Genomic DNA, 72,089 nt, shown 5'->3' on the forward strand with positions numbered 1-72,089 from the left:
TGGCTTGATTCTGTCAATGTAAAGACCATAGTTTTGCTTTTGCCCTAGAAGTTTCTAATTTGTGCTCAATTCTCTATTGGATCTCTGTGAAAGCGGTTAAGCAGGATGTCAGCTCCTTTTTACTTTTCTAAGTGCAAGCCTTGTTACGTTTTTCTTAATCTTCCATCCGTATGGTGACATGTAAAACTGAAGCTTGACCATTTAAGAGTTCGGCAATACCCAGCCTCCCAGCAGGCACCCCCAGGGCACTGTGTCAGATGGTATTAGCAGAAGAACCAAAGCAAGTGTCCCTGCTGTGCTGCTTGGAGACGTATAACTGGAGCACTCTGGAATCACAGAGTATTGTGTCTACCACAACCTGTAAGCTCCCTTTAGACCATAGTATAGCTTTCCACACATGCAAGGAGGGACACATGCACACAACTAAATTGTACTACAGTAGCTCTAAGAAGTAGCAATAAAACACTAAAGCCCTAAAGCAGTAAAACAGCATCTTTGCTTATTTGCCTGTCATGGTTTAACCCCCGTCAGCAACTAAGCACCACACAGCCACTCACTCACTCCCCACCCCCAGCAGGTTGGGAGAAAGAGAATTGGAAGAGTAAAAGCGAGAAAATTCATGTGTTGAGGTAAGAACAGTTTAATAATTGACATTATAACAAATGTAATGAAAAGGAAAATAACAAAGAGAGAGAAATAAAACCCAAGAAAAGACAAGTGATGCAAATGAAAACAATTGCTCACCACCAACCAACTGATGCCCAGCCAGTCTCCAGCACCTTCTTCACTCCTTATTCCATACCATTTGTGTTATTCTCAGGTCCCACACTATCCAATACATCCTCGTTGACCACCACCACCTTTCCCATCCTTTGATGTAATACACAGATATCATTCCCTTAGTCTATGGATCACACCTGTGAAATGCCTGTAGAACGTCCATAAATGTCCACAAATGTCCACAAAATGTCCATCGAGTTCATTTAGTCCATGACTTTGGGTGCCATCTGTTATGGTGATCACTCAGGACAGGAGAGGTGGTGTGTTGCATGGAGTTATTGGACACCAAAGCCAGCTCAGGTCGGGTCACTGCTGCACTTGCACTGCTTCTTGTAAGGCTTGTCCTCCATTGGTTCAGGTGGTTCCTGCTATAGTAATTCCTATAACATGCAATTCAAATGATGGGTTACAACAATTTAAAGGTATATCCATTACAATCTCCACCCCTGGTCCCTTTGGGCCAGGTAATAGAGTTTAACATTGTAATGAACTCCCCTTGCTCCTAGCCTGGCTAGCAACAAGGGGTTCCTGCTATAGTAATTCCCATGACATGCAACTTAAATCATTGATTATTTTCACCCAGGATTAAATCAATCCCATGAATAGGTTTACCCTTTCTTGAGGAAGGAATAACCCAGACTGTTTTTCCCAACAAGTTCCTCATATATGTACTATGGGGATCTTATCTCCATGAGGTTTTTTCGGAAATGACTCTTGTTGTCTGATTCAGTTCTTTCAGGGGTGCGGTGTCACCATAAAACTTGCTTTTCAAGGCCCAAGATGATAGTATTCTGGGTAGTGGCATGGGTCACAGGGTATGTTTCCAGCCATCCAGTAGTTGCTTCCACCATTGTAAGCACGTGGTGCTTGCCATGGTGGGTTCATGGTAGTGTGATATAATCAATCTGCCAGGCTTCCCCATATTGACATTTCAGCCATCGTCCTCTATACCGAAAAGGCTTTAGCCACTCAGCTTGTTTGATTATGGTGCATGTTTGACATTCATGGATAACCTGTGCAATGGTATCAATAGTCAAGTCCACCCCGCGATCACAAGCCCATTTGTATGTTGCATCTCTTCCTAAGTGTCCTGATGTGTTATGGGCCCATCAAGCTATAAATAGCTCACCCTTATGTTCCCAATCCAGATCCACCTGAGCCACTTCAATTCTAGCAGCCTGGTCCACTTGCTGGTTGTTTCAATGTTCCTCGGTGGCATGACTCTTGGGTATGTGAGCATCTACATGATGTACTTTTACAACCAGGTTCTCTACCTGGGCAGCAATATCTTGCCATAATTCAGCAGCCCAGATGGGTTTACCACTGTGCTGGCAGCTGGTCTGCTTCCATTGCTGTAGCCACCCCCACAGAGCATTTGCCACCATCCACAAGTCAGTACAGAGATAAAGTACTGGTCATTTTTCTCATTCAGCGATATCTAAAGTCAGCTGAATGGCTTCCACCTCTGCAAACTGAATCAATTCACCTTCTCCTTCAGCAGTTTCTGCAACTTGTCATGTAGGACTCCACACAGCAGCCTTCCACCTCCGACATTTTCCCACAGTACACAGGATCCATCTGTAAATAGGGCATATTGCTTTTCATTTTCTGGTAATTTATTATAGAGAGGGGCCTCTTCAGCATGAGTCGCCTCCTCTGGTAACAGTCTGAAGTTTTGACCCTCTGGCCAGTCCATGATCACTTCCAGAATTCCTGGGCAGTCAGAGTTTCCCATTCAAGCCTGTTGTGTTATCAGTGCAACCCACTTAGTCCATGTAGCATCAGTTGCATGACACATAGACGGGACCCTCCCTTTGAACATCCAACCGAGAACAGGCAATCGAGGTGCCAAAAGGAGCTGTGCTTCAGTACTAACTGCTTCTGAAGCAGCTCAAATTCCTTCGTATGCTGCTAATATTTCTTTTTCAGTTGGAGTGTAATGGGCTTCAGATCCCCTATATACCTGGCTCCAAAACTCGAGAGCTCGACCTCGAGTCTCTCCAGGTGCTTTCTGCTAGAGGCTCCAGGTGGAGCCATAATCCCTGGCTGAGGTGTAAAGCATGTTTTTCACATCTTGTCCTGTCCAGACTGGCCCAAGTGCTACTGCACAAGCTATGTCCTAAGCAAAATATCACTGGTCACTACAGAACACAGCAAACTGCAAAAGCCAACAACAACCTTTAACACGAACAGTAAATAAAGAGCATGGTGCAGACTAGATAAACTAATATCGAGAACATATGAATCAATATTGTGACCCGCAACTGTTAACAGACATAAATCCCTTCTAATATACTCTGGTCAATCTTTATTATCTCAAATCCTACGGTCCCACATTGGGCGCCAAAAAGGACTGGCACGGTTTAACCCCAGCCAGCAACTAAGCACCAGACAGCTACTCATTCTCTCCCCTGACCCCCAGCAGGATGGGGAGAAGAGAATTGGAAGGGTAAAGTGAGAAAACTCATGGGTTGAGATAAGAACACTTTCATAACTGAAATATAATAATAATAGTAATATTGTAATGAAAAAGAAAATAACAAAGAGAGAGAAATAAAACCCAAGAAAAGACAAGTGATGCAAATGAAAGCAATTGCTCACCACCAACCCACTGATACCCAGCCAGTCCCCGAGGAGCAGCCCCCTGGCCAACCTTCCCCCTAGTTTATTGCTGAGCATGATATCATATGGTATGGAATACTCCTTTGGTAGCTGGGGTCAGCTGTCCCGGCTGTGTCCCCTCTCAACTCCTTGCACAACCCCAGCCTACGCGCTAGTAGGGTAGTGTGAGAAGCAGAAAAGGAGTTGGCTCTGTTTAAGCACTGCTCAGCAATAACTAAAACATCCCTGTATTATCAACACTGTTTTCAGCACAAATCCAAAACTTAGCCCCGTACTAGCTACTATGAAGAAAACTAACTCTACCCCAGCCAAAACCAACACATTCCCCTATTAAACTCTATTTTCTGATGGGGGTGTAAAGCTGTCAGTGTAGTGCCAGATACACCTCACTGTGTACTACTACTCCTACACAAAGGTGCTTTAAGTTTCTTTATGCTATTGAGGTGACACAAAGCAGATGCAATAGAGACTGTGCTCTGCCCCTTTTTGAAGCATCTGTGGTGCTATTTATGCAATAGACTATATTTGGTATCTCATTACTGATATAAGCAGAAGCATCACCCATAAATTGCAGAGAGATTTTTCCTTTGCGTACCTCAGAGGTTGAACTTGATCCAGCACTCCTGAGACACGGGGCATAAAGTGTTTTCCCACTGATGTTCTTTGATTTGCAAAAAACCCCACTATAGGATGTGTAGTGTGCAAATAGACTTTGCACTCTACTGTAACTATCAGTAATGCTATGCAGGCTACAATTTAAGGAGAACTATTAGCTTTCTGAGATGTTAAATTACTGCAGAGCACGCAATAATCATAATATGGGAAAAGACAGCACCCTCGTGGGTTGAAACAAAGAACACTGTGCAGCTCGATCATATGCAGCCTCTGTAACACCACTTCTTTTTCACACAAAAAAGTTCCTTCCTGGGGAGCATGGTTGTTATACACTGACACTGTATTCTTCTTGCACAATGGCCTTGATTCGGTGAAGTACCTTATTCACACACGAGTCTCCAAGCAATTGAGCGGTCTCACCTGACTTAATACAGCTGTTCACGAGCTTGAAGTTAGGCCCATCCTTAAGACTATACCTGAATGTAGCCTCTACAGTTTAGTTGGCTTTCACATTTTCTGACACAAGGAGTTGGACCTACTTCAATTTCCTTTATCAGTTATGGCTTTTTTTTTTTTTTTTTTTTTTTTTTTTACTTTTTAACTGATCATGTTTATGTTTTAGATCTTCAAAGTAAAGTATCTAATGCAGCTTTTTAGTTTAGTGCTGTCAGTGCCTGGACTTTTTTCTTTTTTTAGCACAGTTTACAACCAATCTGACCACATTGAGCATCTCATTCTTTGACAAGTGGCTGAAAAGTGAAGTAGAAAGAAACCTACATTTTGTGAAATTCTCCCGTGCTTATTTAGATCAGGAAAAGAAACTGAGCCCAGATTAAAACAAAACTCAAAATTAAACATTTTAACCACAAAAGAAGAGAGAGACAAATGGCATAATCTGGAAATATACTTCCAGGGTGGTCTGACCCATTGCTACAAAATGACTCAAAGTCTTGGCCATGCTAAGCTTCTGTCTTTCATTTAAATACTGCTGGGATGCTGCCATATTTTCTTGAATTCCCTGTCCCATAATAACATAAAAATAAGTGAATGGCCAAAAAAAAAAAAAAAAAAAGAAACATTAGAAACTAGTAATCAGCCCAGAAACTTAGCTTTCTCTTTGTGCCTTAAGAATCATTTATTCATTTTTCAAAAAAAAACCCATATTCACATAAAGTGGATGTATTTTGCAGATGAGAAGTGAGAACTTCAGGTATCCTCCTCTGAGGTAAAGGTCATTGGCCACAAGATTAGAGAGCCGGATAATTTCTTCTATCTCCTGAATGAAAAGAAAATTGAAGGTTTACTGCCTTGAAGAAAAAGATTGGCTATGTATTTTTATGCTTTTGTACACACATAGGGCAAAAGAGCTCCTGCTATAGTATCAACAGTAACAATATGGAACAAGATGTGTCTTTCAAATGAATGGTGTGTTTAGCAAAACAATTTGTTAACAACTGTCATCTTGTTTGCACAGAAATAAAGTCCAGTTTTATATTGTAATATGTAGCCAACAACAGTTTGGCTTTCAGGGGAGTGTATTATAGCAGTGGTTTTGCCTGTTTCTGTTCCCTTCCCTGAATATCCTGGCAAAACAGTTTGTTAACTGTAGCCCTCAAATATTGATGAATTCTCAACTGATGTTGGCAAGTGGTCAGTGCTCTTGGCTTCATTAAAAAAACACTGCTCCTAGTCTACACAAATTAGGAGGAAGAAACTTCTGGATTTGTATTCAGTGGTCTTTCTTCCAGTAGACTTTTACATTTTATCAGTCAGGAAAGAGTGTTGCAACCTTCATAGACATTTGTAACTAGCCTTACCTCCCATCCCAAAGTCTGAGTAAACATCTACAGATATCAATACATTTGTATTGTCATGTCTAATGTATATCAATATTGAATTAGTATTAGCTGCTAAAAGCTCTCTCCAGTGATACAAAACTTTCTGATCATTTTGGCTACTCGTTTGTTTTTGTTGATCTTATTTTTTCAGCAAACTGAATATTCTTTTTGTCTGCCTATTTTCCTTCAAAACTGATATAAATGTTGCCAAGGGACCTTGTCCTTTACCATAGGAGATGAACATTGCATAGATGAGAATACTTGGAAAATATGGGACTTGTAGAGTTGTGTGATTAGGTGCATAATATGGGCATCACATTTGGCAATACGTTGTACAGAGACATAGCAGACTTCCGTGATTTAACAAGAATTGTGCAAATATGCAGCCCTCAACAACATTTATGAATTAATCAAGTGCACAAGCACCTCTTATGAGGACTTCATATCAAGTAAGGAACTTGCCTAGGGACATAATACTAAAAGACCCCTACAAAACTCATTAATAGAAACTACATCTTCCAATTTTAAAATTAAATATATAATAGAAAAAGAAACAAGCTGTATCAACTTATCACTGGACTTGAATTAGAGATAATATAATGCAGGAATTACAAAAGTTTAAAAAATGCTGAATAAATACATATTTTATATTTAGATAGCACCATTCCACCAAGACATTTCAAAAAGCAATTTTGACACTGATGCAAATATTGTTTTGTCAGGCACTTATTTTGGGTACAAAAGGCTTCATTTTGTTGTCATTGCTGACACATGCTTTTCTCAGGAAGCACAATATGCTCCAGTAAAAATGAGGGAATGGTTAAGTAGGACAGGTCCATTGTGACTCAGCTGCCTGCGCATCCGGTTCTTATACAAGGGGGGAGCAAAGAGTTTAGCTTAACCTTTGAAACAGGAGCAAAATTAGGTAAAGTTTTGTGAAGTCACTATATTTTTACCTGGCTATTATGGAAGTACTTTTAAATGCTACCAGGCAGTTCAGATAATATAAAAATTCCAATATTGCCTTCGACTCGAGTCAAGGGTACACTTAAAGAGTTATTAGCACCCAGCAAAGTGTGTTAAGTCTGACATTCATGATGTCTCAGTTATTAAATAGATACTAGTACACGTACTGATTTTCTTATAAAACTTAATAATGATAATGACCTTTCCATTTAGAATCAGGCTTTCAATGCTGAAAACACCAGCAGATTTATAGAATTTAATGCTAGACGCAAATTACAGATCATTGTCAGTTTTTCACATATACAGAACTTGAAATGTATTTTTCACTTTTCGTCTTGAACATTCATGTGTCATAATGACCATCAAATGTATATATTTCTATGCATAGCTAACATAATCGATGTTACACTCAATTTATCATTTGATTTAGTGCTCCTCTGCACCAGTGCATTATTCCACTGAGATGATCTGCGCACTATAGTACCTCTTAATGTTAAAAAAGGTTAAAAAAAAATGTGCCAGGGACACTGCTGCTGTTACCAAACAACAGAAGAGATGTTTTGTATGGTAAAACATTGTCCTCAGACAGACTACTATATAAATAGTTTTGGACAAAGAGTGAAAGCAGACACTGAGGCTGTTGTTCTGCCACTCACTGTTATAACACTACTGTGGGGATTTTTCTTTTTAGGTACGCTGACTGGTGATAAGATAGACTCGTAAAGAAAATGCCAGACATTGCTAAATACTGAAAATAATTTGGCCTGGAGCACTCAGTCAAAATTACTGCACTTCAAGGGCCAGGTTTTCATCTACTAAAAAATCAACACATTTCTCCTGACTTCAATACGGCTGCACCAACTTACGTGAGCCCAGGATCTAGCCCATTTCAATAATGAATGAGAATAACTCCAATGGGGATTACAGCAGCTGAGAATTTGACCCCTGACTCTCTGCTACACAGAGAAGAAAAGGAATCATTTTTAGAATACTTAATATATTTTCTTATGCACGAACCAGGGGTTATTTCTAAAACAAACAAGCAAGACTGTGCTTCAGCAGAAGTGATTATAAACAACAATGAATATGATGGAGACCATATTTCTTTTTTTTTTTTTTCTTTTTCCCAACAAGTCCTTTTTCCTAAACCTCTGTGCTTCGCTTCATATACCTTAATAACCCCTGTACTTCTGATTAGCCACCGCATCCATATTTGACTTTGTCTCAGTTATCTGAGGGGGCCAGTTATGTGAGGAACTATTTTTTAATACTGGTACTGTTAAAGGGTACAATTTATGTAATCAGGTTATTTATACGCAAAAAAAAATAATTCTTGCAAAGTTTGCATCTCTGATAACTTCAGAAGTCCCTACTTAACGCTGGTGATTTTAGGGCAGACTATATAACTTTACGGGTGGAAATTATCAACCTAACTTTAGGTGGGATCTGAATTAATCTGAACTTGTCCCAGGGGAAAATGGAAGGGGAGAATTCATTTCACTTACTTGAGACCTCTACCCAAGGATGACATTAATTTCACCCCAGAAGTGCCCGTTTCTCTCCACTGACTAAAAAGGAAGCCAAAGAGGACTTGCACAGATGCAGATGTCAATATTTGTCAAATTCCAACCTAACTTCTTCTTTTCCTGAGAAAAGGAAAATTCCCTCATCTCCCCCAGGATGACCCTGTCTTAGAGGACCGAATCCTGCAGGATACTCTGTGATATTCTTTTTAACAACATTTATTCTCAATTGCTTTAGGATCAAGAGTCAAAGATGAAAGATGCTTGCTATAGATTGGGCAAGATTTCTGAGGAAGGGGTAAAGAGATAAAAGGAAAGGGTGAAAAATGTTGTCTCAGGAACTGGATAATACCATGCCAGCTATTTCCTCTTGTGGAGAAGACAGAGCTTGTCATTTGGTTCCCACAGGGAGCTCACAAAGCAAATTTTACTTGTTCTGCCTGCAAATTTTCTGAACAATGAGTACCTACTCCAGGAATTAAAGCTTGTACCTCATTCACATAATGTAACGTTAACACAAGAAGAAAGGAAGGTTCCAAGAAAGTGATTCTGAAAGATCTGAGCTTTTTCTTCCCAGACACAGCACCTCAAATGACTATTAAATCACCTAAGACCAGGCAGTGAAACGAATGGCATCCTTCCCCTTTTTGAAAAACAACACGCTGGTGTGCTATGTTTAGCTATCATTATCCGATACAGAAAATTTAAGTCTATATGTGATCCTAGTCTCAAAACAACTAGTTCAGCTAAAAGCTTGCAAAATTGCATTTCTTGAGCATGTTTATATAATTACATAAAAAATAACAGAGTTAAAGATTTTTGGGGAAAAAAGAAAACCTTAACACACTAACACAGTCAATGTAAGAAGAGAAACACAGTTAATACTTTGATTTAAAGTAACTGGAGAGTGTAAAAATACTGAATTTGTTATCTTTGAGGAGCCAATTTTTCTTTGGCTTTACAAAGAAACATGTGAGTTCTCTTTTTACAGACACTGGAAACTGCTAAGCATTAACAGGCAGGAGTGGTTTACACAGTGATTGATATTAGCCAATTTTACAAAAATATGAGGGTATTACTTGTGCTGTACTCCATCTAATTATTTTTATTATTTTACCATGGCTGTGGTGAAACTCAGCCCCAAAATTCCAGATCTGGATTAACTGTCCCATGAAATTTATAAGGGAAACAATTTATAGTGGTGTTTTGGTTAGTTAAAACCAGAAATGTATTTAGAACAAAATCCCAGTTTTGAACACTGCTGGACAGGTGGGAAATTTGATTGTGGATGCCAGCTTATGGCCAGGATTTTTAATACATCAGGATAACTGTGTAAAAGAACACTTCAGTGACTTTATTGCTGCATTTTTGCAGAACATATTAATTTTGAAAATATTACACTTAAACACTAACCATCTCTGGGGAACTAATATGTTTATTATCAATGGGTTTGTATAATTAATGAAAAGTCAGTCTTTAATATTAAAGAAAGAAGCTAGCCTAAACTTAAAAATTCAAAGTTAAAGACGACATTCTACATTCAATTCATCCTCTGGCGCCTTGTTATTGAAGAACATATAATGCTAACATCACACACAGATCTGAGGCTCCACCATTACCTAAGCACAACAGGGTAAGCTAACGACAGTGTGTCAGCCTTTTGTTGGTCCGTGTCACAACCTTAACGTTACTTTGTGAGAAGAACTGCTGTCAGGGCATTTCAAGTTGCTTTTGAAATAGAGCCAAGAATGAGGAGGCCCCACTGTCCAATTGCCTTTCCAGTATTAACAAACTATACAGGGGGAAAAAAATGAAGAAATTGCTCAGTTTGCATCTCAGTGCATGAAAAATCCTAAAGTGTTGCAGGGACAATTGATTATCCAGAGGGTACTACACCATTTCTGACAGAAAAAGGCCCTTTCTGGCATCCTACTGGTTATCTATATGAACATTTCTTTTGTATTTTTCTTTCAACAACTGAGAAATGAAGAAGGGGTAGAAAATGAGGCTATGGGAAAAAAAATCAGGAGAAAACAGTGTTTCATAAGATTGTTAAGGTTTTCAGCCACTTGTCTAGGGATAACCGTTTTATCTGCTTGGCAATACTCGTCATATTACCTACAGTAAATATTTAAATATTTTTTCATTTGTTCTTTAAGGACCTCATTGCAATAGACCACACTCCATATTCTAAAAGTATATTGTCTGAATAAGAGCAAAATGGCCCTAAATGTAGCTGAGATGTTTTTAGGGAGGTGTTAATTATCCAGCAAAAGTTCCACAATCTCTATTGTGATTCATGAGGCTTTGTCACAATAAACCAGTAGCACTTACAGAGACAATAATATTGTAATAGTTTATTCCCATGATGGGACTGTTCACATGGCTAAAGAGCAGTTCATACTTAAGTGATATGTTGGTCTGAAGCTTTCAATGTACAGTTATTTAGTGATTTCTAAACTGTAAAAATGTTGAAGATGCCTTTTTAACTGCACAAGACAAGGTATAGGTTTCATTGCTTTGGTGAGTCATAGAATATATTTAATAAAGAAAAAAATAGAAATCTAGCAGCCTGTCAAACAACATGCAGATTATTCTTTAAAGCATGGTATGTATACAGTAACTAATTCCATAATACATAATATATAAATAGCCTCAGTCCTCATTCTCTTTTCAGAAGAGTTCAAGCCATGACTTGGCCAGGCAGGGCAGTCTCCTGTCTCTTAACACAGGCTACAAAGTTGTGGAAGAAGAATCTGGGCTACTGGGGAATTAAAATGGTCTTTAGAAACTTAAGGAACTGTTCCCACCATTACTTTAGCATTTTTTTCATAATAACTGTATTATAGAGTATAACCTAAAAGTTAAAGATTCAGTCCTCAGTGCATGGAGAACTTGGTGTCTATGCAGAGCCCTGTTAATTTAATGGTGGGAACTGTCATCCATATTTCTAAAGCAAGAACAATTTAAAATACAAGTAGCGCTTACCATGCATTTTTGCAGTCGACAGTGTGCTGATATAACCGCTGAAGTGAACGGTTGGAATTCTGGATATTAGCACTTAGCTCTAACTTACTCTGTATCACAACATCAAGCCAATGTCAAATGTGTTGTGTAATTCCTATTGCTTAGATGAGTAAACAGGCAAGAATATATTCCTTTATATAGATATGTATGTGTAAACATAAATATATATATAGATATACATACACAAGAGGAAGGCAAAAGTAGAAGCCTCTGGAGGAGACAGCGCTACAGCTTATTTTTAGTGGTTTCACAGGACAAGATGATGTGTAATTCAAAACAAGTGTCACAAATCATAGAATTCAATCGCTAAATAACTCTTTTACCCTCAAAAATGCATAAAACAGATTGTCCCTATTGGGTAGAATAAAAGAGTGATTGTCATGTGTGATTGATCTGGACATTTGAAAAAGTTTCATATGATAATCCTGCAGTTTAGTTTGACAAGAGTAAAGATTAGACCATTCTAAAATCATCACAAAACATATTCAGTTTTCAGGGCCCAAGTATGGCAGTGAGTTGCAAGTCAGTTTAATTCTGTGCTGCAGAACAAAGGGCAATTTCTACTGAACACTTCTCAATGGGTATGTAGATGAGAGATGAGATGCAATGTTTTTGAAATATTCAGAAGCTGATACCCATACCAAGAGAAATTCTGTAATGTAAAACATATCACTGCCTTATTTTATTTTTTTTTAATTTCTTGCTCTGGGGTTTCTCCCTCAATAAATTGCCTCCTTGACTGCCAGCTTGTGGAAAATCCTTGGGTCTGCTTGGCTTCCCAGCTGCATAGGTTATTCCCAGTCTCTTAGTCATAAATAAAGAGTTGCCTGTAGCTCAACCTAGCCTGATTGGCACATATGGCAATTGATTAACTACAAGTGACATCGGGGGACTGCCATCGAATACGGCCTTTTTTCTAAGTTCCTAATGAAACGATGGACTCTCCCCTTCAGGGCAGAATCATGCATTAGGCCCATGTGGACTGAGATGAAGGCTCCGTAGGTTCCCATGTAGCAATGTAATAACCTTAAGGTTCTTACCTAGCAATGGCAGATGCTTCTCTGTGAGAGGAATGATTTAAAGAAATGACCTGCTTTGTCTCTACTTAGAAGAGCAATTTGGAAGTGGTTGTGTTGGCAGCTGTCTACCTTCCTTCTGACACTTCTGCTCCTCCCCTCAAATTTCTCAGTGCACGATTGTTCTGCCCACCAAAAGTGACATTGCAATGAGAACACTTTCCATTCCTGTAGTATCTTCTCTCAGAATAATTTCATAAGATGCTTTATGAAATGTAGCGAATTTAGCATTGCAGTATGCTTGCATGCTCCACTAGGAAAGCAGCAGGAACAAAGAGAAGTTCAGTGACTGACCGTGCAAGCAGAAAAGCTGAATATGGTCTGATAATTGCAAGCTACTGAGTTAAAATAGTTTAAAAGTGACTGCTGGAAATTTCCACAAATCTTCTGAGTTGTAATTGTCATTTCCATAAGTCTAGTCTCTTGCAAAGTGGATAAAATAGATCATGTTAAATTTGGGGGTCAATGCTAAAGAGAGTCAGCGGATACATGACAGAAACTTAAAGGTATGGAGGAAAGGCAGATTCAGGAGCCTTCACACACGAGTACAGTGACTGAGAATTTCCATTGACCTGCATCCTGTGAGACTGACAGCCATCTTCCTTATAAACAACTGACTGAGCCTTTCAAAAACCACAAGGAAGCACATATTGACATATATGGTAAAGCAGTTTAGTAAGAATGTCAACTGATGTTGGTCTTATTTTGAGGGATTTTTTTCTGAAGGTCCAGAAAAAGCTTTGTGTACTTGAAAGCTTTCAGTTTTTTTCAGCAACAAGTGTGATAAAATCTCTGTTTGCCAAGTTTGGCTCTTTAAAAACAAGCATGTGGTTGTGGGTTGTTGAAATGAAGTCTGTTCTGTTCTTTTCCCTGTATGTATTACCTGGGTGACCTCTGTATTGAGAGCTTGTTTCATGTCTATATAGGGACTTCTCAAGTCTGAGAAACTTGATGGACAAAATAGTCAGAGGTTGCTGAAATGGCAGGTTTTTCATTCAGCATCACTGCAAGTACTGATGGCAGGATGGACTTTCCTCCCACATCTCTGCATATGTTTCTGTAAAGAGAAAAAGGAGTAAGATAAAGGATTGTCACCATCAACATCCATGTAGAACTGTGATTATATTCTTATTGTGGTACAGTAGAGACAGATTTTCAAAACTGGGCGTGAGAATAGGTGAAAACATTTGTTGGGCTGTAATACTTCACTCTTAAAAATGCAGGTCAATATTCTCTGAGTTGTTGAGGACCTCTAATGTTTTGCTGAGTATCTGTAACAAAGAACAGGAGAATTAAGTCCTCTTGGCCCTACCTGACCCTGCTTTCTGTAAACTACATTTTCTTCAAAAACTGAAAAGTGACTTGAGTACCAGAAGGGCATTTGCATTAGATAAGCCTAAATGTAGTCAAGGCAGTTATCCTTCCCCAATAATTTTATCTTGGGGTACTCCTGTTCCTGTCAACATAACAGCTTCTCCAATCCACTCATCACCTTTTTTTCTCTTGTTTGAAGGCAAACTTAAATGAAATTCCTCTTAACTAACCCTGGCTGTGTAAAAGTTAGGCATGCAGTCTAAGCCATTCAACAGTGACATAAATGTCTTGTGTGCTTAGATTCTTAGTCAGACATTTAACTTCCAGCCTGATTTTAGTCACTTTTGCATAATCAAGGGCTTCTGTCATCATTAAATCCTTAAAAATCTATCTTTTCCTTGACACTCCTATTCTTGAATGCCAGAGGTCAAGGCCCATGAAACCAGTCCTGTCCCTCTGCACATATCCATGTGAACAAATTGGATCAAGTCTTTACCCTCTAATAGTCCAAGTTCACCTTCAAATTCAAGCTGCATGTGAAAAAAAGCGAAGGCTTTGCTTCAAAATCCTGATGCTGAATATTGTCCTGCTCATGGACCGAAGGGAGGATGATGCAGGAAGGAGTCTGTCTTGGGCAGGGATGGTCCTGCCCTCCGCAATTCTCATCCCAGATTTCCCACTGAAAAGAGTGGGGAATACACTCCCAGAGCATTCAGATCACTGTTTTTTCCTAGTTAGGCAGTCCCTGGATGGATTCTGGGTGTATAACTCAGTGCCTGTTTGAATAGCAGCTTGAGAGCACACTCTGCTCTTTCCTGTTCGATGTGCAATTCAGACAAAATCTCCTCAGTGACTGGGTGGGATAAGTGGCAAACAGAGAAAGTCTTGGAGGACATTTCACAGGAGACAGCTGCTTTGCTGGAAATCAGAAAGCTAGGGCACAAGTCTATATGAGCTTCTTTTTTTTTATTCTTGCTTATTCAGAACAGTTGTATAAATGTTGAGGGAAACAAAAACATCAGTGTGAGAGTTTTCATAGACTTCAGTGGAGTCAAGATTTTCAAGTAAACACATACTGCAAAAGGCAGACTTAGAGAGATTTTCACTAGTCTGGATGCATTCATCTTCCTCCTAATAAGGACACCAATCTCTTTCAAGAATCCTAATTGTTCCTACTCAGAAGCCATTAAAAATTGTATGTTGTATTATATTGAGAGTTCATCTAACTTAAATGTGAAAATTTTGTAAACATGAGTATTATATTATTTCCGCTCATTCATTTGATTCTCTAGTACATTAGAGGGGGGAAATACACATGCATTGCATTTTGGAGATTTTATTTTAAGGGCTGCTTTAATGAATTCTTAATTACATTATTCAAAAGATCCATTATTCAGCATTCATCTCACTTCTAAATGAAAGTCTTTACCTGACATGTGAATGAAATGAGTCTAAATGCTTTCCATGCCACCTAGGGATTCGTAATAGACTTCTTGCTGAATGGCAGCAGCGGGTTTTCTTTCTGTTTTAAATATTTGTAGATTGTTTTAGAGATGGACAGGTATGAAATACTGAGCTGTCCCAAGCATCAGTGTACCTTCTAGGCGCACTCAGTATCAGCTGAGGTAATGCAGCCACAGTGCTTCAGACAGGTGAAAGAGATAAAGGCTAGAGAGAAAAACATTAATAGTATTTCAAAGGTTTTCATATATATTGATTCTACAGCACTCACTGATTTTATTTTTGGTGGAAAAACCTTATAGCCCCTTGTTAATGTTTTCCTTTTTTTTATGGTTCACTGTGAAAAAAGGTGGTGAACATTGTAAAAGGAATTGAGATCTGTTTTTCCAAAAGGGTAACTTGATACTTTTTCTCATTCCCCATTCATTTCAGTAGGACTAATATCTGGTATTAAATTTGGAAAAGAGCTTAAGAGCTCAAAATACTATACTGCATTTCAGCAGTGTAGTCAGCAACTTGAAATGAGTACACGCGTGGCTGATCAGGATCGTATTGTCATTACATACATTGGGCCAAATTCCTCCATGACTCAGTCCACTCCTGATCCCAGTCAGCAGCTGGATCATACATGAGGGCTCCTTGCTCCAAACTGTGTCTATATAACAGAGCACTGCCCATCTTTTAGAAGCACTGAGGTGCTTTAAGAAGATAAAGTTATATAGCTATATTTAAAACACTGGGAACATCTTCCTTTAAAAACACATTTTTTGGTTTCAGTGAGAGTTTTGCCTACATAAGGACTGCAGAATTTTCATCACAGAAATTACCTGAAAAGTCCTAATTACCTGAAAAAAATCCTGCTACTGTTCTGTCAGAAAATTTTAAACATAACATTAATACCAGGGAAGTGTCCATACTATATGCCTGTAATTGATTATTTGCCTACCTGTTCATTCTAAATATAAAAATATTTCTTTTGGAAAGAACATTACTTAGAGTGTTGAAGTTATCACTGACTAGATACCACAGTACAATCTCAATTTCTTGTGAAAGGATTGAAATATTCATCTCCCATAGATTAAGATTGTCTGTTTCATTTGCACTAAAAAGATGACAAACTTTCTCATTTCAGATTAACATGCCATAGATAAATTATTATATACATTCTGTTCTTAGCTATCTATGTTTTATAGAACCACTTTTGCAAAAGAATGCATATTAAAAGACTTTTTGAATGATTTTACAGTCCTTAGATCAATTTTTTAAAGTACATTTCTTAAACTACATTTTGTTGCTTTTCATACATATAGATGGAGCTTTGCTAGTGTCGAGGCATTGGTGGATATATCATGACCTTTCCCCCTACCTGATTATGAAGACGACTGTGAAATTTAATATGCTGCTTTAATTCCAGACCATTATTTAGAGCTCAGTACTGGAAGGTGCTGAGCACGTCTCATGAAGTGCCCAGCATTACCAATTCCCACTGGCTGTCTTGCTTAGCACTGTGCAGGACTGCGTTAATAATACAAAACCCGCAGCACTTGTGTGATTCAGGCAGGCATTGGTTAACGAAGCAACTGCAATATCAAGCAGGCTGAACCACCTACTGATAAAAAAGCAACATTTTAGAATGCCTAAGAAATCTCAGATGAAAAACCACATTATCCACTCTTCTGATGGGCAAAATATACGAGTGCTGCTCACAGGGACTCCCATTCACCCAGCCTAAAACTCCCCTCTCTAGGAGTGATTGAAGTGCACCCTTGAGGAGTCATATCACATTGTGCATCCTGTGCAGAAGAGATCCTTCAGCAGAGACCAACAACTGACCCAGCCTTTGTAGCTGATTTCTCAATACATAAAGTGCTGGTTTTCTCCTGGTAAAACTGAAAAACACATAAATAACCATGTGGAAAATAATGAAATGAAACAAATACATCCGATGGCACTTACGATGCACTAAGGTATGTGTATTAAGTCACCACTTCCAGATTTGTTCACCCAGCCAATTTTATTTGTCTTTTTTGTTATTTCCCTCTCTTACTCTATTTACCGGGCTAGCAGCTCAGTTCTGTAGGTTTATTTTTGTGCACATCATTAAGGAAAACAAAATCTCAAATTCTCATTAAAGGTTCTGGAAGGAGATACATCTAATTATCAAAACATTTAAAATATGAGCAACCTCTCCAAAGTGAAATGTATCCCCCAAAAGGCAGGCCCCAAGGAACGTACACTAGGCTTCAATGCACAACAGAGACACTGGGAAATGAAAAGGGGTCAGTCCTGCAAAGAATTAGACCAGGCAAAAATCTCCCTAATACTGTTGAATTGCATTATCTATTAGTTCAACAGAAATCATCCAAGGCTACTGCCTACCCATAATACTTAGGCTGCAGCCCATTGTGTCTCACAATCTTTAATATATTTATTTCAGCAACACTTCAGGAAACTATGGGAAACTTGGGAGCAGTGAAAGATTAAGGGGCAAAATCCACAAAGGCACCTTAGGTAGGGAGACAAAGAAGCCAAAAATGCAAGATTCATACAATCAGTGAGGGAGCATGACTTCATGAATGGAGTTATATCCAGTTGGTGGCTAGTCACAAGTGGTGTTCCCCAGGGCTCAGTACTGGGGCCGGTCCTGTTTAATATCTTTATCAATGATCTGGATGAGGGGATCAAGTGCACCCTCAATTTGTTTTGACAAACTCGGTTTGCAGATCACACCAAGTTGGGTGGGAGTGTTGATCTGCTTGATAGAAGGAAGGCTCTACAGAGGGATCTGGACAAGCTGGATTGATGTGCCGAGGCCAATTGTATGACATTTAACAAGGCTAAGTGCTGGGTCCTGCACTTGGGTCACAACAACCCCATGCAACACTAGAGGCTTGGGGAAGAGTGGCTGGAGAGCTGGTTGGCAGAAAAGGACCTGGGGGTGTTGGTTGACAGATGGCTGAATATGAGCTGGCAGTGTGCCCAGGTAGCCCAGAAGGCCAATAGCATCCTGTCTTGTATAGTGTGGCCAGCAGGAGTACGGAAGTGATTGTCCTCCTGCACTCAGCACTGGTGAGGCTGCACCTCGAATACTGTGTTCAGTTTTGGACCCCTCACTACAAGAAAGACACTGAGGTGCTGGAGCGTGTCCAGAGAAGGGCAATGAAGTTGGTGAAGGGTCTAGAGCACAAGTCTTATGAGGAGCGGCTGAGGGAACTGGGATTGTTTAGACTGGAGAAAAGGAGGCTGAGGGGAGACCTTCTCACTCTCTAGAACTACCTGAAAGCAGGCTGTAGCGAGGTGGGTGTCTCTTCTCCAAGTAACAAGCGATAAGACAAGAGGAAATGGCCTCAAGTTGTGCCAGGTGAGTTTTAGATTGGATATTAGGAAAATTTTCTTCAAGGGGTTGTCAAGCACTGGAACTGGCTGCCCAGGGAAGTGATTGAGTCCCCATCCCTGGAGGTATTTAAAAGACTTGTAGATGTGGTGCCTGGGCACATGGTTTAGTGGTGGACTTGGCAGTGTTAGGTTAACGGTTGGACTAGATGACCTTAAAGGTCTTTTCCAACCTAAACGATTCTATGACTCACTAGGTCTAATTGCAAGAAGATATTTAATGTAAATACTTGGAAACATCTTGTATGCAATTGCTATCAAAGCTTTTTCAAATATGTAGCTCCAATCCTGTTTTTGGAGCCATGGCACAGTACCAAATTACCTTTTCTAAGCAGGAACATGAAAACTTTTTTTTCACCTTCCCAGTATATAATTTGTATAAAAGCTGAAGGATAGCTTTCAGTGCTTAAAGTAATGCAAGGGTGAGTTTCTAATGACATTATGTTCTTTTTAAGTTTTATTTGAATTACTATGTGATCATAATTCTCAATCAAATATCTATTGGCTTTTCACTAACACACATCAATAAGATAGTCAGTGCCCTGAAAGCTTGTATGTACAAAACAAGCAAAAAAATCAACATCTTTCCATTCTTTTTGATGGCTAAGAAAGCAAGCTGGTGATATATTCCATCAAATATTTTTAATATTCTGACTTTTAAAAGCATAGTTCCCATTTTTCAGAAGTGTTTTTCTGTATTTAATGTATGTGATATTATTAAGAAAGTTGCTGATGTTGACAAAGCAGGATGCAATTGTGTCTAAAACATTCCAAGAGAAAATGTTTCCTGTTTTCAGTCATTTCTAAAAGTCATCATAGCAAATTTGATTCGTTTCCCACCCCTTCAACTTTCCATTTGAGAAATTAAGTCCATTTGTATTATATCTTGCCGGGTAGATAGAAGATACGGGTGGTCCTTCTATCAATCAAAATTGTAATTACCTTTCCCAATTGTCTCTGATATTTTATTCAAAAAGTATTATGACTCCTAGGCATTACATTAATACAATGGTGGTTATTTTTATTGTTAATAATAATATTAATGGGATTTTTGATACAGTGTATGCAGTCCTATATGGCCTTTTCTTCATTTCTTCATTCCCTCTCTGTCTTTTTAGAGTTTTTTTAAAAACTATTTTAGGGATAGTTCTATGGGCTAATGCTAATTCTAATATAGGCTATGTAAAACTCACAATAAATTGTCAGCCATTCTTTAAGAATTCACAGCACATGTGTTACCCTGACTTCTTTGCAGAAGATTTGAGGTACAATCATATAATGCAGAAGTAATTCTTTATTAACCAGGCTCTCTGACTGCACTAATAATGGTAAACGTGAGCAAAAAGAACTTAAGAAGAACCACTTGATATGATAAAGGATAGTTCTTTTACTATTATGATGTATAATTTCCTGTCTTCCCCTGTAAAAAGAAGAAATTTATAGCCATTTCCTGCATGTACCTTTTTCATTTTAGTTTGACAATCCTCAGCTTTTTTACTTCAGCAGTACCTTTGTCACTGGAACTGAGCATTTGAAACTTCTTTCTAATTTGATAAAATATACATATGGCATTAGCATGCTAGAGGTAAAAGGTACTAACATCAAAGTCTGCACAGCTCACATTAGAATGATCTTAAATGGGCATTATATATTTATTTAGCAAGGAAAGAAGGAAGTCTCTTAGAAGCAGTTTAAAGGATCTTAATTCTACTAAATGTTTCCGTAAAGAATTTTAATTAATCTTCTTACCAATAACTTCACTCAGTAAAGCAATTTAAAAACAGCTGTCATTTATTTAGCAGTTTGGATGTGGTTACAAAACAGGTGCATTTTTGCGCTGCAACCCTGAAGGAGTTAAAGGATGTACATGCATATGATATCTTTAAACTTTCAACTTAGAATTATTGATGGATGTAAAGCTACTCACTCAAAATCATCTAACCTTCTTAGCTGGTTAAAAGAGTATAATCCTCTCAGTTATTAGGAGACCTTTGAAGTGAAACAGTGAAACTCACTCCTTCTGCCTGTTTTGAAAATTCTCATTGACTGTAGACTAAATCACAGGGAAGTTTCGGCTGCAGCACTTTGTCTGCAGAGTGAGCTGTGGATTACTTAGTTGAACTTTGCTCCAGTCAAGACTTTGTAGTGCTTATAAATCTTGAATCCATCTAAGTTCACCTTAAATTAGCCTTGCAAAAACAATCTCTAAACTTCAGCTGTCTGCTTGGTGGCTTCTGGCTAGGTGCCATGCAGAAGCTGAGACGCTGATTAATTGTCTTCATTTCTTAAAAATACCTCACATATTATTAAAAATAAAATATCATGGAATACACACTTTTGCTTTTCACTTCATAAAACAACAGTGTCGGCTGGTTCTATGCAGACCATTGGCAGATACATTGCATTTTAGAAATTAAATGGAAGAGAAACTTGAAAGCTTTACAAGTCCTGAAAGTCTTATTGCACAATAATGCCACTGCTGCATGAATAGCCTGGGACAGGGCCAAACAAGCATGCCAAGATACAACAGATTTTTCAATTTCCAGCAAATAGAAACAAATTCTGGTTTCAGAAGGTGTACTCGACAAACACGTCTCAATGTGTTTCTGATTTGTGGTAAGAATGTTTTTACTGCTGGTGCCCTGTACTTTTGAGACATTTATTTCCTAAAAGAAAGATTCCTTTCTATAAACCTCAACTGTCTGTTTTTCAAAGCAATTTAAAATCAAACACACAAATAAAATTTTTAACATATGGAAACCTTCATATAGAGACTTACGTATTCCAAGTTAAAATTGTTTTATAAACTGTAATGCTTTGCAGATGAAAACACCGAGAAGATGACTGTTTTTAGCAGTAATGCTTTTTGACAGCGTTAAACCTTGTTTTAGTAATTGACATCAAAATGTTTGGTGGTTTTAAAATGGACCATTAATAAAAATGGCATGTTTTAAGTTTTAAAAATTTTACTTAATACTGTGAAGTTGTCTAGAATTACAAATATGATACAGTATTTTTTTAAAGAAAATAATCTTTTACGTCTCTACGTTAAAAACAGTGCAGATGCATCTTTAAAGTATTATGTTGCCTCTTTGTTGTAATAAGTATCCTAGCATTTGGGGTTTGAGTTTGGGTTTTTTTATTTCTGTATCACATATATTTTTTCTTTTCTTTTTGAAGTCATTACTTATCTTCTCCACTGGCTGACTTTTCTCATCAGCTTTTACCTTCTTTGTTTCATACAGAGTGAAACCTGAAGAATTCTGTACATAAAGTAGAGAAATGTATTATTTAAACATTAGCAGACTATTAGCTTGCACACTGAACACTTTTAAGATGTGTACATTGACAGCTCTAAAGTATTTTTGGAATAGTAAGCATTAATTTAGACGAATGTTGCAATCTTAAAAAACTGTTCTTAAAGAGTGGATCTTTTAAACTTTTTCTGGTTTAAAGAGGTTGTAGAGCATTTAATTCCCTCACTTTAAAAATAAACACTATTTCTGCGGGAAATTTTGCTTCCTAATCTACTGTAGTTCATTAAGTTTTGAGGCAAGTTTTGGTATCGCATTTTGTATAGGCAAGATCTGAAAGAATCAAAATTTTGTTGCACTAGTGCTGAATAAACAGTGGGCATTAGTGTTTTTCACTAATGTCCTGTTTCCAAAGGAACTGAGCGCTTACTTTTAAGCACGTGTTTATATCTCATTGACTCCTGCTCTGAGAGTCCTGTATATGTTTTCAAGAGCTCTACTGCAATGAGTCATAAATTAATTTGCATCTTCCTACAGGCTAACTATGTCTGTATGTACAATTAGTCACTTTTAGAAGACAAAGGAAATAATGAAAATGTACTGATGACAGGATGAGCCCATTTACATGGAAGATAGAAGTTGATTTCATCCCCATGCTCAAACCTTATGATGGGGAGACTGTGCATTCCCCATACGACAGCTACCTTAAACACCAATTGCCTGAAAGAAAGAAAAGATGGTAAAGAACAACAGCAAATCCCCAACATACACCAAACAGGAGCACCAACTGGCTCTTTTTTGGAGGAATTCCAGTGACAATTTTTTATTGCTGCCAGAGTAATGGTACTGCTCAGTCACGGACCATGAGAAAAAACAGAAGCAGAAATGCAGGAAGCAAACACAGGTGCCAAGTGACTGATCTGCCTCAGTAGGTAAACAGGCAAAAGGAAAGTTTCAAAAGGAAATCATTTAGAGCAGAGGCATGATCAGAGAGCCACCGAGGCTGTGGTTACACATGCAGCGGCAGGGCTGCTTAAGCCTACTTAGACTTGGTTCCCGCTGTCCACCACTCATTCACTCCCTCCTCCCCTTCCCTGCGCTGGCACCACTGTTTGTACAGCTGCATGGAGAACAGTCAGGAACCTGGGACCAGTGAAAAATTACCCACCAGAAATGGATCAGTTCCCTTTCTGATTTACTTCAGAGCCCCACAACTGGTTGTACTGGCATAGCAGAGGTTATGACGTGGGAATGAGACTGTGCAGCTGAGGAGAGGAGAAGCTGTTGAAGGAGGCCCTGTCAGAGACACAGGGCAGGTCACATCCCAGGGTTCAGAAGGCTGTGCATGTCTGTACCTCCAGGACACTGCCCTCTCTCCCTGATAGCGTTGTCTTTGCTACTGGGAGTCTTATTCTTTTTGAGACTAGGACACCTAAACCATCTTTCAGTGCCTATGGCATGAAAGTTAGGTTTCTAGGTTGCCATCATAATCAACAGAGATGTAGGACTTCTTTCAGTTGCATAAATATAGGCCCCTAGTGCCATCTGAACCTGCCTAAGGTAACCTGCCTGGCCTCCACCAGCTAGCTCCAGAAAGGCGTAGATCTACCATGTCGCATATACCAGCCCTCTCTGGATGTCTCAGACACCCAAAGGATCCTCAAATGGCACCAGACATCTCTGTTTATGCAGCTGAATTAAGGTCCCAAGGTGGCATCAAGATATGTAAACAGAGCTATTTAATGTAGATATCTACAGGTGGAAACTCCCATGAGTCAATAGCACCATTCTGTTGCCTAAATATAGGGATCAGATGCTTTTTGAGGTGTCTTGAGACATTCTTATGAGGCTGGCAAATTTTCCACAGGACCTAGGGAATACCTGTGTCATTCTGAACAGTGGAAATCAGACAGGAAGTCCTGGGACATCTCAGATGGCATGAGGCCCAAGTCAGCTGGGCTCCACTCCCTTTGCCTCTGTTTAATTTTTTGTTGGTATTAGATTGGGATCAGTTTGCATTTACTCCTCCCCCAAATACTGTCAGCTCTTGTCAGCATCTCCCTGTTTATTTATGGTTACTGCAGGTGATCATCCATACAACAGGCATTGCATGGGCTGGCTTATGGGATTTGACTAGATGGCTTCCTTCTGTTCCAACAGTGCATGAGCTTTAATAGCCTTTCTCAGTGTTTTATGTGGTTCATCGAAAGAGCACTGAAAAATTCCCCTCAGACTTGCTGAACTTTAAGGCATGAGAAAGAAAATGGGTATAATCTGTTTCACCAGGTTTCTTACCATTAAATTAAGATGATCGTCACTTCTATAATTTGAAAGAGCCCTTAGAGAAGAAAGCAGCATATACCAAGAAGCTGATTTGTCTGCTAGTAAAAACAAAATAAAACAAAAAAGCACAGTAGTTTTGTCACATGTATGACTATGTTTAGTCACCTTCCCATTACTTTTAACAAATAGTTTCATAAACCCATGGATTATGATCTCCTTGTAATGAGACCTCCGCTACCAAAAATAACTGCAAAAAAGGGTAGTCACATCATGAACCACTGACATGCCTTTCTGAGGACCCACAGTATGGACTTTAAGAAAACCAGCTGCACTGATCCTTTTGAAAAGACATGGGAATGCTTCCTATAGGTATCTAATTTAGGTGTCTCAAACATGTTTAACTGTAAAGGGAACCAGCATTTTCGATCACTGGGCAATGTCTATTCTGGCTCATTTTTTGTTTTACTGAATATATAAACCACAGTCATAACAAAACCTACATTAATTATCCACAGTACGCAAGCTAAGCATTGGCCCCAGCATACTGAGCTTTCATCCCACCTAGTTTTCACTCCTCACCCCTTTCAATTAACCTGAATATGGGATTTATTGAAGGATCCAAATTTTACCTTTTTATCTCAAGAAATAATTCTCCCACCACCACCAGTGCACACAGAGGAAACAATATGCAGCAGAAAAACAGGAAAATGGATATAATGTAAGATGAAGAATATCAGCTATAGGGAATCAGGGCAAAAGAAGATGTTTTCTGCTACAATTCAGGCTGTTTTTAATGAGGGTCTTCTGAAATAGCTCATTCAAAGATCAGCATGGACAAGGCTACTGCAGCTTTCAGCTACTTGCAGGGTGTTCAGAGGCACATTATCTCTTTTCAACCTTTAGTAACAAAATTCAAGTGATCTAAAACTGATTAGTTTAATTCTGCATTTAAATGTAATTGTAATTTTATTTTATTTGTTTTTTTATCTTTTCTAAAGCACTCTAAGAGGTCCTAAAGAAAGGTGTTACACAATTGTAAGTGCTGGAGTGATTGACAGAGTATTTTACAACTGGCACTTATTATTCCTTTTATTAAGAATAAAGTGGCTTTTAGACTAAAAACAATAGGGTGAAAAGGGGTCTTTTATGCACTCATTATAAGTAGAAAATTGGAAGGAAAAAGTTGTAATAAAAACTAAATGATTTTGGCACGATGTATGTTTCTTGCATTATATGTTAAGTTGAAACCACTGGACATACAATAGCCCTCTAGATATGGAAGAAAAAATGGAAAGTGTAGATTAAAATTGCCAAAGTAATATGTGTAATAACCATCTTTTCTTATTTTTGTTATGAGTAGAAAGAAGTCTTTATGCAGCAAAAAGGAATAACATTGTTATATTTTCCCTTTGAATTTAAATTCAGGGGAAGTGACAGAGGGCTTGAAGCAGATTGTCTATTACATACCCTGTTCTGAGATGACAGGTGATTGTTCCCCAAGTTGCTGTAAGGTTTTCTCTTCTGTTTCATTCAGAGCAACCCTCTTTTCCCTAAAAATCAGTGTGTGCTAAATGCCTATTCACCTTCCGTCATTTTTGTAAATGGGATGCAGATTCACAGAGACAATTTCAAAATTTCAGAACGTTACCCAAGACAGCAGGCCCCAGAATCTCCTGGATGAAACCTGCACTGGGTGGTGGTGCTTTAGTTCTGGATCACACTATATATTAATAAAAGCAACTGAATTTTTGTTAAGCTCCTGAGCACAATAATAAAGTCACAGTCCCTAGCTTGCAAATGGCTTATTTACAGCCTTCTACTTTCTCCAGAAGAGAGTTTCTCTGGGACTTTGTGGCTCTGTGGCAGGTGCAGAACCTCTGTTTAGCTCTTTCTAAAGCCACTGTCCCTGCAACACAGGAGGATACTTCACACTCCAAGTCAGAGTACTATGGTCCCTGATTCTGGAGCAATTTTACCAATTCAAGGACTGTAAGACTCTTTCAAATCAAAAGAACCAAGCATGGATACACATCCTGGTGACAGCTTAGGCCCTTCTCCTGAGCTATATGTTGAGGTACACAGCTCTCACTGAAATCAATGAGCTTGTCAGTGCTTTACGTGTGTGAAGTGAGTACACATATCAAGCAAAGGCGAAAAAGGAGCTTTTGTGCCTGATCAAGAGGCTCTGAGCATAAGCCAGCCTAAAATAATGTCCCATTTTATCTTGGAAAAGTTATTAGTCATGCCAAAGAAGTGTATTAATCAGCCAGACCTCAAACAGCTCTGACACCAAAGTTGTTCACACCCAAAGGGCTAAATTTGCTACGATTCCTTGGTGTTGTGCTGTGTTTACGGCACAGCATGACATAGAGCCTTATAGTGCAGAGGTTCTCCTGGTGGCTCTGGACTCTGCTTTCTCAGCAGCTGATCTGTTTCAAAAAATCCAAGGAGTAATGAGGGAAAGGCTACTAACATATTAAGCATAATCAACAGTAGAGTCCTGAGATGAGTGCTTAGCATGATTTACCCTGCTTGACCTTGGCAAAATGTTGAATGTGTCCAAGGACTCTATTTTTAGTGAAATAGGGATGATGATTCTTCCACCTCTTACACCCTGTCCTGTTTTGTCTTTTTAGAGCATAACCTCATGAGAACATAGATCTTGTGGCACATATGTACAATGACCAAGCAAAAAAGACCCAGCATTATTGTAATATAAATAGCCTATAATGTAAATAAGAAAAGATTTCTCAAATCAAAATTCAGTTCTTGTCACCCATTAAGTAAGTTTAATATAATAACACAAATTTTCTGAAAATTCAAATGTGCAAATGTTGTATTTATAGAGGGCAGACTTCTCTCGCACAGTCATGTTGGAACCAGAACTGACAAGCTGCCTTATTAAAAAAGTGTATATTCTTATATACTTAAAAATCCATGCTGTGCTACAGAGATAGACCTCATGGGATAATAGGAACTTGCATAGTAGGTAGTTATTGTGCAGTGCTAGCCTGACAAAGAAGAGTTAGGAGAAAGGAATAACCCAAGTGGATGTTCAAAAGCCTATGATGGTTCTGATACTTTAATTAAAAGCATTGGGCAGTATTTTCAAAGACATCTAAATAATGAGAAGTTTAGGTGCTGTTTTTATAATTTTGGAAATTATGGTCTACTGATATATTGAGATACTTTAATACCTTTAAAAACCCGGCCTCTCAAAAATGTTATGCCTTAATGTAAATGACATCTTACCACACAATTAACTCTAGTTTTTCATGCCAGCAGGAAAGCTCAGCAAATGAAAAAATGAATGTTAAATGAAGAAACAAAGTATTTCTAATATTTGACATGGATCTTGTGAAATATCTCCTCCAAGAAGAGTGGAATGGTCTGAAAGCAGAAAAATTACAGGGGGGTTGGAAAGGCAGTGAGGGGAGATTTCACTGTAAATTCTAGGTCTTAAAGCACAGTGAAAAAGGTCTTTCCCTAAACTTTCTTTGAAATAGTTTTGTTTGTTTGTTTTTTAATATTTTGAATTGGGAATATAAGAAAAACTACATTAAACCTCAAGTATAGTCTCTGTGAAGGAGGAAAGAAGGGAAAGGAGAAAGAGAGAAAAGGGGAGAGAGAGCCAGAGAGAAGGAAAGAAAGTGAGAAAGGGAGGGAGGAAAGTGAAGAAGAAAGAGTGGAAGAAAAAAGGAGTGAGAAGAAAGAAAGAAAAAGAAAGAATCATCAGAAATTAAAAAGTCAAGCCAATCCATCTATCTACCTGTCTGTCTGTCTATCTATCTATCTGTCATTCTATCTATCATCAGGAGTGCCAGGACTCCTACTTTATAGGAAAAAGAATGGATGACTACTGTGTATATAAACCCTCTCAGCCTGAAAGAGTAACATTTATATTTCTCTCTTCCAGAAACCTTAATTACCTGAACTGAAACACTCTAAAATTTTTCTTGACTGCATGAATCTGAGATGCTTTTCTTCCTCTGACAACAGATCAACAAGCACAGCATATTCTTTCAAAAGAATAACAATAAAAAAAGCCCTCATGACCAAACTTTTTGTTTAAATACTCCAGGGCACTTTTGTTGGACAAGTTGCATGGGGAAGAAATTACTCTAAAAATAAATAGCACAGAAAGCAAATTATTTTCCACAAGAGTTTGTCCTTCTTATTCTTCATGTCAACAGCTTCATTGTTCCAGAGTGACTTTAGTAATATAAATTTCCTTTCTTTGGATAAGATGTCGTGTCTTAGCAACATACACCAGATAGTATGTATTTTAAAGGCTGCGGGTAGCCCAGTAACGTCTGCCATATTAGTCTCTTTTATCAGTATATTGCATTTATTTCCTAGGTGTTGGCAGACCAAGAGGTTGACACTGTCATTAGTTGAGTTTTCATATGACTTCTCACCATCATTTCAGTTACTTTTGACAATGTTTCATGATTTAGTCCTAGGCAAATATCAGAGAATAAGAAATATGCTGAAGGGATAAAAGGCATTCTGTTGTTGTAATGTGCCACAATAAATATAAATAATTAATAGCAATTATATATTTCTAATTTAAAAAAAATCTCTCTATAAGGCAGTTCAGTTTGCCTGCAACATAATGAAACCATCTAAATTGTAATAAAAACATTACAAATTCTAAACACTCTCTTAAAATTTGAACAAGTAAAACAAATTGACATTTGATTCTCAAAAGCCTTTGCATAAAGTACCTCATAAGAGTCAGTTAAGAAACTTGATAACCACAGGGTTAGAAATACAGTACTGCCATGGATTAAAAACTGCTTTCAAAGTGGGAAGGCAAGAGTAGGAATAAATTGTGAGTTCTTAGTGGAATGAGGCTATTCATTAGTGGCATTTCAGAGATCAGAACTAGAACCAGCATTGTTCAGTACAGCTGTGAATAATCTAGAGGACAAGGTGAATGCTGAGACAACTTCTTGCCTATCTCTGTTACCATCTTTTTTTACATTGCAAAACTTTGCTTTTTTATTCTGGAAGCCCCATTTTTTCTCTTTTCTCCTCTACTAATTCTTTCTTTAATGGGCAGGGGTTACCACAACATCAGTTGTCCATCACAACTGGGCTCACCCTTACCAAGGCTTCTTGGCACAATTCCAATATGCATCATTAGTAAGTAGTATTAACTCTGGGCCATTAGCAGATGCAACTCAGTACCCATCTGAAAGAACAACTTGCAGTACTTGGTAGGAGTAAGTCTTCAGATTATTCATAAAAATATGACAGAACCAACTAGTGAAAAGCACAGAGTAGGAAAATATTAAGATACAATTTACAAATTAGTGGTAAAATATATATGACTTATAAAATTACTTCAAGTACTGTGTCAGGTCTAATTTTTTGTGTCAAAAGAGAAAACAGCTATAGTAGAAAAAGATTACATTAAGGACAATGAAAAAAAAGAGTATTATATTTGGGGAGGAAAATTTCACCGAACAGATATTCCCTCCTAGGCTGACCCTGTGAGCTACTGTGAAAGGGCAGTAAAGTTTTAGTAAATAGCCAAATGGAGATTTTCCTAGGTCAGAGTAGACCCAACTATGTTAAAGTTTCTGTGTTCCAGCCAACAGGGACTATTAGAACAACACCTTTGGAAACAATAACAGAAGAGCTGACTCTGTATTCTAGGTGCATGCAAGCAGAACCCAGTAATTCCTCTTATTAGCACATGTGTCTTAACAATACATCTTCACACACTGCTATGATACCATTAGGTCTTCCAGGAAAGTAAGGAGTAAGGCTTAATGGATAAATCTCATCAATGTATCTTGGCATTGTCACATATAACAAAAGCTATTCCTATAAGTGATGATTTATATCAGCACAGGACTCTAGGAAAAAAAACCAACTTGTCCAACTTTGGACATTCCAAAATTCAGATACATCAAATTATAGAAAATATTCACAAATCTCATAATTGAATTTTCTCCTCTTGAACCTGGTCATGATTTCCAAGTTTCCTCTCAACAGGATTTCATAGGGAATGTAGTTGGGTTTGAGTTGCTTATATAGGTGCATGGAATTTAAAACCTTCATTGTTTCGTTCATTACAGAGCTTTATGGAAAGGCTCTTTCTATATCTGAGTGCTAACCTGGACATTCTTAAACTGGGCTGTGCACCCAACAAAGAATTTCACTTACAAATAGACAGTGTATCTTCCTTTCTTCATATTGTGTCACTCACTCCAAATTCGTTATCACCACCAGACTCATATGGCTTTCCTTTACTTGTATGATTTTCTATAAAATTGTTGTATTTGCTAGCAGGAAATGTCCATTAGTTTATATTTGTGTCCGCTTTTGTATGAAAAACAGGGTGTTCTGAAGTGAGTATAGTACTGCCATCAGTCGCTGGAGTTGTGGTTTGCATTCGGCTGTGAACAATGAGGGACTTAGAGAGGACTGTATATGTGATGGATGTTTAACAATTAAGAATCTTAAGTTGAATGTGGAGGAGCTGGGAAGAGAAGCAGAAGTCCTCAAGAGGATAAATGAGTGTAAGAGATTTATCAATGAAACATGGTTAGTTTTAAATGCAGAAAATGAGAAGCAGCAAGGAGGTCAATGGAAGCAAGCTGAGAACAGCCTGTAGAGAGGAAGAAGAGGAAGAGGAAAAAGAGATAAGTGAGATATGTAAAGAGACAAAGTTAAAGTGAATGACAAGTGAAAGGAAATGCACGGCATGAACGAGACTCTGCAGAGCTTGTGGTAAACCTTGGCTGACAGAGCACAACAAATTGCAGAATGGTGAGTGGACAACAGTGATGACAGTGAAGAAGAACAGCCCAGCAAATGGAGACACATTGGAAAACACACTGTTTTACGTGCACTTTTTCTTACCCTGACTTTTCTGCCAGGAATACAGTTACAGTTAACTGTGACAGAATAGATGCATATATGTAAACTATGCTGTAAGAGAGTATCATCTCTGTTGGTAGGCATCAGTGGCATAAAAGAAAGATTCTTGGTTTGAATGATAACTTTGAGACATTTATAATGGCAAGTGTAGGGTGACAAACTAATCATGATTTTGGGAGGAATGAGAAATTTTGTCAGAGTAGCTAGGCTGGGTGTGTGCAACCTGCAGGTAACAGATAATTTGCAGCTAATAAAGAAACTAATTACTTATTACAGGAAAACAGAAGATGGGACCGCATATAGGAAAGCAGTAACTATTTTAGAGTGTGGCTGATACAAAAATAGTAACAACTTCATCCTACTGTAAAGATCTCAGTTTCCTGAAAACAGCTTTGTTTTAGTGAATCTCTCCTATTTTTAAGTGAAACAATTCATTTGGGAAATGTTGAGGACTACATAGGGAATTGTTTTGCAAAGCTTCTCACTCTTCTCTGGGGAATTCTTCCATTACACAGCCTTTTATTTCGCTGGGAGGATCACCACAACACTTTCTTCACAGGATTGTGTAAAGGAGCCACAGATCCTGGCCCAGATTCTACTACAGGGCAGAGCACCCATCCCTCTGACTTGAGTCGTTTCTGTACAGATATTTCTAGACAAGATATGGTTTATTTAGTGGCAAAGATCCTCAATGGTTTTATATGACAAATACCTTTCCACATTCCTGGAGATAAGCTGATTTACTGCAGCATAAAATCTGGTCTGATAGTTGGTAAGAATACAAAAACACAATCCTGAAGTTAATAAAAAAGCATTCCGTATTTGGGAGTGGCACAAGACATCAACGCCAATCCTATTGCTTGTTCAGGTCATTATGTAAAACAGTATCTCAATGAACCAGTTGAACTGTTAGGACAACAGCAATATACACAGTACTACACTGTTAGCTGGTCAATGGCTTACTATTTGTACTGAAACATTTTCCAGGCACCTAAGGAGGACATTTAAAGATAGTTTTCTTTATCTCCCATAAATATGAAAACAATAAAGAGCTTATGAATGCATAAAATGTTTGAGTGCAGTCCTCTAAGGCTATCCAGCCTCTTCAGTGTTCTAAAGAAATGTGGGTTAATGAAGTGCTTCGAAAAATAAGTATTTTATTTTATATTTTATAAAATGGTGATTAGCAGAGGTGTGTTAAAAAGCTTTGAATAATTTTAACTCAGGACAAAAGTGTGAATGAGCATTTTAAAATGTACCTCCTACTTTGGGACAACATTGTAGCATGTGTGGTTAGTTCATGAAAGATTCTTATATTTATACTCAACAAATAAGAAACATGTAAGTGTGCCACTGTGCTACCTAAAAGATTCAGCCTCTGTCACAGGAGATGTACTCAGCACACTAAAATAAGGATGCAAGCAAGTCTAAGCCTCACAGATAAAGACAGAAAAAAACTGTGCTTACTGGAAAAGGTATTGCTCTTGCTTACTAAGAGAAAGGAGTTTGAGTCAGTGCAGTGACTAAAGCCAGGTTTCAGCACAAGTATTTGTCTCTGTACCTAAGGTGAAATGCACTGGACAGCTAGGGTAGGATAGAGACAGTGTCAAGCTCTGGAAGTCCACTCTTTCTGTGGTTTTGTAATTTCAGCACTTATTTTCTTTTTTTTTTCCCCCTAGAACTGCATTTGGGAGTCTGTGACCCCTAGAAGGATTGGGAAGGGCATATGAGCCCGTAGTGTCATGTGCAATTGGGTCATAACTTTTTTGTTCTCTAATTTGGCCCTTCCTTTTCCTTCCTATATCTTCTTTATAGCAGCAAACTGTTTCTCCCCCTTCATTTTACCTATTATACATAGGAAATAATTTTTAATCATTTTTGATTCAATTATGTAGCTGAAATTAAAAATATAGCAAATTGAATTGGAATTTGAATAGTGATGCTAGAGGAATTTCCATCTAAATCAAGAGAATCAGAATTATTCTTATTTAAGAATAATTTTTGCTTTTCAGACCCTTACCTTGAGTAATTTATACAGTGCTGGCCACTATATCTTTGTAAAGGTTTAATTGCTCTTCAGGGGAGCAGTGTAGAGCAATTATACAAATGATACCAGATATCAACGTTTTAAGTTATGAAGAAAGACTGAGAAAGTTGAGCATATTCTCAGTGGAAAAGAAGAGACTTCATGTAACCCAATTGAAGTTTTAAAAATTATGAAGGGGACTGATAAAATTGATCCAAGCAAGCTCTTTACACTTGCAAGACCACAGAAGCTAGAAGACATGATCTAAGTTGGGAACAAGCAAAGAAATGCTAAGGCAAAACTATTTTGCACAGAAGGATTAGAAGTGTATGGAATAAATTACTATAAAGGGCCCCTGAAGCAAGAAGCATCATTGAATTCAAGAGGGAATGAGATGAATTTCTAAACAAAAGGAACAGAAAGAGGGGTGGCAGATAAAATAGTCAAATGGAAATAAGGGAGACAATAAGGAAGAAGCAAGAAGAGCATGAGAGCCTTTTCCTTTTATTTCTTTGGTTCATCTTGCTGGTACTGCTCTTTGGACACTGACTTACTATTACCTAAAATAATGCAGCAGCCCCATAGCACAGGTCAGTCAGTCTTTTTTCAGAGATGATTTACAACATTTTTAATAGCAAGTTTATGTAATCAAGAGGGTCCTGGACTTTGGCCCACAGTCATCTTTGATCAAATCTTGAAAATGATCTTAGCCTAGTTAGTCATATTGGACAACTATATATCAAGGAAACCCCTGCCAAAGAGACATGGCGGTGCAAAGAGATCAGAAGGTCTTTTCCCTCCCACATCTGCAGCTACTGTTGGCAAACGCAACTTATTGGAATACCCAGCATCCTGCTCCTGGGATAGCCGTCTGCTTAGGAGCTGGAGTTTTCAGAGCTGGCTTTTACTAACAGACACAGAGGATGTAGTTACATGAATATTTTCTCTAGTGAGAAAGCCAGTTTATGAAGTTCCAGCTTCCAACCACAGCTACTTATTCCAGTCCCCACACCATAATTTACTCTATTCCCAACAAGCAGCACCAGAAATTTGAGCTGATTTTACAGGTTCTGACTAAAATACGTTGTTTTAATTTTCCTGTGACTGTGCAAACCAATAACAGCAAAGGCTCTGAAGCTGTGCATGCTCAGTAAGACAAGATTCCATTGATTTACTTTCAGACAGGTGTATTCAGAATGACAGCTTTAATTACGCAGGAATGAATGGCTGAAAGGCCCATGCGCACCTGAGAAAGCTTCTTGGGTTTCATTGTTGACTACTACCTATGTCCACTTTTGAAAACCTAATCATTTCTCAATGATATTAAATATTTAAAACTTAATTATTGCTCACATGCTCCATTCTCTTCTAGTCCCCCGCACCTGTTGTATTTTTTATATACCAGGCACATGCTATCATGTCAAAAAACAGCATATGGACAATAATACATTGAAATCCTAGTCCTTGCCTAATTAATTGCCTTATAGCTTTCAGAAATGCACCAAAAAGAACAAAAAACTTGGTATATATGGTAAATAATAATAATATTGTCTGCTTTGTTTTCTTGGGAAGTGGGGGACATTTGAAAGGAATATGCAGTTTCTTTCAACTAAAAGCTTGATTTTTTCTCTTGAAGAAAAAGTGTTTTTTTTTTCCTCCACATTTTAAACATTAATTTCCAAGGTATCAACAGCTAATTATTCAGCAGTTACTTTAATGTTTCAGATAGGGAATAAGTAGCCTTAGGGAGAACAGATCATGCTTTTAAAGTAAGTCTAGCCACAGTAAAGGATTATTACTAGAAGACATCCACTGCATATAGTCACTAGTATTTCTTTCTCTGTTCAAAGATGGAAGCAGAGTGGTAAAATTTAATCTCATTTGAAAAAAACCAACCAAATCTAGATGTTGCCTAATAGTCCCATGTCCATAGTTGAGGCTCTGAAAGATGAGCTCTAAAGGACAGAAGGATTTACTGCCATCGGCTATTGGCCCCACTTCATGCTGGGCACAGTGAAAAGGGAAATTTATTTGCCCTTTACTACCTGTTTCACACTTCAGAGTCTTTCTGTGACCCCACCTTCTCTGGTCTTTGGTGAAACCCTGATCTGGAGATATCTGGAAAAGCACTAGATGGCAAAGGCAAAAAAGTGTACATGAGACTCTGCTAACAGTCAATGCCATGGGTGATGGCAAGCCACAACTGAAGCCTGTGACCTGGACCTACTATAGTAGTTACTACCATAAAACCGGGTGTACTTCACTCTTTTCCTGGAATATTTCTATGATTTCCACTTTGATATATGGTTTCCAGCTTGCCTCAGCATCCAATATTGAGTCGCCACAAACTTGATTGAAGCATTTCGGTCAAATACCTATAAAAGGCAGAAAGCATTACAAGTTTTGCTAATCAAATATATCAGTGGTTCAGACTTCTAAAAACATACCTGCACCTGTTTTATAGTAATTGGGTTCCTTACATTTAGCTTACTAGAATAGACATAGCCTCTGAGTTTGAGGTGGAAGTTCCAACCGAGGCAAAATCTCTGTTCGATGCTCTGGTTATTCTAAGCAGAAATCTGTCCAGATTTGGCCAGGAATTTTTAGGTCAGGGCTGTAGCCTGCTTTTTCCTCCTGCTAGAATTTATGACATGCTCATATCTAAAGAGTTACAGCTTGTGGGGCTGGTGAAGACTCTCTTCATTGGAACAGACTTTGCAGAGGAGTACAGGAGGGTAGCAAGACCTCTGTAACCCTCCTGTGATCCCCAGGCAGCAGGAGGAGCCTCCAAGGGGTCACTGAAGTAAGCATGGGTAAGAGCAGCAGCAAGGGTCTTACACCTGACATCACGAAACAGGCTAAGACTGCTTCCCTGGCTTCTCCTCAGCCCAACCTGCCTGGAGTTGGGTAGGTTCATAGATTTTGCCCTAAAATTTGAATAGAAATATTTTTTTTTTTTAGGTTTTCTTTTCCTATTTTTTCACTTCCATTCCCTTTCCTCTTATAACCACTTATTATATTGCAGATTTGTCCAGATCACCATAATTTAACCAGTGGAGTACCATTCTAGTCTTAAGAGTCGACATAGTGATACATGTTAGTCTGCTTCTCTTTAATTACCTGAGAAAGAGGAAAATAATGATACTATAAATATAGAAGATGTTGAATTTTTAGGAGTAGTGGTTCTCCAACCTATTGTTAAGCAGCACATACAAGTGTTTTGTGTATGCTGAGATTAATTTTCAATACGCAGTTTCCCTTGGGATATTTATATTCTTCCAATCAGCATAGAACTGTCCATCAAAAGTAACTTTATAAATATATATATACCCACACACCACACATACACACAATCACTGCCATAAACTTTTTGGGGTTGCTTCTTTAAAGAGCTGTAAATCTGAGTAACAATTTCTGTGCACAATGACCTCTTCAAGCAGATGGGTGTTCATTTCAACAGACAATTGGAACAGAAGTACTCATTGGCTTATTTCTTTTTTTTCCCCTTCTACTCTTGCAAACAGTTAAGTTAAAAATTCTCTTTTCTGAGAGGTAGAAATCATTTATGCAAAGGGGGAAAAATTGTTTCATAAGAGATGCTTTGGAGTCCAGCCTATTTTGGTTTTCTTACTCAAACCATTTACTTCTAATTAGATAAGAGAACAAAAAAAAATTCCAAAGGGGAAAATACATTTTTTTCCCACAAATTGCTTCCATCGTTTCTGAACTCTGCTAAGCATTTTTAATAGATATGTGCCCTTAGCTCATCTTTTGCATGCTAACAATTTAATCTGAATACCAATATAGACACAAAATAAACGATTGTTTCCTGCCAGAGGTATCTGCAGAAGAAATCTTGGAGTAAAACATTGTCTTTGCAGCTCATTGTGTCTCTAATTAGACTGGAAGGAGGCAGAAGCTTGCTGGTGTCAGTCTGTGTTTAGTATGCCCTGGAGCTTCAAGCTCCTGTGGGTATCAAAGTGCACTAATTAAATGAGGGGTCCACAATACCGCACTAAACATCAGAGTGAGAGAAAGAGTCCAGTGTCCTCAGTGCCTTTGAGAATCCATGGCCCACGCTAATTACCCATTGTTGAATTGACTTCCCATTCTACAAGGAATGAATGGTGCCTCTCTCCCCCCTTTCCCCCGGCCTCCCCCCCCCCTCAGATTTTACCATCTTTGCTTTGGCCGCCTAATTAATCTTATGGAAATCTCCCGAAGCCAGATTCCAGCAAGGTTGCCCCGATGTTTATAATTTGATTTGTGATGATAAAAGTGAAGACACCCGGTGATGGAACAGTGTCATTTTCAACACTCTTGAGAATCGAAGAGGCTATCAATCTTTCCCACGTGCATGGCAAACTGATATCCTAGAAAATTAACTTCAATTAATAACAGAAATCCCCAGACGCTCAGGGAAGTAGAGATGCTTTGAAAGAGAACCTTCAAAGATGTCTCTGGATTGTCTTTTATATGCAGACTCTTCTTTTTATATAGAAGAGATTCTCAATAAGGAAATGTGTGGCGACGGGGGGAGTTCCCCCTCTCCCCTTTTAATCCGAGCAAGATGAGGTAACATTTTATATTTAGTTTAGGAAGAAGTTAACCAAAGGTCTGCAGGTTAAATCTGTTTTTATTTCCTCCCCGTAGATAGTACTACTTAAAGGATTATGCTACGCATTTCACTGAGGAAAACAAATTTAAAATAAAAACGCATTTTTTACCATAACACTCCCCTCCCCAAAATGCTGGAAAGTTAAGGGCTGGGCTGCTTGTCATTGCCAGCCTTCTTTGGCTTGACAAGATTTGTGATCTAAAGCTGAATGTTCTATCAGGAAAGAAAGACTTGTTAAGATTTTACATGTTCTAATAACTGCAGTGACACAGGTACTAAAGACTCCTATAAAAGCAAGCCTCGTTCCTGTGAAACCTTGCAACACATGAATTTTACTCTACAAAAAATCTGCCATATCTACGTTTGTGAGTGGCATTTCTGTGTTGCTATTGTATAGGGTAGCTGGTCAGACAATGCAACTTCAGTTTACTACTAGCAAAATAGAAACAGATGTAACATTTCACAACTTGTGATATCAAGAAATTCCTTGCTGAACAAACAAACAAAATTTAAAAGATAGCCCAGTAATAATTTCTGGGTTGGGTTAGGTTGGGTTTGGTTTTTTTCACATGATATACCATAGACAACAAATTGAAAAATATGATTAACAATTAATGTGAGGTGATGTATAAACAAAACTTACTACCCAGTATCATACTTAATGTTTAGCTTCCAAGCAATTTTCAAGGTAGCTTGAAACAAACTTAAGTTACAGTCTTAGCTTAGCAGCAAGAATGGGTTAAGTTTATTGCATTTCAGGTTCTTGTTATAATCTCTGTCACGTGAATGAATTCATGTTGTGCCATTTCTTGCTCTCATTACAACCTTTGTTACGAGAATGAGGTATTAGGATTTTAATGCCTCATATATTCTGTGAATTATGTTAGTGTGCTGTACTACTTTGACCTTTTAAGTATTCTGTAATTTGATTGGCTGGTAATTCTAGTCCTTTTCTTGTTGACAGCCTCAATAACCTTTCAGACAAAAGTGGAATAGCAATCCAATCAAAATACAGAATATTTAAGAGTTCAAAATACGTAGTATAAAGGATGGCTATAGTTCATTGGGGGAAAACAAAATTTTAATTCTTCTAGTGCTTAAAAATCTGGACACAAATAGAAAACAGAAGAAATAATGCATTCCAAAAATAAAGCTTAGGATAACAAATGAAAGTGATTGATAGGATTTTGATTTTTCAAACTTACTTTGTGATAAGTTGTGGTATTCTCTTGGCTAACTCTACTTGATAGATACACGATTATAGTTTTTTAACATCTTTTTTAATATTGCTGTATCAGGTGAAACTTTATTAAATGAAAGTTTGATTTTATGTCTTGAGTATCTAGATCTATTTTTAAACAATTTTATCAAATTGTGAATACAATAAATAAGTATACACTAAGAGGCAACACCTGAACACCTTTGTGAGGATTATTAACAGCAATAGAAATTCATATATCATATGCTGAGTGTACAAAGTATCATGAAAACACAAAAAAGTAGATGTCTATTATTATTGGGTGCTATCATCTGCACGTTCACATTTAATGATTGGAGAAGGGTGTTTATTTGTCAGAAACTGACATTTGGGGTTGTTTTTTTGAATAATATATTTTGTCTAAAAATAACCCTCAGTGACAAACAATACTAATTAGAATGAATGCACACTTACTATGTTTTCCACTGTATGTAGAATAGAAAGGAAACTAATTTTATAGAACCTAGTAAACTTTAATGTATTTTGGTTCTTTTCTCCAAATGAATTCTTCCTCTGAAATCTTTGCTTATTAAAAATGTTTTTTTTTTAATTTTCTGTAACCATATTTTTCCCTTTTTTCCTTTTTTTTTTTTTTTTAATCTTTCATAGAATTCTGTATGGAGACCCCACGCAAGCAGTAGAAAACCTTCAGGAAGGTTTCTGATTTAACAACATTTAAAATCTCTGGAAACACCCCCTTAAGGATGCTGCGCCAAACCCAACTTGATATAATTTGGGGCTGAATTGCTGTAACTATACCTATAGGCAGGTATAGTTTGCCCTTTTTTGTTTTGTTATTTCACATACAGGTTTTCTTTGATTAGAGGTTGTAGCTGGCCTATAGTTTTGTCTATGGACTCCTTACGAGGGTTGAAGTGACATACAATCTTAAGGCTACTTTAGGGAATTCTTTCTTTTTCAATGAAGGAAATGAAAGAATGGATTACTCCTTTTTCGTAAGACCACTTACTAGGTATATTTAGAGGAGGAAGGATCCTTTCAGGATTCCTGCTTGAATGGGGTATGAATTTCCAGCCAGATGAATTTTTAGACTCTTCTACCTGGCAAAGAAGCAGCTAGGTCAGATCCACAGATCATAGATTAAAAATTTTAGGAATCTTGAAGGGGATACCATTGATTCCTACAGCATATGTGTATGAACAGAAAGACTGCAGGTGTACACCACTTTTAGCATATCCCCTTAATTTGATGTGGCAGATTTCACACAGAATAATATGAAGCTAATCAGCATATAAAATAAGAAACATACACAAGCTGTTTGATAAAGTTTCAGCCCTAACTTTTCAGAGTTGTTGGGAAGCCTATGTATCATGAGCAGAAATCTCAGTAATAGAAAGTAGATTACAGTAATATACTATATTCTCGGTCTGTAAATGCTAAAGGCTTCTAACAGCCTTTGGAATTTAAAAAGCCTGGTCAATATTTTTACTGCATGCTGGTGTGCCTGAGAGAGGGCAGAGAAATTATATTCTCTGTATTACCACATGATGCAAACACTGGGCCCAAGGTATAGCCAGGTCTAGAGTGAGCCTGGAAACCATCTGCAAATGACCAGGTGAAAAGTGTTTTGTGTTTTTCAATTGAAGCTGCAATTACATGAGTGTAATTGTTTCCTATATAAGTCTATACGTCTCTCCCACTGATGTAGGTGTGTCTTTGGTAAGACTTATTACAGTTGCAATCACAGTCAATTAATTCAAAAGAATGGTTCAGCTCCCCAAATGCAGGTTGCAGGGTGGGTAGAGTGTCTAATAGGCTTAACTGATTGTTTTGGCTAGGAACTCAATTCAGGTGCCAAAACACAGGTATCACCAACTGTTTCAGATACTTAATTTGGGACTGACATTGATAATAGTTTTATATTTGCACCTAGGATCAGGTTTGCGAGAATGGAAGGAGTAATGGAGAGGAGTTTCCATCAGTTTTTTCTTATCATCACTGCTTTCCCAAGGTGACTACACTTTGACTTTCATTCATTGAAGAATTAGGTTGTTTTTTATCAGTATACAAATCTTCACACATAACCAGTTTATTCTAATCTGAATATGTTCACATTATTACATAATTTAATACAGAAATTTTAAAGAGAATTCTAAGAAGATGGATGTAAAATGTCTTCCATCACAAAAGTATCAGACGTGATTTTATAAGATACCAACACCTTCAGTGACTATGGTTTTTAGTATTGATGGAAGTGATTCTTTCTTCAATCTAAAATCTGAATTTTCATATCCAAACACAGTGGTTTCACCATTTTGCCAGCAGTAGGTCACCTCCACTGGAATTAAGGCTGTTTAACACACTGAAAATTAAATAAAAAGGAAGAATGTGTTGTAGTAAAAGACTTTATATTCAGTAAGATAATCACTGTACTTCATGTGCTCCTTCTTAAAGTGCTTGTTCCTGTCCTTTGGAGGTGACCTGCAAGTAGCCTAGCAATAATATTGTAAAATTCATGCCTTGCTCATTTAATAACACATTCAATTTACCTGTTTTTCTGTTCTGGTATGTGATAATGTAAATCAATTCCATGAAAGTTGAGGGAGCCTGGCAAGCAGGTCTGGATCAATCTTTCTTCTCAAAGCCGTGACTTCTTTTGAAAGAAGGACTTAGACTGAAGCCAAGCAGTTTAGAAGTCAGTGAAAGCAGGGTCCTCAGAATAGAGAAAGTGGCTAACAACGCCAGGTGATTCAAATCCATTTCCTCTAACAGAACTCTTGGCTTCATTCCTTTCTCATTTAAATTAGGAACCACTCCACTAGAGTCATTAAAGTTATACTAATAAAAGAAAAAGAAATCAAAATCAGATTTAACCTTTTAGTTGGCTTCAAATTGGGCCCTAGATTAGGTAATTTATTGGTCCAGAGAAATGATCACCTGTCCGCACTGACTGATCTGAAGAATAAGTAATACTTCATTACAGTCCCCATGAGGAAAGAAAACAAAAACAAATACATTCTACATTTAATAGGCATCAGGACCCCAGTTCTGCTCTTAGTTTTAGATAATAATATGGAGCTCAGAGGAATGCCTTTAAATTCAAATAATTCAAATGAAAGATAAAGTTTCTAGACATACGAACAAGTTACCAAAGGGTAACAAATTCCTACATATTCAGTGACCTATGGTAACTACGAAAGTTCATGTCACTGGCTCATTCATGCATCATTACTACCTTCAACTCACTTTCTGAAGGTCTGATTTGCTAATGTGCATCATTCGCAGCTGTGCAGAGGAACACAAGCAGGATCCAAAACATAAACAGTCAGGAAGAGCTGATTCAGTGAGCTTGTGTGCTTTCTCAAGGTATTTTCCTTAATGTACAGCAAGCACTTTTGTATTTTAAAAGGTGACATATTCAGAGAAGATACACAGCGGCTCTGTACATAACACATGCTTCCCTGTCTTTCAGCAGTGAGTTAAAAAACCTGGGGCTATGATATTAGCAACACTTGCCCCAGTCTCTTCTCCTCTGAAGAAGACTGTCCCTGCACACAGGAACTGCTCCGATGGGAACAGCTGTGTTTCACCATGTTGTGGGACTATGGACAACTCAAAAGCACTCAGTGAGATTTCTCAGTTGTTCCTGCATTCAGGATGCAGGAGGAAAGTGGCTCATCAAAAGTTAACAGCTAAAACTCAGTAAAGGTGGTTAAATTTCTCTTCCGTCTACCCACTCATAGCAGCACAAAAGTGCCACAATGTCAGAAGTCACACAGCATTTTAAAAATAATGGAGTACGAGTCATGACAGCTGTGACAGATATTTCCACTTGCACTGATGAAGAATTAAAAGACTGAAAATGTGGGTTTTTGAGTATTTAATTCCCATTCAATTTTTTTCACAGTGCTTTTCAAACTATTTAATACTCTAGTAAAAGCATTGCTCAGAGAGTGTTCAAACTGGAGTACACAGCACCAATGGATGTCTCACAAATAACTGCATTCTTGACAGGACCCATAAAGAAATTCTCAGAAGTAATGCCTGTGGGAGGAGAAATAAACAGAATTTTGTCAAAGAAACAATCAATCATTTTGGTTACAAGTTCTGATGCCAATCCTTGAAGTATCACTTTCAAGGAGAATATTCCAAAATCAAAGATCACAGCAGCTACAAATTCAAGTGCTTCTCGTGGTCTCCAGGCATATTCGTTCCTGCTCTCATCTCAGTATCTATGACCCTCAAGCTCCAGTGCATGCAGACAAATAAAATTGTTTTCAGAATCAGATAATTCAGTGACCTCATTTTGATCATTACTTTCATAGACTCCAGTATTTGAAACAGCTTGACATTTTTTATTGCTGACCCAATTTCTGCTTCTCCATTGCAGGCCCAAATGAATCATGTTGAAGGGAAGTATTCACTTTTTCTTCTGTCAGGAAAATATCTCGTCTGATTGCAGCTGTAAATCAGATCAGATCTGGCAGAACTAAATCAGTTGGCAAGACCATTTTCCCTGTTAGGATTTAAAAAAAAAAAAAAAAAGAAAATAATCAAATTAACAAATCCATACTATAAGGTCATTTCTAAGATTTGTTGGATACTATACAGAGACTATAGAGGAATCATGCTGGGCCAGCTGTATATTGCACCTTACATTCAGAACACCAAGATAATAAGGTTAAAACAATCTGCTTTATGCTGATTCAGGCTGGACTTTAGAAAGTGATAAACCAGCACTTTTATCTTCAAGCAATCCTTGATAAGACCTTTATTGCATAAGCAAACAAAGCAGTTATAAAGTCTCAGAAGAGCAGTAGCCGTACATGCTGGCAGGAAGAACAATGATACGTGTTTTATTCCTTTCCTTATGTAGAGTACTAAAAAGTTCCTCTTTTATGGAAAATCTGAGGTTTTAATTGGGATAGAATAAAATACTTAACAAGAGACAGTGACTTTGCCTCAAGATATTCTGCAGATGCAAAAGGGCAAATAAGGATTTTCTTCTATCAAAAACAGTTTCACTGCAACAACTATGCTTTGGATTTTTTTTTCCATTGTGCCACATTGTAAGTTCAACCAGTTTTCTGTACTATCTCACAGTAGGTTCTTGTGACCTAGCAACTTTTCAAGTATTATCCTCCTGGTGAATATGTCTCTTTCATAATATCTTTGTCTCATAATGTTATTTTGCATTTTTCTGCTTTGATTCTCACCTATGTGAACTTATTTTCGCTGCATATTACCAACCTCCACAGCCCCCTATTATTTTTCTGTCTTCACAGGTACTTGCAACACCTCTTAATTTTGTATAATTTCCAAATGTGCAGTCTTGTTAATGTCTTTTATAAGAATAAAAGAATTAAACAGAATTAAATAGCATGTATCTAGAAAATAAAGTTCCAGGTTAGTCAAATGACTCCATACTTACTTACACTAATGAGACTGAAGAGCAGAATGAAACCTCCTGAGTCCCAAATCTATCATATAGGAGGTGACAGGTCCAGAACAAGCAAAGCAAATTCAGAACCAGGAACGTTTTGACTTAAGCAGTGAAGCTGGAATATCCACCATTACTACTTCTTAAACACATCTTGGTGAAACACAATCATTTCACTGCCCAAACATCAACCTGCAAAGATCTTTACCTCCAGCTCAGCCAAGCTGAAAGAGCCGTGAGGTTTCCAAAGACAAGTGGGCATCTTCAGAGAGCTGGTTTTGCACAGGTGCAGCAGTCAGCTCCCATCCATGTCCTAAACAAAGCAGCCCACAACTGAAGAAAGAGCTAAACATGTGACTGGTTTTGAGCTTAGTTACATTAATAGTACATTATCACACTAGTAATTGTCAGCATATGCTTTTCAGAAAACAAGGTTATTACAAATGGCTTTACAAAGAATTGAAAAGAGAAAAAAGGATGTTTCATTCTGAGACTGTAAATTGATTGCAAAATATTCAGCCAATAATCATTCTTTATATACTCTGGCTGTTTTACTTAACATACTGTGATAATAAATATCTTTAGCTCAACTTGATACAAATATGTCTTTCCCTTTGGAAACAAAAAATAACAAAGCAAATGAAAACTATCCCACAGAAGCACAGTAGTGTTTGAACATCAATTTGACAGGTACTATAATTTCCCTATTAAGGGGCTTTGAATATCATAGAGGAGTATACTGCCGGAACACTATAAGAATTCTTCACAGAAGTCATCTGAAAAAAAAAGTTTTAGTACAAGTCAGAGAAGGTATTGGAAGATGAACTCAGGCTGATGAATTTCACTGGTGCCCCAAAACCATGACCTTGACTTATTTCCATTTAACACACATCTATTATCACTAAACCAGTAACAAGTAGAACTGAAATCAGTATGAGACAGGAGAGTTATCTCTGTAACAGATTTACTCTAAGCAGTGCTATGTCATCCACATACATTTGTATGCGAGTGACAAGAATCGAAGCATGTTCAGTTCTAATCTATGTCTTCCTTACTATTTTATGTCTAGGGAAAAGATGACAGAGGTGTGCACTACAGTCTTTCCAGGTCCCTCTGTAATAGAAGCCATGAATGCGAAAGATGACATACATTTTATTAATCTTCTTTCAATACCTTCTTTTATAATGTATTCAGAGCTTTGCTTTTCCATATTTAAACAGGAAAAAATGGTTTGGACAGTGAAGGAAGGGGAGGGAGAAAGCTGTTCATTCTTTACACAGAGATTTTTTTCTTCTTGTTGTGCCTGATAGTGTTACTAAGAGAGAAACTCATAGAAAGACACAAGCATTTCCTTCTTCAGTAGCATATCTCACTACTGAAGGAATATGCCTTTAACTTAGTTAATCTTCATCCTCAGAATACTCATCATGGATGGCTAATGAGTTCTTTACAGTATTGTATATATACATGCATACCACTTATTATTACCAGAAATTTGAACCTCGTGTTAAACCTCGTGTTTGAAACTGCCATAGATTGGGGCACGCAATTACTCCGTAGGCTTTGCCATTCTAACCCTTAAGAGCCAGGCAGAAAATGACAGGGTGTCTCCATGAAGGGTCTCTTGCTGCAGAAGGCAGCACCCCATTTTTGGAAAGGCAGCTCCCTGTGAACACAACTGGTGATCTTCTTTGCATGCTGTCTCTCTCCATCCTAAGAAAAAATTCAAAGCTAAATGCCCATCCTGATAGTCACAGACTCCTCCAGGAATGTGGTAATAGTTATCTGAGAGATCCTGCTTTCCCCTTCAGAAATAAAGCTCTCATCTTACAAACAGAGGCTTGCAAGCCCAGGAAACTGAGCTCAGAAGGGATCATGAAAGATCCTGTGAATTCATTCACAATAATAATGGAAATAAAGGGTTTTTTTTAGAACAAAGTGGACATTAATGAACCCATTATTTCACAAGTATGCATCCATAGCTGAATAATTCACACAGATGCACACACAAACTTATCGACAGATTCAAGACTGAGAAAAAAAGCTAACAGAAATTGGGGATCTTTACCTCTTTTTAAATAACTAAAATGGATGCTCAGAGGCATAGGAGCCATAGGTGCCTAGCCAGACTGATAGAAGTTTTACAGAATCTAGGAAGGAGACTTGTCGTCTAGTTAGATAATATCCCTGGTGCTTTCTCTTCTTCATGCAAGACTGGGACAAAAACACCATTTAAAACAACATCAGACTTTGCTGGGTGCAGAATATGACAGCAGTTGCAGCTCATCATGCTTCTAGCTGCTTTTAAAAATATAGGTCTTGGAAAGAAAAAGTAAATGTTGGCTCAGATGAGAAGTAACAGACTGGGGTTTCCCCTGTCAATTGTCTTTCTGAAACTGGTTAAACGTTGTTAAGGATTGAAAGCTTTTAAAAATTTAATTTTTTGCATGGCTTGTGGGAATGAGTTACCATTTCCAATCACATTTCTTTATAAAGTAGGCACATGATAAAATTAATACAGTGCAAATGAAATCTGGCAATGTTTAGATTACATTTTAAGGGAAACAAAAAGTGCATGGGCACAGAGATCAGCTTCTAGTATCTCAAGCCCTTGTAAATTAAGACTAAAACATATTTTTGGAAGATTATTTGGGAAGTATGCTCTTCTGCATGAACTTCACCTAAGATTAAGAGTCACTGCTGAGCACTTTTCAAGGTCCCTAACCATAGACATGAAGGGGAATATCCCTTTAAGCTACCGAAATATTGTTCAAAGGCAAAAGCATGCAAAGTCTTTGTAGTAGCAATTGGTTTTTGCTTGTGTCATTCATAATGATACAGATTTTTAGACAGAATCCCAGAAGAGAATGTTCTGAATCTGTTCTATCTTTTCCCAGTAGTTCAGACAAAGAGCAAAAGTATTGTAAAACGTTTTCTTTTTCTTTCCTTCCCTCTCTCTTTCTCTTCCACCTTCCTTCCCTCATTTCATTCCTTACTCCCTTCCTCTCTCCCTTCTTTCCTTCCTCACTTCGAATGTACAGAAAGATCTTGTGGCCCTGAGATGAAGGACAGTAGGACTCAAGGGAGAATCCTGGCTCCACTTTAAAAGGCACTTTTACATCAGGCTGGAGCACTTTGCTCTAGCACCACTTGAATTTCCGAATAAGAGGAGAGTTGGTGACCTGAAATGTAGTTTAAAAATACTCCCCTGCATCTGCAAGCATCAGGAAGGATCAGAACACAAAGCTGATTACATATCCTCTAGATATATGCAATATATGTTTATACTCTTCTTTTTCCTACTGTACTGTATTTTAGGACATGAAAGTCAGCGAAGAACTTCCCTGGGGCATCAGGTGTTGGGACAGCTTCTGAGTGCACCATCGCTCAGCCACAGTGTCTTCCCCAGTAGAAACACCATGCCTAACTTCTTGCAGACGGTTTCTAGATTCTTTGACTGGTTAGAGAGAAAAAGAAGGCTTTGCATCCTGTCAGATCAACATTAGGTTTATAAGATTTTTTGCTAAAGTAATAATTTCCCTGGAATAAGGATAAGCCACTACAGAGACATATCCCAATAGAATCATGGAGTTTTTTGGGCCATGAATCATAAGACTTGTATCATATCACATGTTTCTAGTAACTCATTGTTTAGAAGCAGAACAGAGCAGGACTAATTACCTTATAATACTTAACAGTTGATATAAATGCTATTCCACTACATAAAAGGTGAATTCATACAGCAGTTAAGTATACAAATGACTTCTAATAAAGTGGTAATTTTTCCGTACTGTATAAATGCAATCATATTAAACTCAAATCAATGAAATGCTAATTCATTTTTTAATGAGCTCCTTTCCAATTTCTGATTTTTTAAGCAACTTTCAACTCAGTTTGTTAAATATAGTTAATAAGATGAAAAGAGTGGTTTTTAATTAACTCAGACAAAATATTCCCTTGTATGTATGTGACTCTTAAGGCAGTGTGAGGTAAGCTCAGAATTCAGGTTTTCATCTGTTTCATCTCCTTGTAAGCTTCGAACTTTGAACACAGCAACCTGAGATGTGGAGGAGACATATCTTATCCCCCTCTCTGAAACTTGTGTTTCTGAGGAAAGCTCTTCATTTTCTTTTTGGACATGACTGCAGTATTATTGACCAGGACATGTTCTTCTTTCTGATCCAGGAGAAAACAAAATGATTGCAACCCTTAAACCTGGTTATCCCATAAAATCTAAATGGGTCATTATAGGCTTCTGCGTTGACTCTGACATTATACAAAAGGACAGGAAATTATTTTTGAGGCCCCTTTAAGGCCTGTGTCCTAATTCAGAGATACTCTGAATAAAATTGATTTCCCCAAAGCTTACGAAAAATAACTTATACCCTACTCACCCCTGCCTTTTTGCTGTCTGCAAGCCTGACTGAAAGCTGGCCAGAATCAGTAGAAATCTTGAAGCTGATTTCAGTGGAATATGCGATCAGGGTCCTTGAATGTGTGATTATATGACCATTATCAATCTAGTAATGAGGAAAAAACATGGTCATTAATTCCCACTCCGTAGACACAAAAATGCCTTTTCTCATATGCCATTCAGATCAGGTCTCAGAAGGATATTTACTCTTGATTTGCTCTGGCGTAATTGAGCTCTGGACCTGGTCCACTATAGAAATTGCGTTGCGCAAGAGACCTGTAGCTCTTTCTTTGTTGTTGGCAAGTTATTGCTGTTGCCAACCATCAAAGGGTTCATTAGAGAGAATAAAATTGGGGTATCAGAGACCTGACAGTGTGCAGTGTCTTACTATCTTTCACCCAGCACAACTCAGCAGAAGAATTATTTAAAATAAAATGTAATACATTAGAGTGAAAACTTATTTTTCCATGTGCCTGATTTTCTCATGCCACTTGTGTATTAAGATTTAGAATCACTGATTCAATTAAGCTATAGCTTTTATTCATATTTTGCAGCTATTGGACCTGAATTTGAAGTCCTCCCTGGTCACCAGTTAGAGAGTTTTAATGATTGGGAGTTTGAATGAAGGTCATTATATCATATCCCATGTTACATGCAGGTAATAAAATTCCTTTCCTGCTTTGATTTTAATTGAATACAATCTTTCAAGTGAAACATGATATCGGAAAGCCTTGCTTTGTCTAGATAGTAAAGTAAACGTGGCCTATTATTTGTCAATTTTATTGTCACTAAATGCTTCTTTGTTACAGAAACTCAACATTGTTTCATTTTCATGCTCTCCAGAAACAGGTCAAAATGTTTTGGAAGATCTTCAAAACTTGGAACAGTTTGCCTGCAAGATGAGAGTCAGGATTCATGGTTTCTTTACACAGCAACTTAACTTTGCAAGCCAGGAAACCTCAGTATTTTCACTGAGTCTCAGCTTCCCTCCCTCCTTCAATCCTCATAAAACACTTGGTTTAAAAACTACCTTTCAGTCCAAAATGTTAGTATTCATTTGTTTTAGATTCTTGCCTAATTCTGAACAGACGGATATCTCATGACACCAGTGGCGTAACGACACCACTATTTGTAGAAAGCCTAACAATCACAATAAGAAGTTCTTTAGAAATGGCTCTTTCTGCTGCCTGCTGCCAGTTTGCCCCTAGCATCTGTCCCCCAGAAGCACCCTGGCTTAGTGTTTGGGTGGCACTCTTGAGCAGGCAAGCAGGTGGGATAACATGCTCCCAGAGCATCTGCAAAGTATTTGTCAATCAGATCTTTTGTTACCTAATACTTTTAGCTAAACCTCAAGGATTGACAGCTCTGAACCTAAGCCTACAACTTTGGTAATTCCACATCCACTTGATGAATAATGATGCAGAGCTCCTTGTTTATTTGCTTATTCTGAAATCAGATCTTGTTTATTCTGTGCCCCTTTCTAGTCCTGATATATAACTAATTGTTGGCAGATGTGGCGAGTATCTAGGGCCAAGATATATTTGTTTGCACAGTCTGATTTTTGAGTCTTAACCAGTATCAGGCAATTGCAGCTGGTTTTTATCAAGACTCCGTACACTGTAGACAGTCCACCTGGCAAAACAAGATTTGCCCATGTGACCTTCATATAAAAGCTTTAAATACAGAAGTTCTACTCAAACAATATTTAAAATTTCTGAAAATGTCTAATTAAATTAACAAATTGAAGTGAAATGCTAATCAGTGTTTATACATGTAAAAATTGCCCTATGGTTCATATACAATAGCATGACAGTCTTATTTGTTAATTTTGATTTAAAATCTGAACCATATAATAAGGGTGCTAATTCTCTGAGACAATCTTTCCTTTTTGCAAGCTAGCCAGTGTCTACATTTAATCATCTTGCTTGAAACAAAGCAGAAAGCTAGCATTTGTCTAATGTTCAGAAGCAAAGGAAAAACAACGGCAGCAGAAGCAGAAAACAGCATGAATCCAGTTTAGCTGACTAATATCAACACTTCTTTATTTTCTGATGAGGATCTCACTCCTTCAATATGCCCAGATGCCAAATTCTTCTTTTTGAGTTGTTTTTATGACCTTCTTCAATTTTTAAAAACAAATAAGTATTAACATTGGAGCTAACTTGTTTACTTTAAGCTATAAATTCTCGGATCCACAGTAGTGCTTGTGTTTTCAGCTTCTCATGCTTTTCTATCAGTGGATGAATGTAGTTGACTTGCTTCATCCATCCAAAAACATTTTAGGAGAGTAATGCTGTGGAAGATTGTTTATTTGAAGTGGTAGTGAATAACCTGCGAACTCTGTGGCTGCATGGTGCTCTTCCTTAATAAAGTAGAAAACCTGTATTCGTTTTCTGTATTTACTCTGTCACTGTCAAAAGCAAATCTGAGAAGAGGTTCAGGCTGTTTAGGATTATGTCAGCTCATAGAGTGGAAATCCTTCAAGCTAATATGACTGAAAACAATGAATTTCTCCTGATTTTAATAACACCTATAATTTCACTGATTATTGTAAAATTCCAAAATGAATTAAAATACCACAAGCAGGGTCCCAAAATCACAGGAGCAAATAAAAACATGGAATTAATAAAAGATTTTCTTTTTTATCTTGTACCTTTGACTCAGAGAACAGTCAATATTTCTAATTTCACTCTGGAAAGCTTTTTCCTTCCCTTCCCTTCCCTTCCCTTCCCTTCCCTTCCCTTCCCTTCCCTTCCCTTCCCTTCCCTTCCCTTCCCTTCCCTTCCCTTCCCTTCCCTTCCCTTCCTTTCCTTTCCCTTCCCTGCTCCTTTTATATTTGGAGGGGAAAAAATTCAATACTTATGCTAAAATCAGACAACAGACCTTTGCCAGCATATTCCATACGTTTCACAACACCGCAGTGTGAAAGAAATGCTGTGAAAATTTCATTGGGTGGAGATCAGGTAGAAAAGTAATGAAAAACAGGCTAACAATTTAGACTCTTTTTCAGTTCACCACTCTTCTTCACTGCTTTTTCCTCGACATTAAAGCACCACAGAAAAATTGTGTTACTTTAGACTTGAGTAACTTCCTGCAGATCCCACTGCCCAGGGAAGTGGTTGAGTCTCCATCCCTGGAGGTATTTAAAAGACGGGTAGACGTGGTGCTTGAGGACATGGTATAGTGGTGGACTTGGCAGTGATAGGTTAACAGTTGGACTCGATGATCTTAAGGGTCTTTTCCAACCTTAAGGATTCTATGATTCTATCATTCTAGATAGGTGTGGAGTGCATCAGGGAATTGTGATTTTCAGGGATAAGCTAAGTCCCTGTAGACTAGTACTCACATTAGTGCCACAAAAAAAGGAAGAACTCCCTTCTCCTGAGTCTAGTAGCATAGCTTAACACATGGATGTTTGCCATCTGCATACCAGAAAGGACAACCAAGACAGTCAAAAGGCCACACTACAGAATTTGCCTTTGGGATGTTTCCATGCGATCATTCCCCGGGTAAAGGAGGTCTCTTCTCTCTCCTCTCCGCTTTGCTACAGAGCAAAGTGGGCTTTCCCAGTGACTGCCTAGAGCCAGCTGGCAGCATGGACCCATCTGCAGAGACAGGGGATCCTCCATCGTGGCTCCAGGACATCTGCAGCTCCTCTGCTTCGCAAACCCACTTCCTCTGCCTCTGGGTTGCTCTGCACTTCAGCAGGGCAGCTCCGCACAGCATGTACTTTGTTCTTCGCGTCCCTTTCCCTTATAGAACATCCCGTCCTCCCTGAAAATGCAGTAAGTGCTGCTGAGCTGTGGACTGAACCTTTCTTCTATTGCACATTTACAGCAAAAAAGCTGATCTACCATGATCTGCCAATCCCCCTCGGTGTCAAGCCCGGAGTAAGGGAAGAAACATTCTGAAATATGTGCTTGCAAGAAAGCATGTTTGCGAATATGATTCCAATATGATATACTTTTTAAATTTGGTGTACTTTTTGAATATGACATACTTTACTCCTCATTTCATATGTCTGAGGAAAAGGGGAGAAATGAGCTTCTCCTGGAGGCCTGAGCATATGTGGGATATTTATGTGCATAAGCTGTTCACCCCTGGGTGGCTTAGCATGTCTGCCCAGGAGTACTTATTATGAGATGATACACTAGTCTCTGTTTCTAAACCATTAAGTATGATTGTAATACCACAGCATGTATCTTCACTTTTAATGGATATGCCCCATATATTTCAGCATGGTTTAGAGAATTACCTCCTTCTCTGTGACTGAAAAATGAACTTGGTTCACTCTTTTGCTAGAAGAAAATAATACAGGACCTCAGTAATTAAGTGTCTGACCTAGTGAATTCCTTTTTCTTTCGTGTTTTGTCCACAGTCCATGAAAAATTGATGCTCTCTCAGGTAACATGCTTCTTTTTATCTACATGCAACACATTGATCCCCTTCCAATTTGGAGTTAGCTTGTTCATTCCACTATCATTCCCGAGGTAACAAATGATATTTTCATAGGCATGGTTAGTAATCAATATACACAAGCTACTGTCATTGATCTTAGTAAAACCCTTGATCTAGAAAATCACCAATTATAGCTATTTAAAACAGATTCAACTGGATTAGGTGGAACCCAGAGAAAAACATTGTCTGGGCATTTTACATAATGGTGTTAAAACTAAGGTGAAATCATTTAATTAGATGGTATTTACAGAGTGAACTTTAGGCTTTTACCATCTTTAAAAAAGAGCTCTCTGAGGAGTATGATATATGTCTTGAATTTTACCTATACATGTACAATTATTGTAACTAGATACAGAAACCTACATAGAATGAGATCTAAATTTGTTACTAACATTTTTAATTTTTACTTAATACAAATAATTTAATTTAAATGTACATACATTACATTTAAATCTTGATGGTATATTACAACCTCCTATACTGAGAGGCGTGAGCTTTTGTTTCGAGTTTGAGCCACCCACACCACACCACACTGCATTCTGTGTATTCCAGCTGCTGCTATCCTGCAAACATGAGTTCCTTAGACCTGCACAGCTCAGGAAAATAGGACTAGACAACATATATTTCCATAACCTTATACAGCAACACAATTATGATAAATCAGCTGCAAGTATTTAACCATATATTTCACACTCACTTTAAAGACCCTTTGCCCTGCCAAAGATGTTTAAAGGGGCTTTAATATAGCAGTGAATCAAGCCCGGTGACCAGCTGTAGCTTGGTATTTCCAAGCTTTTATCAGTTTTCACCACAGCTTTCATGTTATTTTTAGAAACTGACTGGAATCAGAACTCTAGCCTGAAGTTGTCTGGGTTTGCAGTGTCTGATTTTGGTTTCATTTTCATCATGGTTGCAACTAAATAAATGCCTCTGATTCTGCTCAGGCATCCATCCTATCTTTCTCACCTCCGGTGGGCTGCACACATTCTGTACCCACAGACTTGGTTCCAGGAAGGTTAATAGTCCCCATTTCATTCATCATTTAGAGAAGCCACTTTTCCCTGTTTAGCCAATAAGTGGCTGCAAGTTTGGATGACATGTCTGTGTTCTGTAGAGAGTTATACAGCTGGAACATCCACACACAGTATCCCTTACATGTGTTTCAGTACAAAAGAAAGGTGCTTTTAGACTTCAGGGATATACAGGGACCACACAAAACACACAGCACCTTGCAAGACAAAGAAGGATCTTTCTGCAAAGAGGGAGAGGGAAGTTGCAGGGGAACGGGCAAGTAGTTTTGCAGACTTAACCACAGGAAAGGAAATATTTTCCTTTCTCAGCATTGCAACAAAAATTCCTACGCAAAGCCCAGCAACAGGGGCTTTTTGCAAGTAGGGGAATTTACATATTCTCTCCCTTGAGCATTGTAGTAATTCATTACTATGGAGCGGCCACTGCTGCCCATGAGAGTAGTGGTCTGACTGTGAAGCAAGACCAAGGGAGCAAGGAGGGTGTAAGAGTCTGAGAACTACTGTTCCCATGAGGCACGCAAAATATGAAGCAGATTGATATTGTCCAAAAAAAACATTTGTTTCTGGCTCACAAACTAGAAACAGTATTTCAGATCAAAAATGTCAAAATACTTCAGTCAAAAAGCTGATAATTTAGGGAAATCTTTTTCTGCTGAGATTTTTTTTATATTTCCATGGGGTTTTTTTTTTGAAAGAAAGCAAGTAACAGTAGCAGAAACTATTCTAGATCCTCTGTATCTTTCAACCATCTGAGATTCTCTAATAACAGATGCTACCTCTCCCATTTACTTTGCCTCTCTTATAGCCTTAAATTATTACAGATACAACAGTCCAACAGAGAAAGCTAAACTCAACTTCCTGACTTAGTCACAGGTACAAAATCTAAACTGGGCTGAGCAAGGCCTACAAGTTTCCATCCCAAAGCACACTACAGGGCCTGAGACGAAAACAAGACGTATACTTGGACAGCTTGTGGAAATAACACGTGCATCATGGAGACGATGCTCGGTGTTTATGCAGGGCAAAAAACTTCCTAGGAAAATGTGTTTGAACATTATCCCAAGTATTTTTACTAATTTAATTTCACGATATCTGAATGAATTAAATGTAACCACCAATTAATTCAAAACTCATGAGTTAACCTACCTCTAGAGATTTTTCTGCAGCATATCAGACTTAATTGTTTAGGGACGTTGCTACCCAAACAGCCCAGTCTCCAAGATGTTGACTTTCACTTTCTTCATTTTGCAGTGTTTGATAGGTGCATTTGTTCTACTAAAAATCAGCATCACATGTTTGACCTGCCTATACTACCAGTGAGTTTATTGACATTTCTTGTTCTTTCACTGCCATCAATGCACTTCTGTTAGCAGTGGGCAGGAGGTGTGAGTGGGCAGCTGGTGGGTTGGCATCCCTCTCTACCAGGGCTGGATCATGCTGAGGCTATAGCACTAAGCTGAAATACGCTAATGCTCTCAATTGCTAGTTAGGTTGGTTGAGGTTTCACTGGTGTGAGTGGGCAATTAAAAGAAATTTTAGAAGGCAATTTTAACAGAAATGCTAGTTCACAAAAGGCCTTGGCCTCTGGCTCTGAAACAGGGTATTAGCATTACCAATCAAGATCTCCAAAGTTTTACTACATTGCAGTCTGCTTAGGCAGAAGATCTAATCTCTGAGTTTCCTTGACCTTGTGATCTTTTACCTCAAGAGAAAGTCTGTGTTCCATTTTAGAAATGTAAACATTATTAGTGCATATATGAAAGACCACCTCTGCTCTACAATGGAAGATAAATAAATCCAGAAGAAAAGACCAAGGCCTAGGCTGAACCAGCTGCATGTGGTATGAGCAACCAAGTTACCAGAAAGGAAAAAAATTTTCTTTATTGGGTTATATGAAAACAAAGGATGGAGGCAGTTAAACTAAGAACATTGGCTAGTTGAAAAATGTTTTGTAAAATTTAACCTAGATATTGCTTTTGAAAACCTCAGCTGCTGACTTCACATAAAAATATATGTACAAATTCTACAGTTTTTATACATATATATATATATATATGTATATATAAAATCCTATCTTTGGCCTGTCCTATATTAGTAAGTTTATTGATATTTCTTACTGCTTCATTTCCCACCAATACATTACCACCAATGTAGGTGGGAAGTACATATATGCGTATGTGCATGTATTTAGCTATCTAGCTGTCTATTTACTGTAATGTAAACTGTTTATTGTTATTTCTTTATGCCTAAATGCACAGCAGTATACAAATTCTGCTCACCCCCCAAAAAAATAAGAAAAAAACACAAACAAAAAAATTTCTTAAATCAGAATATCTGGTCCCTCAAACAAGGGGAAACCACAATCTCTCAGAGGAGCTGCACCATCAGGGGAGAGGGTCCTCACAGAGGCAACTCACAGAGAGCAGCTCCCCCCAGCACCCTACACCTGGAAGAAGATGTTTGAGGAGAAAAGCAAAGGTGTCTCATCTCCCTTCACTTCTGTGCAGGTAGCACGGTTCTATCTGTGCAGTGCAGACATGTCAGCATTGCATTGCTACTTGCTTCTCATCCACATGTATCTCCCATCCCCAGAGGTCTAAAGGATTTGATGTGAGGTGGTGAAATAGGCCCTTGGCTGGAGAACCTGCTGTGCTCGCTGTGCTCCTTCCCATCACAGCGAGGAGCCTCCCTGTGCACAGCATGACAGCTCTTACGTTGGTGGTGCCTAAGTCATTGCTCAGCTCAGTTCTGCTGGCCAGACAGGGTAGTCTGAATTTAAGCTGGAAAGAAAACAGTGACAGAAGTACCCATGATTTTTCTCATGTAACAACTCTTCCTAAAGATTTTTTATCCTCATTTTTCTGATATTCATTTCCAGTTGCATTGTACTCACAATACTCATTGACTTGATTAATGCTGTAATGACTCCCGGCCATTACGTTAAAAAATACTTGCATTTTTATACCGTACTCATCAGCATAACTGCACAGTAACTGTATCCCAAATCACAGTCTATTGCACCAGCCTGGCCAAACATCTCAGCTTGGATTTACGGCACCAGTTTGTAAAGGATTTACAGGATCCTTTCTTCAGTTATGCTGGGAAACACTGGGAAACATGCAAAATACTGTAAATACTAAGGCCACACTAAGGCACTTAAGGTGACTGACCCACTGCAGATAGTATATACAGTGTACAGACCTTGCTCATTGCCTCTTAATACATTTCTGAATGTATCATTCTGATGTTACCTCAATTTCGGTAAGAATTGTTTAGGTTCAAATAGCATTTGTATATTTAATTATGTCACATATCCTTGGTGCTTTTAGATTCAAAACTAATTAGACAACATATTTCACCAGGGTATCTTTTCTCCACCATACAAAGCTCTGCTAATAAAAGGCATCAGCTTGGGAACCTGAGAATGGAAAAATTGTTTTGGATTGAGTTTCTAACTTTTTTCACTGGAGAAATGTTAGCAAATTGCCAACTGAAGTATGGATTTGAAGAACAAGAAAACTGACACAGTGGCCATCCTAGCTTATTTATTAGTTTCAGCTCTGTTGTGGAGGAGGGAAAAATAGCAATGTAGCTGTGTAAATGTAAAAGATTGCCAGCCAGGTAAAGATGGAGCATTTCAGCTTCCAAAAAGGTTAATTTGATAAAATATTTTACTCTTCCAAGTATTCTCTGATCACTGGCAAGAACCAGAAATGTTGCGTCTCTTGCATGTCATATTAATGAAGCCGAAAGCTTTGTGTGTAGAGCAGTGTGTGCTCTGAAATAGTTTGAAAGCTTAGCCCTGATACCCTGTGGTGCCAACTGAAACTGGGAGGAGGAAAGGCAGGCCGCTCTCCAGTTTTAAAACCTGGAAATGTTTTCCTGAAGTAATGTATGGAATAAACTACTTACTTACAACAAATGACTGTAATACTGCGGGCGTTTTCCCTGATAGAGGAATGTGTGTAAGACACCCTGACATAAAAAATAAATCAGCTTTGACTTCAATTATTAAGTGCTAAAAGTAACATTCTCAGATAGAAAAAGGTGGGCTTCCTGCTTTTTAATGATAAATATGTATGAAAAAGAGAAGGGTCACCATGGAAACCAAAATCTTGCCATAGTTTTTCATACAGGCAAATGCTATAATGGAAACTTGTGTTCATTGCAAAAACAAACAGCTCGAGACTGAGTCGAAGGTAGTATTACAGCATTGTCAACTTCGTCAGCTTGAGCCCCTTTGCAGTTCATTTTCTTTTATCCAAGTCTTCCTGTGTTTCCCATCTGGATTACACTGTCATACTTCAACCTGCTGTCTAAGGTGAAAAGTTTAATAATTTTCCAGTTCAATAAAGGAAAAACTTTAATAAAGATGAAAGGAAGATAAGTATCCAAAAATGCTTCTCTTCACCTGTATTTAATCATAATGACAAAAACTACTTAAATCAATTTTAAATATTAAACAAACAAAAAAAAAGGAAATGAAATGAAGGCACTAATCCTACAGGCACAGTTCTTCATGAGTTTAAACTCATGAATAACTTTACTGTTGTGACTAGTGCCTTTGTAATTAAGGAGATGTTTGTGTGAGTGTTCATTAGCAAGCTCAGGACTTGATTGTATGAGTGTAGAAAACACATAGAAGCTCAGAAATTTCTTTAAATAACATAATATACCAAGAAGGAGAAAATATGAGCAAATGGGACTTTTAACGTACAAAAAACGCATCTCAAAACGCTGGCAAGGATTATGAACCTCTGTTTGCTACATTTGTTCGGTAAATAGAGATGACAAATCATGTGCTAATTTGGAAGTGGTGTACTAGAGTGGGTGCCTTTCAGCATGTCTCATTTGCCAAAACTATATGCCAATTTGCCAAAACACCTTGCCACAGCTGGGCAGTGCAATGTTGCTACAATTCACTTTCTTGGAGCCAAATCAAGAACCCATTGCCCACAAGCAAGAAACACTATTCTCCCAAGGAGTCCCTTTGGTTTTAATAGGACTCATTGTGTGAATGAATAACCACAGAGGAATGTGATCAAAAGGCTCAAAATCTGGCTGCTGAATCGCCTCTCTGCGAGCCAAGCAGACAGCCTGGGTGAGTACGGGCCACTGCTGTCCATGGCATCATTCGCTACCCTGTGAATCCCCATGCTACAGGGTTCTCCAAATATCTTTATGATAACTTGGCTGACTTCCTATTATCAACTATTCTATTTCTTCTATACAGCATAGGAGTTCTTTGAATTATTATGGGCTATTATTTAAATGCATATTTAAATTCTTGTAGACAGGAGATTTTTTAACCCCAATAGACTACAACTGCTCCATTAAATCTGTTTCAGCATTTCATGTCTATTTGGCTGCTGCATATACAGAACAATCTGCGAGCAGTTATGAAATTTATCATTTTTAAAATTAGGTTGTGGGTGTATGTGTGTATGAATGACCAGTTAGAAAAAATATTAGTTATCTGGCATTTTCAAAATAGCCCTCAACACTTCTCTGCCTTTTAGACTAATGACCTGCAAAATTTAATTTAAAAATATTTTTTTAAGTTTCATAAGCTAAAAAAGGCATCTAATATCACGATGCCTATGTCTTTCATTTATGTGACATAATAACAGCTGAAACAATTTGCTTCCATTTTTTTCTTAAGATCAGCTGCATTTGAACTAAGATTCTATAGTTTCATCCCAGTGAAAACTTCAGCCTTGGACCTACACAATATGCCTAACCTTAGTTTTGTGCACTGGGTTGTCTCATTGCAGCTAGCAGGGCTACTGAAACAGAGAAAGCCACAGTACTGCATTTACAGCCACGCTTAACTTCGCTACCAGGACTACTCTCAGCAGTCAAGTTAAGCATATGTATATGTGTTTTTCCAGGATCTGGGTCTAAGTCTTTTTTACAGGACTGGACTCCTAATGGTTTCATCATAAAAATCTGAATCAAGGAGTTATAAATGAAAAATACGACATAAATGTACCCAGAGTGGCACAAATGGCATCATCATAGTAATCACACTAGAGACTTTCAGGGAGCAAAACAATATAAAATAATTCAAATCTTTCTACTGAGGAAAGAAAAAAAAGAGTTAATTGAATAAAGTACTTCAGAGGATTGTAGCCCACTTATGTTTTCATTTAAATACACATTAAGATTTTTCTAAAAAGGCCAAAGACAGTTTTTGTAACGCCACATATGGATGTCGGCAGCGTATGTAAAATGGAGAGAGAACAGTTCATTCTCGTTAGGTTTAGTGCCATATTTTTCTAGGTAAGATCAGTTGTAATAGTGGTATTTCATTGTGATTTTGAACCATTAATTTGCTCAATAAAAAGTGCTGGATTTTTAATAAATGGAAACCTCAGAGTACATGCATGTTCATGGTCAAGTGCCAAGCATGATTTAAAGAAGGCTATTGTAAGTCTACTTTTATTGTTCTTCATAGACCACCAAGATCAAATAGTGTGTGGCCTACAAAGCAATTAGGCATTTACAAAGGATTCTCTGCTGGAATAGCATGCCCAGAAACAAAAGAAAAAAATCTGTAAACAGCAAATACTCAAGGCAGGAATCTGTGCTACAATTCTGTGTTCTTCATAGTCTGTAAAAATAGATAAAGATTTATCATGAAAATGAGAGAGGTTATAGAAATTTTCTTCAGGTTGCATAACATTGGAAATTGTGTACTTGATCATATTATTTTGTATAGTGATGAATGCCTGGTCCTTGTGCCAGCTGATGACAGCGGGAAAGTTTCATATCCCTTCCTTGCACTTCTCTCCAAGATCCAACACCAGGCAAACAAATCCAAAAGCCAAATGCTACTTTCCTCTGGTTGACCTGGGTGGCTGTACAGAGGAATGCACATGCTGCTCCTCCTAAGCTGAAAAATACGTGTGGCTTTAAATTATTTGTTTATATTCCTCTGAATTTAACAGAAAGTAAAAATTTAACAGGCAGAATTATAGCTGGTATAAATCTATACAGCTTCACTGACTGTTCTGATTTATATCAACTGGGGATTTGGCCCACACTATTGCATTGTCAAGGAAAAACATTCTGTGTTTGCTTGATTGACTAAAACCAATGTATTTTTCCTTATTTAACAACACACCCTTTCCTTTCCTTTCCTTTCCTTTCCTTCTTTCCTTTTTCCTTTCCTTTCCTTTCCTTTCCTTTCCTTTCCTTTCTTTTTCCTTTCCTCTCCTCTCTCCTCTCCTCTCCTCTCCTCTCCTCTCCTCTCCTGCTCCTCTCCTCTCCTCTCTCTCTCCTCTCCTCTCCTCTCCTTTCCTTTCCTCAGTCCTTTCCTTTCCTCTTTCCTTTCCTTTCCTTTCCTTTCCTTTCACTTTCCTTTCCTTTCTTTCCTTTCATTTCCTTTCCTATTCCTTTCCTTTCCTTTCCTTTTCCTTTCCTTTCCTTTCCTTTGCCTTTCATTTCCTGTCCTTTCTCCTTTTCCTTTCCTTTCCTTTCCTCTCCTTTCTCTCCTCTCCTCTCCTCTCCTCTCCTCTCCTCTCCTCTCCTCTCATCCTCCTCTCTCTTTCCTTTCCTTTCCTTTCCTTTCCTTCTCCTCTCCTCTCCTCTCCTCTCCTCTCTCTCCTCTCCTCTCCTCTCCTCTCCTCTCCTCTCCTCTCCTCTTTGTTGAAAATTTCCAGAAACACAAAATGCAACTTGTAAATAATTTTTGGCTTGGCAAGCTCTCCTCTGCACTAACGGTTTACATATTGTTCTGATTAGGCAAGCTAAACATGGTACTAAATATGCAGACGTGTTTCAACTCATGATGACAGCTTGTGTATGATTTACAGCACTGGCTGCTAAAGGCAATTGTTCTGGTTCATATTCCTGTTTATTTATGCCAGCATTTTGCTGTAAAACAAAGCCATTTATGTATCAGATGGCTACTGACAAAGAGTTTTTTGGAAAGCTCAGTCCCAACAAATGTGCAGACATATATCCACACTTTAAATAAGTATGCTGGTATTCTTTATACTTTTTTTTGCAGTTGAAATCAAGCTTAAGAGAGATGTTTCTATGGTAATTCAGAGGCTGTTTTTGTCTGATTCTCTTTCCTCATAAACAGAAATTTAATGCCAACCCAACAGACTGGTAATATCCCAAACATGGAAACAATGCAAGTGTGATGGCTAAGGAGTCTCCATAGCACCATTCACACAGGGAAAGAAGCTATCTCCAAATATTTCCTTTAAGTCAGAATTAATATTATCATCAGAATTTTGTTTCCTTAGATTCACAGTGGATCTCAGCTATAATATTATTCTCTTACTACTTATGCAGATCTATACATAAACTGACTGATAGTTGATATGTCCTGGTGAAGTAGGGTTACAGACAAAGTTGAAAAGGCCTTATAATCTGCTGCAAAATCTGTAACTATGTGACCAGAAGACAATATTCGGGTTTGCATAGGCAGAATGGGAAGCTTCCATTAACAATGAATGGCGATGAAAAAATACTGTTCAGCAAATGGGAGGAAAATAGACTCTCTTTCTCTCCCTCTCTCAAGCTCTCCATGGATATTGGATCCTGGACCTTTGGTGGTTACATATGAACTATTACACCTAGTGTTTCCAAGAAAAGGAGTTACTTTACACATAGGCTTTTCCCTTTTCTAGGCTGGCAACTGTAAAGCTTAACCCATGTTTCAATAAGAAAATCACTGATGGATACCTGACCTGATCCCTCCAAACCAGTGGCAAGACCAATAACTCTACCAGTCCATACAGCAGTGAGTAGGCTTCCAGCTTGGATCAGAAAGCACCAAGCTCTACCAAAGAGCAGCACATGCAAACTGAAGCCTCTGGAATTAATTTATCCACATCAAAATATAAGGATGTTTTTCCCTACCCAACATTATTCTCTTTTGAGCTTTTTAATTTGCAAACTTCCCTCCCCTCTTTTATTTCACAAGATGAATACATGTCTCCAGAGCACACATATTCTCCACAGCATCTTGGGAGGGGTCCTTCCTCCTACTATGGGTAAAATAACCTTCTCCTCAGAAGCCATCCTTGGCCACTGGAATTTTCTGACAATTGAGACCTTCCCCAGAAATCTCCATAAAAGCCATTGTGGGGTCTAACATGCAGAGAAAAATCTTCCCAAAAAAAGTAACATAATGATTTGGCTAGCACTGCTGCTACAGAACATCACCTATAACCCTCCCATGCTGACCATGTATTTTTTGTCCTATGTGAATGTAAAAAAAAAAAAAAAACCACACACACAAAAAAAAACAACCAACACCCCCCCCCCCCCCCCGCAAATCACAGGAGTAGGCTAATTGAAAGCTGTAGCTACTACTGACACCAGGTGAGGGGTCTGCGGAACAAGGACACTTCCAGAGATAATACAATCCTTTCTCATTTTCCTAATTTATAGTAATAGCCAAGCCAGAGTCCAGGAAAAGATGAACTAAAAATATTGGGGTCATGGGTCTATTTAATGCAGCAGTTAGCAGCAATGGATTTACGGGAGAAACTAAGGGGCACATACTCTGGGGTCATGAGCTGAAGAAAATGCTACTCTCTCTGTATCACCATTACAGCTGCATCCAGCTCCGGCTAAGGATGTGGCAGCCCTTCCCCGTCACTTACTAGGCTGGGATGTTTCCCCAAACAGGCAAGGGAAGGGCTCTCAGCCTTAGCTCTCACTTTGCAAGTCCCTACTCCAAAGCAGTACTGGGGCTGCTCTGCCCCAGGAGATGGGTAGGAGTTACACAGCTTATTGGACAGACACTTGTACTTAATGCATTTCTTACCCTGACGCATGCCAAAGGCATCATAGCCCAGTGGATACACTGCGAATCGGGAAAACTGGGTTCTGCATATGACCACTCTGTCTCTCTGGATTCATTCCCTCTCCCTTCAGTACAAATGAATAATGAATCTGGTCTTTCTTTCCCCTTCTGTAAGCCCTAGCAGTAATGACAAGCCCTCAGGCTACTACGATCCGTGTGGAACTACTGTAAAGGATGGAGAAATTAACTGCATTGAACGTCCTACCAGGATTTCAAAACAAAAATGGCCTCCTCATGCAGAAGGAGAGGATGAAGAAGGTTTCTCACCCTCTACTTCTTCCTACATAATGGAAAGACATTTGCAGCCACTGGCCTCAGAGGACTGTGTCAGCCTTCTCAGCCTCCCAGCATTTGCACTAGTCAGTGCAAAGCAAAGGAGGGACTTTCCTCTCCACACTGAGTCACAAAGATGCTCACTGCTTGCAGGAAGGCTCTGAGTTTAGTGATCTCACTCTCTCCTACAGGCTACTGGTTTTACCCTCACCATTGTTCTCTCTGGCTTCAAAAACCTACTGCTTTCTTCATTTGAACAATAGAATTTAAACACACAAGTTAGTGGCTGCACAATTGCCATTCCCCTCTGCAGAGGCAAAACAACGGTGTCTCATCTGGTGCCAGCAGCTTCATTAAAGTAGGCCAACAGTCTCACAATATGTATCAGCCTACCTTAGCGTAGTCAGGGTGTCTGGCTCTGTGTAAGCCATGTAGTAGGAGTATCATGGTCCAAAGGTTTGGTCTATTAAACATTTAAGCAACATAATTGTACTAAGAATTACAACTGCATGATTTTCTACTACCTAGCACCTGCATAGCTTTATGTGCTTAGGCAAACTGAGTGCCAAGAAGCAAAACTGGGAAGGTAGCATTCTGCACTCCGCTCTGGAAAGGTGGGAACAGCGATGGGAGATGGAAATGGGAAATCAAGCCCTTTAAAATCTTTAGGAGAAAGATTTTTTGTTACTGAACAAGTAATTTGAAATCATAAAAGGAATACCAAGAACATCTTTGCTTTTTAAAATACAGAGTGTGATCTCACAGGACTGTAAATAAGCAGTAACTCCACTGAGATTTCCAGCTGCACTGCAGTCGAAGTAGCGTAAGTGCAATCAGAATCTGGACCTACACTATCCTTTTAACGATCCCAATAAGATACTGTGGGAGTATGTATTCGCGTTGTAACGCCACTTCACAGTTTGTTAGTAGGAAACAGACTTCAGCTTGAATTCTTTCAGCACAGCCTGAATGGTGTGATTATTGCCCCATAATATTTTCTTACAGTGCCTTCTTGCTCAATTCACAGTAATTTTTGCTACAGTATCTTTTTCCATAACTTTCTGGCTTTTTTTCACCTCCTAATTTTGGCCAGGTTGTATCATCCTACTGCTACCAATTCAAACCCCTTTGTTTCCCGCCGCTCTTGCACAGTGCCTACCTCTTATTCTGACTTCCTTCCGCATGACACTGGCATTGATTTGCTGCAGTATGCTCTTCTTTACCTCCTACATGCAACAACCTGTGCTAAGAAGATGCTCTCCGTCTTTCTTCCACCACCGTTCTTGGAAACTGGAAAATTCTTTCTATCCCATGGATATTTATATAGCTTTCTAGCTGATATCAATGTGCTTTGCCGTACTTTCTTCAAACATGGTTTGCCTTTTTTATGGGGCTGGGTGTTTGCATTTCGTTCAGTTTTCTTCATGTCCTTTTAATCAGAAAAACCAGAATCCATTTCCTTTTAATCAGAAGAACGTAACTTTACGTAAGTTGGATGATGTTGTGTTTCATCTGTGTAGCAAGTGTAAGGGAAGCAACATCCTACAAGAATTTAAAACAGTGAGAACATGGTAAACAAAGAAATTTGATTTTTTTTTTTTTCATAATAAGGTTACAATAAAAAAAGATGACTACCACAGTTAATATCCCATTTTTTATTAAAATAAAAATGCATGATAAAGTGGAAGTAGTTATACACTAGAACTTTACTGTCAACTCATATGGGAAAATATGCCTTTTTCTTTTTTTCTAAAAGAAATAGAAATTAATGTAAAAGGGTTCACGTTTGCAGTTATGGGATTAAGTATATACTAGGTCCTAGGTGTCCTCAGGAGAGTTTGAAGTATCATGCTGTCTGTCTCTCAATAGTAAGACACTTTTTGCCATAGCATATTGTTTTATCTGGTCAAATTTTCAACCTTTTGGAAGCCAAGGTGAAAGCTCAAACTTCTTTGCTAAAGTATATCCATTGTGTATTAAAATATCCAGGATGATTCATTCAGTCAACCCAACATCTACTCATCAGCAGGAGAACAAGCTAAGGAGGCATTATATCTTTCTCTAGCACACCACTTAAAGTCAGGCATTCCAATCTAAAAGGCAGAATTGTTCCTTTGAGTAAAATAATTAACGAGCGCGGGAAGCGGGAAAGCTGTAACGAGAGAGACCTCTAGTGGCGGGAGCACCGCGCCCTGCCCGGCCAGGGCCTCATTGTCCTCGCCCCGCACCGCCCGCCGCCGCTCCCCGCTCCCCGCACCGCACCGCCGCTCCCAGCCCCGCACCGCACCGCACCGCCGCTCCCCGCACCGCCCCGCACCGCCCGCCGCCGCTCCCCGCTCCCCGCACCGCACCGCCGCTCCCAGCCCCGCACCGCACCGCCGCTCCCCGCACCGCCCCGCACCGCCCCGCACCGCCCCGCCCCGCCCGCCGCCGCTCCCCGCACCGCACCGCACCGCACCGCACCGCCCGCCGCCGCTCCCCGCTCCCCGCACCGCCCCGCCGCTCCCCGCCCCGCACCGCCCCGCACCGCCCGCCGCTCGCGCCCGGGCCGCCGAGGAAAGGGCTGCGCTTCTCTGCGGGGATGCCCGCCGGCCTCTTGCTCCGGCCAGGGGGACGGCTCGGCTGGATGGGCAAAACCGCCTTTCGCACAGTTTCAGGCTTTAATTTATCGTGTTATGCAGCAGTGCGCTGGGGGACGCGATATTAAAAATTAAACTCTCAGGTGACTTTTTTTTTTAACTATAAAATATTTCAAGGTACAGAAAATTGGTTTTGTTTTACTGCGACTGTTTGTTGAGCCCTCTTTTACTTACTTAGGTGAGTAATTTGGAAAAGCACAGGATTCAGTGCCGCAATTTATGTTCTTACTCACTAACAAGAGCCTACCCTCTGCTGTCACACCTTAACCATTCGGAATATTAATGTCCTCTTACTTTACTTGTTTATGGGAAGGATCTTGTTTATTTTTTTTATTTCTATTTCATCTTAGCAGCCCAAACGGCAACTATTTGTCTCAAGTCATTCGCAGCTACAATCACTATTCAAAGGCTCATCTCACAAAGTCGTCTTTCTTCCTGGATATAATGTTCCTGCAAGTGGTCCCATTGGTATCACGGCTGTTAGCAGAGTCGTGTCCATGGGACTGCTCAACCATCGTGCCCAGTGCAAAGAGTTTGCACAATTGGGCCCAAAGTGTGTGAAATCTAGCAAAAAAAAAAAAAAAATCAGGGCTATTTTTTATTTTAATAACCAGACTCAAAATATGCAGGGGCAGAGAGAGGGGAGACATGCAGTGTGTATTAAGTGCAGGTTATCAAAAAGAAACTGTCTCTGGATTATGTACAGTTTCACTTGACTGAAGCTTCATGGAAGATTAAGCTTCTTTTGTTCTCTGTGCTGTTTCACATAGATCAGTTGATGATGTGCAGAATAATTTTAACCACATATTAAACAGTGGTTAATCTAAGATAAGGAGATGAGCAAATATGAATAGTGAATAGTGTTTTTAGTGTTAATGCTAATTAGAGATGGAGCAAGCAGTTCATCAGAAATTTAAACTCTTTCTGCAGGATTCTCAAAAATGTATGTATAAAGAGAAGGTCTGTTTACTATCGCAGTGTTTACCAGCCAGTCTCCTGTGTGGTACACATAATTTATAAAGGAATCAATCAGTCCTCTCTGATTTATGGAGAATAGTAGCACTGGGGTGACTGACTTCTGGAACTGCTGCAGCCATAGAAAATAAAATAGGCAGAAAGTGTTAAAATCCAGGACACTGTGTCAAAGAGTTGCAAGTATTAAACTAGTTGGGTAGCATTTTTAACAGGAGCGGGAGGTGGAGTTGTGGGGTGCTGCAGCATATAAAAATAACACATTGTATTCTCCTTAAATTATGGCATTTCCAAAATATTACACTTCAGACTTTTGCTGGCCCCACAGGAGACCTTTTCAGTGCCTTTTCTCTTGTAAAGATTTAATTGATCTCTTTTGAGGCTAGGAGAGATCTAATATTTTGCAGATCTATTTTTATTTTCAGCTTTTGCCTTAATCTCCTTCATACACCTTTAATTTCTTCATTTGAATTAATTAAGCTCTCCTCACATATATGAAGAAGATGAGATTTCTCGACCCCATTCATCACACAGGTTATTCACAGTTCTTTCAGGAATTTTACCAACAGTTCTCAGCACTTTGCTGAGGAAACCTGTTTGTTACTTGCCTGTAAGTACTTCAGCAAGCCCATGGATTGGACAACTGGCACTTTGGAATTTGCAGTGAGAGCATTTATCTTTTTTAATAGACTCTAATAGCATAAAATTTGTTCATATAGCTTTGTTTTCTATGTGACAGTAGGACATCACTGGGGAAAGGAATAAGTACACATCAGTTTAAGTAAGCAATGACATTACTAAAAAAAGGGAGAAAAAGCTTGATTCCTTCTTTCTGAATTTACCTTTTTTTTTTCCTTGTACTTTTTTTTTTACTACCTGTTTTCTTTTTCTTTTTGGAAGACAAAAGACAAGTTAACGGTACAGGTTATTGCTGTATTATCTCCTGTCAGCCACCTGCGTTTGTGCTCTGATCACATTTACTCTTACATGGTGCATCCTCATTTTTCCTTCCTCATCCTTCAGACATTTATTGCATGAAAACAAGCCTTATCAATCAATTCCTTGAATATATTGCTGATGGCAGAAGAACTATGGGGTCTGCTTTAGTGAATAACTTCATCATCTTTGCCTCTTCATCTCTGATCAGATAGGTGTCTGGGCTACTTTTCCCCTGTAGGTGGACTCCTCTCTAAACATTATTTAGACGATTGCTGGAGGTGGTCTGCTGCAGAAATGTATTTGGCACTGAGATCTTTGTGCATAAAATATGTGCTGATCTTTTAAATATGACAAGATTCATTGCTAGTCCTGCAAAAAGGTAAAAAAATTGAAGAAGCATACCATATTAGGAATGAGTAGGAAGAAAATGGTTAACCAAATGTAATTTGCCAATCATTCCTATAAAGAGAGACACATGGTTTCAATTTTCTTATTGAAATTGAATTATTGGTTTAGGACAGGTTGGCAGAGTAAAACCATTTCATATGTAGCCATCCAATACTCCATCCCTTTTCTTTTAATCTCCTGAATAGATCTGGCAAGTTCAGAGATTGTTTTCTGGAGTCAAGGGATCCCAAATTACAGAATGCTCTCATTTTTTCTCACTTTTTATTTTTCATTTTCTGATAATACAAACAGATAGGACTTTATAAACTTAAAATGTCATAGAAGTCTTTTCTCTGCTTTTTGAGTATACTTTTCTTAAATGTCTGTACAGGCAAACAAACTCTGTCCTTATATCCCTCACAGGAGAGGAATATGTTTAGGAGTATACCTTTTGTTGGGAATTAGGTTAAGCACATACATCATCATTACTTGAATTATCAGGGAAAACACCTAGGAAATATTTTTATCCTTTTTATTACTATTACAAACCACCAGACACAAGTATTCCAGTGTAAATGTGAAAGGATATCTCAGTAATCATTGAATTTATGTTAGTCTTACTGGGCACTTGAATTTCTCTTCAAATATCTGGGCAACATTTTGTGGCATTCACAAACCACTGTTCATCTGTCCCCCTGTACAGGTCTGTACGTGCACTGTGCTTGCACCATAGCAGTGAGACATTTGCTTGCAGGGTAGCTGTAGCTGCTCTATTTCTGAGGCTATTGCTGTTCACTACAGCCTCTTCAGAGCTTGACTCAAGTGAACCTGTTTTTCCACGCACTGGCGTCCACCATCAGAGGGCCCGGTTATGAAACCTGAAGGGTGACAACCAACGACTTAGTTGTGGTTGTATTTCACATTGCTGTAGCTGCTTTGCAAACAAGGTTATGGCTATGCACACAGTCTCTTTTCATGAACATACACAAAACTACCAAAGTCCTGGAGATTCTCAGTCATTCAGAGCATCAGATCCTGTCAAAATGCATCTAGCAACCTCCATGTATTCCCCCCTCCTCCACTTAACCCATCCGTGCCAATTTGGCATATACCTTTAATGCATATCTAAGCTGCATCAGGTACACTCAGACAACAAGACCGTACACAGTAATTCAAAGAGCAGTGCTCTGGGGGTTCTTATGGGATGTCTGAACCCTAATGCCAATTGATCCGAAAGAGGAGCCTGATCCGAGGTCTTTCGTTGTCAAAGAAGCTAGGCTGCTCCTACCACTAGACTATTATCTACAGTTGAGTTTTTTTAATACTCTCTCCTGACTGAAACAATTTCATGTCCTATTAAAAAACCAAAATCAAACCAAACCAAACCAAAAAAAGAAAAACAAAACCCCAAAGTCAGCTGGGAAGAGATTGATGCCTTATTTAAAGTGCTCATCAGTGACATGGATGGAAAAAGTGCTGAGTGTGACATTAGACAAGGCAAAACAAGTATTTCAAAGCCAGGTCTCTTACCCTTGGGTGATTGCTCGAGTCACTCTTGCTGAGGAGGGCTTAGTGGTTAAATCTTTTTCTGAATTTTCATCTAAATGCCACTAATTCCTCATGCCCAGGAAAACTTAATGGCCGCAAGAAGAACAAAATAAAGTGCATCACTCAGGCACGCAGAAAACAGCAGAAGTTCTGCCCTTTTTCTGGCAGGTTCCTCTCATATTGGTCAGTTGGTCCCTAGTTCCTTACCCTGAGGTGCTTAATTCCCCCTTGTCTTGTTATGGTGAGTTTGAGGTGGAGGTCCTGCGCACCTCGCTGCAAAGCCCTGTGCTGGGTGTCAAGCCTAGAGGTGCCCCAGCCTGCTGGGGAGGGAATAAATGATGTGTGGAGGCAAGCTGAAAGGTCCCAGAGAAAGTGGAGAAAGGACATTGAGTAAGAATGAATGAATAGTGACAGCTGATTAAGACTACCCAGTTTGGGTCAACATATCCCATAAAAGCAAAAGATCTGGCAAACTTATTACTGCACAGGGGTGCAGCGAGCACCATGGTTTTATTCCCTTACTTTGTTGACTTATCGTGACAAAGAACATCATGGAGCTGGTGTCTGAGCTCCAGAATAGAAATATAGACTTTTTAATGAAAATAAACAAAATAGAGCTGGGAGGAAAATAAGATCATGGCTCACAAAACATTAGATCAGTCTGAAGAGTTATTTTTTTTCAAATGGGTTTCTTTATTAACGCCATTCCTTAATATCTACATGAATAGCTTTTTGTTCATACACCAGGGAGTGATTGATTAATAACTTTCACTAATTCAATCTGAGAGTAGGAAGAACACCACAATATTTTGGCAAACAATCATTGCCACGACAGAAATGCTGTACTGGTGAGGTAAAATGTGTGTGAACAATAGGCTGAAATATGTTTCGATAATCCATGTGAAACTTGGGAATTACAAATACTTCCGCAGAAACCAGGACTATGAAATAATTCCCAAATGAACAAAAGCTAGGAACACATTTTTGATCAATTAAGCTATGTGATTGGTTCTAATATATATTATCGTTTTCCCAGGTAGCTTTAAAAATATGAAAAGATGAACAAAATGACCATTTCAAAATAACATACTTCCTTAGCATGATGGATAACATTTATTTTTTATTTCATCAAATACTTCATTAACTCAATGAATGCTTCCAAGTTCCAAAAATAACATTTCCCAGGGTTAAAGTCTTTTAGACAAAGGATCTGAGAACAAAAGTGAGAGCAAGTACATTGAAAGTAGGAG

The sequence above is a fragment of the Platalea leucorodia genome (assembly GCF_965183815.1).
Source record: "Platalea leucorodia genome assembly, chromosome: 4".
Lineage (NCBI taxonomy): Eukaryota > Metazoa > Chordata > Aves > Pelecaniformes > Threskiornithidae > Platalea > Platalea leucorodia.